The sequence below is a fragment of the Wolffia australiana genome, chromosome 2 (genome assembly GCF_029677425.1).
Source record: "Wolffia australiana isolate 7733 chromosome 2, ASM2967742v1".
NCBI classification, from domain to species: Eukaryota; Viridiplantae; Streptophyta; class Magnoliopsida; order Alismatales; family Araceae; genus Wolffia; species Wolffia australiana.
The window spans coordinates 19,214,412-19,282,427 of NC_135836.1; the positions used below are offsets into that span (position 1 = coordinate 19,214,412).

General features: G+C 44.5%; 10 protein-coding genes across 14 annotated transcripts in view; 5 read left to right on the forward strand and 5 right to left on the reverse strand.

Moving 5' to 3' along the window:
- LOC144699953 (trafficking protein particle complex subunit-like protein) overlaps positions 1-3,659 on the forward strand; it is a 3,883-nt gene extending 224 nt beyond the window's left edge. Inside the window, exons 1-12 of the mRNA XM_078571303.1 lie at positions 1-143; positions 236-320; positions 538-668; positions 760-862; positions 981-995; positions 1,448-1,593; positions 1,710-1,905; positions 2,080-2,154; positions 2,499-2,615; positions 2,940-2,984; positions 3,086-3,184; positions 3,250-3,659. The exon at positions 1-143 is cut by the window's left edge and continues 224 nt beyond it. Coding sequence (XP_078427429.1) covers positions 1-143; positions 236-320; positions 538-668; positions 760-862; positions 981-995; positions 1,448-1,593; positions 1,710-1,905; positions 2,080-2,154; positions 2,499-2,615; positions 2,940-2,984; positions 3,086-3,184; positions 3,250-3,270 — 1,176 coding nt within the window. The 3' untranslated portion in view covers positions 3,271-3,659. The remainder of the gene's footprint in view (positions 144-235; positions 321-537; positions 669-759; positions 863-980; positions 996-1,447; positions 1,594-1,709; positions 1,906-2,079; positions 2,155-2,498; positions 2,616-2,939; positions 2,985-3,085; positions 3,185-3,249) is intronic.
- Positions 3,660-5,214: 1,555 nt separating this feature from the next.
- LOC144699958 (stem-specific protein TSJT1-like) lies at positions 5,215-6,629 on the reverse strand. The gene is made up of 4 exons (XM_078571310.1): positions 6,263-6,629; positions 5,950-6,190; positions 5,754-5,874; positions 5,215-5,666 (listed from the first exon to the last, which is right to left on the reverse strand). The coding sequence occupies exons 1-4, from the start codon at positions 6,469-6,471 to the stop codon at positions 5,467-5,469; spliced, it is 771 nt and encodes a 256-aa protein (XP_078427436.1). The 5' UTR covers positions 6,472-6,629; the 3' UTR covers positions 5,215-5,466.
- Positions 6,630-8,225: 1,596 nt separating this feature from the next.
- LOC144699954 (CBS domain-containing protein CBSX5-like) lies at positions 8,226-9,483 on the forward strand. The gene is made up of 2 exons (XM_078571304.1): positions 8,226-8,533; positions 8,637-9,483. The coding sequence occupies exons 1-2, from the start codon at positions 8,226-8,228 to the stop codon at positions 9,481-9,483; spliced, it is 1,155 nt and encodes a 384-aa protein (XP_078427430.1).
- On the reverse strand, positions 9,481-11,267 carry LOC144699952 (Regulator of chromosome condensation (RCC1) family protein). 2 transcript variants are annotated; one of them, XM_078571302.1, is made up of 5 exons: positions 10,923-11,267; positions 10,618-10,821; positions 10,430-10,540; positions 9,981-10,352; positions 9,481-9,902 (listed from the first exon to the last, which is right to left on the reverse strand). In XM_078571302.1, exons 1-5 carry the CDS (start codon positions 11,265-11,267, stop codon positions 9,501-9,503), a joined length of 1,434 nt encoding a protein of 477 aa, XP_078427428.1. In that variant the 3' UTR covers positions 9,481-9,500. The 2 variants fall into 2 exon arrangements, with proteins under 2 accessions (XP_078427428.1, XP_078427427.1); XM_078571301.1 differs by having other exon boundaries at positions 10,618-10,827.
- A 570-nt stretch (positions 11,268-11,837) lies between these two features.
- LOC144699951 (Leucine-rich repeat (LRR) family protein) lies at positions 11,838-28,217 on the reverse strand. Of its 2 annotated transcripts, none has more exons than XM_078571300.1 (22): positions 27,898-28,217; positions 27,478-27,747; positions 26,850-26,913; positions 26,614-26,750; positions 25,921-26,007; positions 25,050-25,125; positions 24,014-24,088; positions 23,843-23,912; positions 16,781-16,858; positions 16,651-16,711; positions 16,429-16,507; positions 15,485-15,575; positions 15,005-15,065; positions 14,853-14,923; positions 14,607-14,680; positions 14,277-14,414; positions 13,942-14,046; positions 13,452-13,536; positions 13,238-13,359; positions 13,058-13,132; positions 12,086-12,141; positions 11,838-12,004 (listed from the first exon to the last, which is right to left on the reverse strand). In XM_078571300.1, the coding sequence occupies exons 2-22, from the start codon at positions 27,540-27,542 to the stop codon at positions 11,929-11,931; spliced, it is 1,746 nt and encodes a 581-aa protein (XP_078427426.1). In that variant the 5' UTR covers positions 27,543-27,747; positions 27,898-28,217; the 3' UTR covers positions 11,838-11,928. The 2 variants fall into 2 exon arrangements, with proteins under 2 accessions (XP_078427426.1, XP_078427425.1); XM_078571299.1 differs by having other exon boundaries at positions 13,238-13,334; positions 13,412-13,536; positions 27,898-28,213.
- A 1,028-nt stretch (positions 28,218-29,245) lies between these two features.
- LOC144699957 (expansin-B16-like) lies at positions 29,246-30,726 on the forward strand. Its single transcript, XM_078571309.1, has 4 exons — positions 29,246-29,537; positions 29,693-30,002; positions 30,069-30,198; positions 30,264-30,726. Exons 1-4 carry the CDS (start codon positions 29,375-29,377, stop codon positions 30,453-30,455), a joined length of 795 nt encoding a protein of 264 aa, XP_078427435.1. The 5' UTR covers positions 29,246-29,374; the 3' UTR covers positions 30,456-30,726.
- Positions 30,727-30,908: 182 nt separating this feature from the next.
- Positions 30,909-33,152, forward strand: LOC144699955 (E3 ubiquitin-protein ligase AIRP2-like). 3 transcript variants are annotated; one of them, XM_078571305.1, is made up of 6 exons: positions 30,909-31,264; positions 31,690-31,869; positions 31,944-32,094; positions 32,275-32,341; positions 32,412-32,688; positions 32,752-33,152. In XM_078571305.1, exons 1-6 carry the CDS (start codon positions 31,185-31,187, stop codon positions 32,972-32,974), a joined length of 978 nt encoding a protein of 325 aa, XP_078427431.1. In that variant the 5' UTR covers positions 30,909-31,184; the 3' UTR covers positions 32,975-33,152. The 3 variants fall into 3 exon arrangements, with proteins under 3 accessions (XP_078427431.1, XP_078427432.1, XP_078427433.1); XM_078571307.1 differs by having other exon boundaries at positions 31,186-31,264; positions 31,690-31,751; XM_078571306.1 differs by lacking the exon at positions 31,690-31,869 and having other exon boundaries at positions 31,006-31,264.
- Positions 33,153-33,187: 35 nt separating this feature from the next.
- Positions 33,188-34,539, forward strand: DES-1-LIKE (fatty acid desaturase family protein). The gene is made up of 2 exons (XM_078571308.1): positions 33,188-33,416; positions 33,575-34,539. Exons 1-2 carry the CDS (start codon positions 33,264-33,266, stop codon positions 34,397-34,399), a joined length of 978 nt encoding a protein of 325 aa, XP_078427434.1. The 5' UTR covers positions 33,188-33,263; the 3' UTR covers positions 34,400-34,539.
- A 159-nt stretch (positions 34,540-34,698) lies between these two features.
- LOC144699959 (Tetraspanin family protein) lies at positions 34,699-36,707 on the reverse strand. The gene is made up of 5 exons (XM_078571311.1): positions 36,439-36,707; positions 35,470-35,569; positions 35,256-35,336; positions 35,073-35,177; positions 34,699-34,998 (listed from the first exon to the last, which is right to left on the reverse strand). Exons 1-5 carry the CDS (start codon positions 36,603-36,605, stop codon positions 34,837-34,839), a joined length of 615 nt encoding a protein of 204 aa, XP_078427437.1. The 5' UTR covers positions 36,606-36,707; the 3' UTR covers positions 34,699-34,836.
- Positions 36,708-59,965: 23,258 nt separating this feature from the next.
- Positions 59,966-60,565, reverse strand: LOC144716404 (KH domain-containing protein HEN4-like). Its single transcript, XM_078591513.1, has one exon. It carries the CDS (start codon positions 60,563-60,565, stop codon positions 59,966-59,968), a length of 600 nt encoding a protein of 199 aa, XP_078447639.1.
- Positions 60,566-68,016: the final 7,451 nt, after the last annotated feature.

The following is a 68,016-nucleotide window of genomic DNA, read 5'->3' on the forward strand; positions in this document are numbered from 1 at the left end:
CTTGTTTCGAGCGATTTACTTGACAAGAGAGGCGTCTCAGCCGCGAGTGAGGGCGATTTTAGTTTCAGGGGTCGATTCCAGCTACAGGATCCGGTCGATGCCATGGCTCTTCCGGGGTTCCTCATGCTACCTCAGTCTTTTGGGTGCGCCAAGGCAGTTATTCCTCTAAATTATGTTGAATTATCTTCTCTAATTGGGCTGATTTTTTCGCATTCGGATGTGGGTATTTGATCAGGGCAATCTATTTGGGCGAGACATTCTGCAGCTACGTGAGTGTCAACAACAGTTCCAATTTTGAAGCACGAGATGTCGTCATCAAGGTATTCCGGCTCATGCTTCTCGAGCATAGATTCATTTAGTTTCTTATATATTCTTTTCACTGAACTGGTTATCTCGGTCTGGTCTGGCCATCTGATGCCTCTCAATTTCATTTCTTTGCTCTATGGTCGACATTTGGAAGAAGGAGCTCCTGGGAGTCGTCTAATGTCTGATTTAACAATATATGATCAGTTCTTGATTGAAAATCTTAATCTGCAGGCGGAAATTCAAACGGAAAAGCAAAGACTTGTCCTCTTGGACACGTCAAAAACACCTGTTGGGTCAATCAGATCCGGGGGACGATATGATTTCATTGTGGAACATGATGTGAAGGAGCTGGGACCCCACACGTATGTTATTTTCGTTAAGTTTCTTTCTCTAACCTTGCATTCGGACCATATGTATGCTAATCAATCTTAATTTATCTTATATTCTTACTAGCCTAGTTTGCTCCGCTTTGTACAATGACGGTGAGGGTGAACGGAAATATCTTCCCCAATATTTCAAGTTCGTGGTAGCAAACCCCATTTCCGTTCGAACAAAGGTGTGTTTATAGGAATATTCTCCAACAATGTTCTCGGATAGCTTCAAACAGATTTTTATTTACATTTCGCTCAATTGGATGGTGTGACCGATCCTTGATGTTTCATCATTGTGAGCAGGTGCGATCTGTCAAGGTATGTTCAAGCCTTTATAAACTTGGATTAAGGTTGTAAGTTCGCATATCTATGCCCTTTCCTCAAAATGATTATGGTATTGGTGGAATTCCATCTTTTGTGGGGCTCAACTCTAAATTAGATCAAATTGTTGCTCTCATAAATGAGGGCCACCATCACAGAAATTTATTCAATGTTGTTCTTTATCCATTGATCCGAGCATCACTTTAATATTCCTCTTGTGGCATACTGGTTTAGAAGGGGGGGCAGGGGGGTTTGGTTATTTGAGTCGTAGTGTGTGTATACTGTTCGTCTATTTTAATAGCATCAAGTTGATCACAGTTCTCGGGTGATCTTCCTTTATTTTTTGGAAAAAAATATCACTTTAATATTGTGATGTCCTTTTTGTCTATTGCTCCTTTTGATGAATTCCAATTATTTGCATCCGCCAATACGAAAATCTTCTAATTAAGGAGAAAACATTCGTGGAAGTCTGCATCGAGAATCATACAAAAACCAACCTGCACATGGACCAAGTTGAGTTCCAGCCAGCCCAAACATGGGCCGCAACTCTTTTAAAAGCCAATGAACATTCTTCAGTGAAAAGCTCGTCAACTAGGTTAGTCCATCAACCATCACCATGTTTAATTTATAAATCTTTATTTTTTCAAATTTACCGTAAAACAATATCTCGTTGGTTGAAATTGATTTCATGCTTGTGTACCTTTGGAATAGAGAAATATTTACTCCACCTCTTCTCATAAAAGCTGGAGGAGGGATCCATAATTTTCTATATCAATTGATGCAACCTTCATCTGAATCCGGTCACGTGAGGGTCGACGGGAGTAATGTTTTGGGAAAGCTTCAAATCACGTGGCGGGCAAACTTAGGCGAACCAGGACGTCTCCAAACCCAGCAGATTCTTGGCACTGTGAGCCTTTGTCCAACGCCAGTCTAGAATATTTTTATATCTTGCTCAATTTTGTGAAGAGTTATGCAAGTAATAGGGCATGTATTTGAATACGTTGGGAGATTGTTCGAGAAGTTGATTTTCATCTACATAATTGAATAAATCTCCCTAAACTTCCTGCCGCATAATTTGCAGGCTACAGCCCAGAAGGAAGTCGACCTCCAAATCGTGGAAATTCCATCTGTCCTCACAGTAGAAAGTCCATTCACTGTAAGTCCCAACGGCTCCAACTAAATATGATAATTTGGTTAGTTATGGACGAGTGATTTAGCGAGTTACTTAATTCTTTATTTCGTCTCCCACGGAATCCGGGCAGAAAAAAAAGAGGAATTGGGTTTTTATAGAGCAGAAAAAATGCCGATGTCTCTGATAAACCAGAGCAACTATTTTTTTCAAAAATCTTTCCTAAAAAAATTAATTTTCTGATAGCAAAATCAAAGCTACTTGAAAATTAAACCATTTTCATAAATGTTTGAGATACATATTCCCTCGTTTCTCAATTCTTTTTCTTTCGCTCTGCTCATGTTTTCTTCTCCCAAAAAAAACACTTTCAGGTGCGCTTAAGGGTCAGGAACCAGACAGAAAGAGAAATGGGGCCCCTCGAAGTTTATCTATCGGAGGATGGCTTCCTAGGAGACAGAAGTGTGCTAGTCAACGGCATAAAAAAACAGGTACCCCTTCACATTCCTTTGGCTCTTTACGCGAAGAAATTCCTTTTATTAGAGATGGTCGTGTGGTGTGTAGAAATTAGTTCCAAGTGGGTGAATTCAAGACCAGCCCAAACTCTGTGGGCTACGAGTTCTAATTTTACATTTTGAATTGGTTATGGACTCGCAACCTGTTGGCCAATCCGCCCACAATCAATTTTTTTAGCTTTCAATTTTTTTTTAATAAATAACTGATCAAAGGTTGATTCTAAAAATTCAAGCTGATCAACAACCGCCCAACTACCCCTTCTTATTCCGTCATCCAATTTTATCTTTCTCCTCTTTCAGGTCCTGCCTGGGCTCCAGGCTTTGGCTTCCGCTGACGTGGATCTGGTGAGACTTCACTTCTTTCGTCACTAATTTATTAAAATTTTTATGATCAGTGCCTCCGTCATTTCTAATTTCTAAGCAGATTAATATATTATATTTTCCAGTCTTTAGTGGCGGTCCGCGTAGGCCTCCTAAAGATATCAGGGATCAAGATCTCCGACCCCCAGAGGACCCAAGATCTCGACAGTTTACCAGATATCGAGGTATGCGATATCTTTAATTTTTTTAAAAAAAAATAAGGAAGATTATGAACACCAATCTCGCGCAGGTGTTCGTGGGCAGCCGATGATATCTCATCGAGAGAAGTTTTTCACAAAATTGACTAATTATCACGGGCGCCACTAGAATCGCAGAGAAAGAAAGTTTCAAACTTTTTGCAGGCAGGAAAGAGACTGGATGGATTGTTCTAAATATTATGTGCTCGGGCAGTAAGAGATGAAAACGCAAGGAAGCTTATAATGACCACCAATATAGGGCAGGCGTTGGTTGTCTGCGGATGATATCCTCGAGAGAAGTTTTTCACAAAATTGACTAATTATCACGGGCGCCACTAGAATCGCAGAGAAAGAAAGTTTCAAACTTTTTGCAGGCAGGAAAGAGACTGGATGGATTGTTCTAAATATTATGTGCTCGGACAGTAAGAAATAAAAAACCAAGGAAGATTATAATGACCACCAATATAGGGCAGGCGTTGGTTGTCTGCGGATGATATCCTCGAGAGAAGTTTTTCACAAAATTGACTAATTATCACGGGCGCCACTAGAATCGCAGAGAAAGAAAGTTTCAAACTTTTTGCAGGCAGGAAAGAGACTGGATGGATTGTTCTAAATATTATGTGCTCGGACAGTAAGAAATAAAAAACCAAGGAAGACTATAATGACCACCAATATAGGGCAGGCGTTGGTTGTCTGCGGATGATATCCTCGAGAGAAGTTTTTCCCAAAATTGACTAATTATCACGGGCGCCACTAGAATCGCAGAGAAAGAAAGTTTCAAACTTTTTGCAGGCAGGAAAGAGACTGGATGGATTGTTCTAAATATTATGTGCTCGGACAGTAAGAAATAAAAAACCAAGGAAGATTATAATGACCACCAATATAGGGCAGGCGTTGGTTGTCTGCGGATGATATCCTCGAGAGAAGTTTTTCCCAAAATTGACTAATTATCACGGGCGCCACTAGAATCGCAGAGAAAGAAAGTTTCAAACTTTTTGCAGGCAGGAAAGAGACTGGATGGATTGTTCTAAATATTATGTGCTCGGACAGTAAAAAAAAAAACCAAGGAAGATTATAATGACCACCAATATAGGGCAGGCGTTGGTTGTCTGCGGATGATATCCTCGAGAGAAGTTTTTCACAAAATTGACTAATTATCACGGGCGCCACTAGAATCGCAGAGAAAGAAAGTTTCAAACTTTTTGCAGGCAGGAAAGAGACTGGATGGATTGTTCTAAATATTATGTGCTCGGACGGTAAGAAATAAAAAACCAAGGAAGATTATAATGACCACCAATATAGGGCAGGCGTTGGTTGTCTGCGGATGATATCCTCGAGAGAAGTTTTTCACAAAATTGACTAATTATCACGGGCGCCACTAGAATCGCAGAGAAAGAAAGTTTCAAACTTTTTGCAGGCAGGAAAGAGACTGGATGGATTGTTCTAAATATTATGTGCTCGGACGGTAAGAAATAAAAAACCAAGGAAGATTATAATGACCACCAATATAGGGCAGGCGTTGGTTGTCTGCGGATGATATCCTCGAGAGAAGTTTTTCACAAAATTGACTAATTATCACGGGCGCCACTAGAATCGCAGAGAAAGAAAGTTTCAAACTTTTTGCAGGCAGGAAAGAGACTGGATGGATTGTTCTAAATATTATGTGCTCGGACAGTAAGAAATAAAAAACCAAGGAAGACTATAATGACCACCAATATAGGGCAGGCGTTGGTTGTCTGCGGATGATATCCTCGAGAGAAGTTTTTCCCAAAATTGACTAATTATCACGGGCGCCACTAGAATCGCAGAGAAAGAAAGTTTCAAACTTTTTGCAGGCAGGAAAGAGACTGGATGGATTGTTCTAAATATTATGTGCTCGGACAGTAAGAAATAAAAAACCAAGGAAGATTATAATGACCACCAATATAGGGCAGGCGTTGGTTGTCTGCGGATGATATCCTCGAGAGAAGTTTTTCCCAAAATTGACTAATTATCACGGGCGCCACTAGAATCGCAGAGAAAGAAAGTTTCAAACTTTTTGCAGGCAGGAAAGAGACTGGATGGATTGTTCTAAATATTATGTGCTCGGACAGTAAAAAAAAAAAAAAGCGAAAGAGACGACGTCAGGGTCGACATACAGATAGATCTGAAGATGATCGAGGAGGCCCCCTTCCCGCAAAGAACCAGACATGGAGCAAGAATCCGAGACTGGTCACCGGCAGATCCTGTACAGGAAGGCCGATCGAGCGCTGAGGATTGAAGCAGGCCGGCTATGGCTGCTGCGCTTCATCCCAGTGAGTCCAGTCGGCCGCGCTGCCGACACGCGGCATGCTGTTGATGCGAGAGTACGTGTCCACCTTGAAATTCGCCCCGCACATCACCCCCTCGCTGTCCACCCTCGGCATCGGCTTCATCTTGTTCATCGGGTGCTCGAAGCTTCTCAGCCCTCCCTCGCTGTGGAACATGCACCCTGCCACAAAACCCATCACGGTGATCATCAAGATCATGATTTTTTTTACGAAGAAAGTGTGGATTTTGATCGAAGAATGGCGCTCACCGCTGGGGAATGGAGCGAAGGACTTGGCGCAGCCGCCTTTGATGATGTCCACCTCGTCGGAGATGACCACGGATCCGTCGGAGGCCAGGCCCCAGTACAGAGGAATCGCTCCGTCTGCGCTCTGAAAGAGAGGTCGAATGGGATATCAGCGAGATGGAGATAGAGATGGAGAGAGGTGAAGGAAGGAAGAACGAACCAGAGAGGCGAAGACGGTGCCTTCCTTGTTGTCGTAGACGATGAAGGCGAAGGTGCCGTTGAGGTCCTTGACGACCTGGTCGGCGGGGTACGGCCCGCGGTCGCGGAGCGTGCGGTACGCCTCGATGACGAGGAGAGCTTCGTTGGTGGCCTTGCACAGCCCGTACTGCTTAATCAGCGAGCTGAGGTTGTCCAGCGTCCCGAAGAAGAGACAGTAGATATCGTCGAAGCTACAGAACAGCCTGCGCGCAGATATCAAACCCATGGTCAAAAATCTCGAAACCTCCCCCAGCGAAGGGAAATCGTCGATCTACCTGCGGTGGATCGTGATCTGGCGGACGGCGGTGGTGAAGGCGAGGGCGGCGCCGCCGCTGAAATTGGCGGAGAAGGACTGCTCGGGGTGGGCGATGTGGAAAGCTTTCAAGATCTCTTCCGGGTTCTTCGGAGAGCGAATGCCGACCGCGGTGGGGCTGTTGAGCTCCTGCGGAGGGTGCGCGAACGTCTTGTGAAATATGGCCAACATCTTCGAAGACGATCAGATGGATTTTTTGGCTGAGAGACGATCAGATGGAGAGGAATGTGCCGGAGGACGGTGGCTGCAGGGCGAAATTTATACCCTCTGAAACTCTCCTCTTCTTGAACGAGGAAAAACCTAGCTCGAGGTTGAAGAAGGTACTGCGATAGGATAAGGATCCGAACTTCTCGCTTCTAGAACTCGACAAAAATCTCCGCGGAGTAGCTTACCGGCGGGCGACCGGGGGACACGTTACCGACACCGCGTCGCGGCTTTAGAGAGGGTGAAGTTTTGCTTGGGGTCACCGGGAGGTGACTGTATTGCGCATTCAGCTAATCCGTGTATCGCGCCCACCGGGTATCGGACACGACGGGATAGTGGACCGGCCCATGGTTTGCTCTGGTCTACGGCTGCCACGTGGCGGAAGGAGGCGGCTCCCCTGTTGTGACTTCCGAATGGTTTGGGCCAATCAGAACTCGTCTCTGACGCCGAAAGGCCGGGGGAGAGGAAGACCAAACCCACCCACAGAATCCACCGGGGAGTTTCATTGCTTAAAGTGGGCTCTTTAGACAGCCTAGAAAGGAAAAGCCCATTAGGCCCCATTCATCCAGGCCGAACAGGAATTCTGAGATCCGTTGTTCTATTCGTATCCGTCATCCATTCCGTCCCTTCTCGTCATCAGTCGCACCTTTTAGTACTGTGTTTCAGTTTAGGTTTACAACCGTCTTCCATCCGTTCCGTCCAGCGGGCCGACTAGATTAGGAATCTGTATGTTTGGACAATGATGGCGCACGATGTTAATGCCAATAAATGGATGACAAAATCACTTAACGCGGATTAGTATTCAACAGTAAAATATCCCTCCAATATCCGACATCTGAAAAACCGTAATTACTTTCAAACTAGTAGAATGGATTAGTACTGCATTCAGTGCATCACACTAAATGATGTTGACCAAGCTGAACTACACATTCAGGTGTACGCGTCGGGCCGAAGGATTTATTAATTATTTCAATCTCCACTAAGTCAACTTAACGCGGATTAGTATTCAACAGTAAAATATCCCTCCAATATCCGACACCTGAAAAACCGTAATTACTTTCAAACTAGTAGAATGGATTAGTACTGCATTCAGTGCATCACACTAAATGATGTTGACCAAGCTGAACTACACATTCAGGTGTACGCGTCGGGCCGAAGGATTTATTAATTATTTCAATCTCCACTAAGTCAACTTAATTGAAGCTGAATAAAACCCATCAACAACTATTAATGCTTCATTTATAACTCCTATTGCTTGGTTACACGTATATATACTTCCGATGCTCCATCGCAAAACAATATATTTTGAATTATACATCAATTTATATATGTAGAAGAAGAGTAAACGAGCACTGACGTAGAATAAAAGCTGAGAACCAGTCACAAACCTGAAGCGACAGCTGTCTGGCCCCACGTCAGCCAATGATACTGGCCACATGGCGCAACGCCGTGGAGCCACAGTCTGCAGACAAAACTCGCCAAGAAAGTGGAGGCCGTCCGACTATAAAAAAGCTTAAAAAATATTATCACGCAAGATATATAATTGATAAAAGGACGAGATCTACCAAGACCCGGTCGAGCGCCGTCCTGGCCCATGTCGCACCGAATCGGGCCTGACCACACAGAACATGCATGTTGTAGCAGCAAGTGGACGGGAGAGAGTGACCCACGACGGCCTATAAAGAGCTCAGCCATCATCGTCATCGTCTTCAGCGAGTCTCATGGCAGAGAGTGTTTTGAGCCGGGAAGTGGCAGATCTCTGCATCGGTAAGCCAGCGATCAAGTACGTGGAGCCGTCGGCGACCGTCCGCGAGGCGCTGCGCTTGTTGAAGAGGTCCGGGGCGAGCCAGCTGATGGTGTGGGCTGATAACAAGTGCCTGGGAAAGATCTCCATGGTCGATGTTATCTGCTATCTCTGCCGAGCAGACTGTCTGGCGGCTCCCATGCAGGCTCTGTGCTCTTCGCGCGTGGCTCTTCTCCTGAGCAACGGCTCCGCCGAGCTGGTCGGTCACGTAGATCGCCATTGCAGGTTGTCGCCGGGTTTCCTTCGTTTCCTCGTTTTCAACTCGCGTCTTCTTTCTTCTTCGCCGTCGTCGGAGTGTTGAGACCGAAGCTTTGGGAAAACATGGCAGCGTGCTGGAAGCGCTGGACGAGATGTCGAGCGGGGGAGCGCAGAGTCTGACGGTGCCCCTGCGGAGGCATAGTAGGGCGAACGAGGACGGCGCTCTGGGCTTGTGCTGGATTACGCGGGAAGACTTGGTGAGATTTTGCTTGAGCCACATCGGCGCCTTCTCCCGAGTTCCCGCCGTCTCCGTCGAGTCGCTGGGGATCATCCAGGCCGACGTCCTGGCCGTCCGATACGACGAGCCGGCCATCTCCGCCGTCCCCCTGGTGGCGCGGGCAGTAGCCGAGCAGACCGCCGTTGCCGTGGTCTGCGAAGAGGGGAGGCTCGTCGGCGAGATCTCGCCGGCGGCGCTCGCCAACTGCGGGGAGACCGTCGTGGCGGCCGTCGCCACACTCTCCGCCGGGGATCTGACGGCGTACATTGATTCCAGCGGCCCGGGGGGCCCCCCGGAGGAGGCCATCCGAGCCGTCAAGGCGAGGCTGGCTGAGCGGGCCATGGCGGGAATGCTGGACCTGTTGGAGAAGGCCCACTTCCTGGACGCGTACCCCGCCGTGGCCTCTTCTTCTTCTTCTTCTTCTTCTTCGTCGTCTTCGGACGAGGAGACGCCCACTCGCAGGGTGGCGAGGCTGTGCAGAACGAGGAGCTACTCGGCTCGCATGGGGAGGCGACCGGATGATGCCATCGTCTGCCACCCCTGGAGCTCCCTGGTGGCGGTCATGGTCCAGGCCCTGGCTCACCGCGTCGGCCACGTGTGGGTCGTCGACCGAGACTACCGGCTCGCCGGCATCGTCACCTTCCCCGCCATCCTCGCCGTCTTCCGGGACCAGCTCCAGCCTACTTCAATCAACGAATGAATGAATATTCTAGATGATTAAATAGGGATATCGGTCGGGACGGGGCAGGCCCGGATCCGGTCCAGGCCCAGTTGGGCCCGCTCGTTGTCGCCGAAGCCCACCACGCGACCGCCGGTCGTGATCGCCACGGTGTGGTAGAGCCCGGTGCCGATCTGCGCCACGTGTACGTCCCTCAGGCAGTCCAGCCGCCGCGGCCGGAGGACCTTATCGGACCCGCCGGCCAGGCCGAGGCTACCGAACCCCAGCCACCCGAACCCGAAAACCGACCCGTCGTCCATCACCACGAACGTCTTCCTCTTCCTCGCGCAGACCTGCACGGCCAGGGCGGATCCGAGGCCCGCCACGGCGGTGGGGCCGACCTTGTCGGCCTCGTCCCCGTGCCCGAGCGCGCCGCAGTACCCGCGGCCCCACGTGTGGACCTGCACAAAGCGACGAAGAAGGTCAAACGAACCCCCGGACGGGACGACCGACGGCAGGGCGCTGGCTGGAGGGCTCACGCGGCCGGCGGAGTCGACGGCGACGGCGTGCTCGTCGGCGGCGGAGACGCCGGCGACGTGAACGCCGGTCCGGCGGAGGGAGTGGACGGCGCGGGGGGAGAGCTGGTCGCGGGGGTCGCCGTGGGCGACGCAGAAGTTGGCGCTGGAGCCGAAGGAGAAGAGGGACCCGTCGCGGGCCAGGGCCAGGGTGTAGTTCGAGCCGGCGGCGATCTGGGCCACACCCCGGCCCAGGCCCATAAAAGCTTCCACCCTCGTCGGCGTGGGCCGGTCCACGTTGTCGCCGTGGCCCAGCTGCCCGTGGCTGTTCGTCCCGCACGTGTACACCTCCCCTTCCCGAGTCAGCAGCACCGTGAAGCTGAGCCCCGTCGCCGCCTGAGAAGAACAACTCCCCTCCCCGTCTCAGAGACGATCGTTCCTCGCGGAGGAGAAGAGAAGCGACCAGAACGTACCTGAACGCAGTGGCGGCCTTTCATGGACTGAACCAGCGTGGGCCGGAAGATGGCGCGGCCCACTTCGCCGTGGCCGCAGCAGAAGGAGGAATTATCCCCGCAGGTGAAGACCTAAGAAAAATCAAAATTTCCGCTTCGATTTTTTGTTTTTAAAAAAAGAAAAGGAAAATGATTTTCTGTGCACTGACCTCGCCGGACTGCATGACGAAGGTCGCGTGGTTGTGGGAGGCGGAGACGTGGACGGCGTGCAGCGAGGTGGGGAAGCTTATCCGGCTGAAGGAGACGCACTGCGTCGTGTCTTGGCCATGGCCGAGCACTCCGCATAAGCTAGAGCCGCAGGAGTAGACAGAGGCCCCGCGGACTAACAGCGTGTGGTGTCTCCCCGCCGCGATCTGCATCTGCGAGCGAATTCGTGAGAGAATTTAATATGAACAGGTCTTCGGAATTTGAGGATTTTGTGTTGTTTTAGTAAGTTTTTTGTGAGGTTCTATACTTTGCCCGCTGATGTTGCCGCGGCGCCGGATGACTGCTCCAATGCCTGCAGGAATCTCAGGACCTTCTTCCAGTTTCCGTCGCTGCGATCGAGGATTTCGCTTCTTGAATTGGATGGAAGAGAAGAGAACAGAGGATGAGCCGCACAGCGATCGAATGCGGCGAACTCGATCATGGAGCGGAACTTGTGAGGGAACACGTCGTGAATCTCTCGGAAGATTCGGCCCGAAATCTCCAACGAAGCGAGGTCCGCCGCGCTGAGACAGCCCGAACTAATTATCTCCGTGATCAGATGGAGGGGCAGCTCCTCGATCGAAACACTCCTGCTTCTCTCCGCCGCCATCATCTTCGATCTTGAATCGAATTCACCGAATTATGGCCTTCCAGCCGCCACCGATTCCGAATTCTAGAAAGGCGAGCTCAAATCCTCGCAAAGCACGCGACGAATTTGGAGAATCAGAGGTAAAATTCCGGAGAAAAACGACAAGAAACAGCAAGGACGCAGGAAGAAACCAACACGGACGATCTTCGGCTGCGATTCGGAATTCGTTAAAAGCGCAAACCGACTCCGGCACTGAAGGTGGATCGTGTGAGCGGGATTCGAAAGCAATTAACGAGGTAGGAGGCATCGATAGGAACAGCGAAGAGCGATAACGACGTCGAACAAGGAAAATTAAAAGCGAAGAAGCATTAAAAAGAAGAGAGACGCCGGCGCCGGGAAGATAATCCACAATCGGATTGAGGAAAGAGTAAGTCTTGATTGAAAAACTAACTGTAAAACGGGAATTCGACGCAGAAACCAGGCGGAGGAGGAGAAACCAGACCCGCAAAACGGTTAATCTTTGCGAGAAGAACAGGTCTGACGTGGCACTTCTGGCGGTTAGCGAAGGTTCCAGAGTGGCCCGACAACGACTCGCAACGACCCAAGAGTCACGCAAACTTAAAACAATAATTTTCGCAAAACAACCGTTTAAACTGGGTTATTATGTTTATGCCCGGAGAAGTCCCTATTCAGCCGGCAGCTTGTCTTTGAGGTATTTGAGCACGGCTTTAGTCCCGCGGTCCAGAATCGTGCGCCTAATACTGCACATGGAATGCCCAGTCAACGAGTGACACGTGGACAATGAGGTCAACGGCTGCCACGTGGCCGTTCTGAGTAGTTACCTTCGCAAGGGGTTCCCGTCAAGCTTCAACACCTGAAGGCTGGGCTCCAGTAAACCCTGCGAGAAAGGAGAATTTTCGCGCAATAAAATATTTTGATGGGTATGACGGGCTAATTATCATATGCGTATATATATATATATGCATATGGACTACGGAACGGCAAACATTATCCGTCGCGTTATTCGTCCCAGTGATGGAGTCATGACGGATGACGTTTTAGAATGTCGTCACACTGACGGATGACGTGACGGAATATTGGTGATGGATGATTTGAAGATGACTGAGGGTCGTGGATGGATGACGTGATGGGACAGCTGGATGAACGGCAGTGACAGATTTTTAAAGGATGAAAAAAGACGGAAAACATAATAAAAAGTTAAGAAACCAAAATATTTTAAAGTACTTTATGACTTATCTGAAAGAGGAAAGAATAAGGAATTATTTGATTATTAATATAAGCATTGGTCCTTATTTAGTACTGAATGATGCCAAAAAGGGATATCGAGTATTTTTTATAATAACTTTATGCAAAAATAATTAGAGGACGATATAACGTAAGGAAGAAAGATTATAAATCACACGGAGAGAGAGACAGAACGTGAGAGAGGGGATGATGGAGAGAGAGAGAGACAGAAAGAGAGACCGAGAGAGAGAGAGAGGAAGAGAGACTACATAATGACTCACAAAGCATGACTAAAGACTACAGAGCAATATCGACAGGTAAAATTTTAATTAGCTCATATGAACTTACATCCCCTCTGATGGAATTGTGAAAATTTTTCTGAAAACCCAAGGATGTGACCCAGGGTGGTAGACGTGATGAACAATACGACACAGTTTCGTTCATAAATCGAGATCATCATGTCCCGTACGTTCCCCGACATGCCGTTGTCTAATAGTATGGGCATATCGAGAAGGTTTGATTTGTTCTTTATAAAAAAAAGGTTTGATCTGTTTAAAAGATGAGATTACCAATTCTGCGGGAAGCGAGGAAATGTCGTTGTCTGCGAGGCCAAGCTCCGTCAGTGAGGTGAAATCCTTGATCTCCTATGTATACATTTTATTTTTGAAATCATGAACGGGATGATTGCAAAGCTGAATTAAAGCGGAAAAACAGAATCTGGTTTAATTATTCGAAACTATCGACATCACCTTCGGAACGGATCGAATGGAATTCTGGCTCAAATCGAGAATCCTGAGTTGCGGTAAGAGCAATAAATCTGGAGGAAACTCCTGCAGCCGCATTCTCCTGAATACGAATAGAATCAGCGAGCCTGAAAAGCAAAAACTGAATTGTAAGGTTACAAGGATTTGGGATGTTTCGACCTAAGGTAAATCTCCTGTAAATGGCTCAGCACGGAGAGACCAGGTAGGTCTGGATATGCCGAAGCATTTCCGCTCAAGTCCAGGATCTGGAGCTTTGAGAGAGAACCAAATCCATTGGAAGGTATCTGCGTAAAAGTACAAGAACTCCGAACCATTCAAAATCAGCCATCGGAAAGAAATTTCATGTTCTACCAAATTAGTGAACTTTTCCATCCTCCACTGCAAAAAAGATGAAAGAGGAACACGGCATATTTCGAGCAATGCTTTTTATATTTCTATTTGATTTCTCAATTTCTAAACAAAGTGGTGTTGATTCTTCTAGATCTAGAAAAATTAGCACATTTCTAAAATTTTGGTCAATCGGACTTAAAGTGCGAGTCCCCAGTTTGTGGCTGAATATTCTGGCTCTTGCAAAATGTAGAAGATCGGCAAATTTAAGATCAGTTAGTAATTGGAGGGGTGATTCCTAGGCTTTGCGCTGATTCTTTGAATTTTAAGCGACATGTAATGCAGATAATATTCATCCATACCTTTGCTAGAAGATTACCGTCAAGCTTCAAGCAGATGAGATTTGACAGGGAAGAGAAGAAGGCGCTGGGCCAGAATTTGATCTTATTTCCAGATAAATTAAGATCCTGAAATTATTTTTCGCGAATATGATTCACAAAACGCTTCTACTTTGCGGCGCTTGAAAAAGCAACATGTTAAAGAACTAAAACAATATAAATTTTATTGAAAATGAGCGTCATTTAATAAAAAAGTAGGAATAATTTATTCATATAGACCACACGTCAAGCGGGAAAAAAGAAGCAAACTTATATTTTAAAGAGTTTCTATTTTTTTCAGAAGCTCATTGAGATGATACCTCCAAGGACAAACGGAATGGAAATTCTTTGGGCAGCTCTTGAATGGCGTTTTTTGAAAGGTCGAGTTTCAGAATCTCGCCTTTTTCCCAGACAGAATCTGGAACATCACTCAGCCCCAGTCCACTCAGCGAAAGCTCCTGATAAAAATATTTTTAAAAAAAGCGTTGGCAAAACGAAGGCAGCAACTTCTTTTCTCAAGCCCACGACTCAAAAGGTCAAATCATTCGACAAAAAACTCGATTCAATACTTGGATTAAATTCTTAACCAACTTGTATGAGAGATGTCTAATTAGACATCTTACTTTGTTGTATGAGAGATCTGGACACACCTTTGATGTTAGCGACGCCCTTGCAACCAATGATGTTATACTCTCGGCGGCAGATGTTGATCCAGAGTCGGAGTCTGAAGAACACATTCCAAAACTTCAGCATCAGAAGAGAGATTCAGTTACTTCACAAATCAAATTACTCAGGCTGGGAGGAGAAAACATACAACGCGATAATATTCAAAAAAAATGAAATGAAATGAAATGAAAAGCATGTTTATCCACGTAAGAATATAAAAGACACTTGACCTTGTTCATCTGATGGCAGTCTACTCCTCAGAAACTTTAGGAGTGCCGGTGTGGGTCCAGAGACCAAAGAGCTGAAGAACAGGACCCATGTCAAGAAAATTAATAAAGATAGAACATTAATACAAGAATACCCGTTGAAAGATTCCTCACACCTTCGGAGGGTTCGCAGGGGATTACCAGTAAGCACCAGCTTTCTCAGAGTTGTCATGGTGCCTGCAAGAAAAAAATCATGAAATAAAATATAACTATCATTTTTTCTCTCTGTCCTCTGCCTTCTTTTCCCCTTTGTTCTGTGGTCCATCCTAATAAATCGATGTATTCTACATTTAATGCGATCCATCTTAATAGAATGGAGTAACCCTAATCATCCCAGAGATGGCAGGATTTATGTTCTTTGCACATACTTTCAAGAAAAATTCTTAAAACAAGACAAATAGTGAAAACGAATATTTGAGCCTTCTTACGAACCCGATTATTATGATTATTTGGATATCCCATGTCGAGATTTTTTTTTTTAAAGAAACGAGATATTCGTTTAGAAAACCACCCGAAGATTGGATACAAAAGAAGCCAACCATAGAATTAATTCTAAAACATGAGGCATCAATGTCAGACTACTGCCTTCAACCTACCAAGCTCTGCTGGCAATCCTGATAAGGAGTTATTGGATAAATCGAGAAGAGAAAGCCGCAGCTTACATGCTTCTACAGGAAACTCCTTCAACTACAAAATAGACAAGAAGTTAGTCATCGAATGCCTACAGCATAGGATGTCATAGAGAAACAGTAAAAATAACTCATAAATAAAATCAAAACAACAAGGCCAGCAGAAACTCCCACAAACGGGACGTGAAATTTCAAATACTAGAAGGTATCAAGGTAGGAAAATGAACAATTATAACAATAAAGTTAAAATTTATCCTGAATATTAGTGCGACAGAACAGATACAGCTATGTGATATGCAATGATGCTTCTCCAAGCATTACCAAAGAAAGAAACAGAAGTTCAACGAGTAAGAAGACCATGTGCTGACTAATGCAGCATGTGAAAGAAAATATAAATGAGGAGGACCAGGAAGGAGGCATTGGAGTCATTTTCAAGAATCTGTTTCAAGGAGCAACCAGACGGCCAGGGAGAAGGATCAGGCCTGCAATCTAGAGGGGGAGATTCATCTGAGATCTCCATTATTATTCACATTCTTCCTCTGAACTTGATCTCTCTCTCCGCACGTTACTATGACATTTTCACCAAATCTTGATTGGTCTTCCATAAGGAATTATAGAATATATTGATCATGGATTCTACTCTCAACTGCAATTTCCATATCAATCTGCAGGATTTACAACGCTGTGTTTGAAAAATCTAATGAGCCCACCAACTTCCTAGCCATATGTCTACAGTTAAAAATAAACGACCTCAAAATCAAAATTTGCATGTGCTACTGGTATCAAGGCAATATTAAGGCCCAAAGCCCTCTAAAACACTGACGGGAAGGATGATAAGTCTAAAATGGGTTGTGTTAACTTGTAAATAAAACTAAAACTATGTTAAGAGTGAATAATTGACAAATAAAAACCTGGTTTGAATGAAGATCCAATGTGACAAGACAGGAAAGATTCCCAATTTCCATCGGCAGGGATGACAACAAATTTGTCCTGAAATTGGGAAAAACACATCAAATCCTCCTTTACATAATTATTAAAATGAGATATCTAAAAATTAATGTAAGGAATAGAAAATGTAGGAGTCTTTCATTTAATAGAACAAAAAATCATAGGGTGAAATCGTGTATCCCTACCCCATATAAAATTCAGTGAGTGAATGGCATCTCCCGATTGAGGATGGAACAAATGTAATTCCTGGACAATGTGGCATTATATAGAGAAGACATCTTGAAAAGAAGGTAGATAAAGGTTATCTGAACTCACTGTTCTGATGAAAATCAAGACGAACAACTTTCGACAGCGCACCGATACTCTCCGGGATTCTGTATAGAAGATTTTTTGCTGAAGAAAAAAATAAATTAATCATTTTAAAATATACAGAAAAATAGACAAGGAAAACAGTCAACATAAACGACAATATGCCAATAGATCAAGTAACATATCTCTCAGAAAGAGAGAAAGACACACGTTCCTATCGCTGCTTTAGAAAACCTTCCAAATAACAGTCTTCCAGCAGTGAAGTTTTTCTCCTCATGAGTACTTTGAAATATGCAATCACGTTGGCCCTATCAGACTGTGTATTAATTTTCATTATTGTGCATCAATATTCCATCCGGAGATTTTTCTTTTTTGTTTTCCGCTCCATTAAAGTACTGGAGAATTGTCCCTAGATCTGGTGAATTTCACGACCATGTACTATTATATTTACTGAGATGAACTGGATGTGGCTGATCAGGTTTGTTGCATAATATGATAACTGTTGACTTGAGGGATGGGGCTACAAGGAGACCATTTCTTCTAAGAAAAGAGCATTGGCTTCATTCAAAGTAACAAGTGTTGTTTGAATACAGCAGTATATGGAGGGCATTGTTGCATGTAAACTTCAAATAAAAAAGCTCCTAGAATAGATCAACTCCGACTTTCTCTCTCGGGCTAGTGAATGACCATTTTCCATTTCCAGCTTGTGAAGGAGAGTGGCACCTACGATTTTACAGGCCTTATTTCAATACATAGGTATCAAAGTTCTGCTGACTTGGTGTAAGAGCAAATAAGACTGTTATCAAAATTGTCGTTAATGAACTCTCAATCTACCTTGAGATTTTTTCAATGTCATGTATCACTTAAAGAGGTCTCAGTCAACCTTGAAAATTTTTTTTATTACCAGAGGCACTTTCTAAGGAGGGGAGGATGGTGACGCAGAGGAAAGGTATTCACTTGAGAAAATATGTGTGATCTTGTGCAACTAGCAAATGGAAAGGAAACAGAGGGGGTATTGATTAGATAAAACATATTTCAGGAGACTTGACAGAAAGGTAAAAGTAATTACCATCCTGAATCAGTACAGCAAAATGAACAATTGGGAATGAGAAGGATTCTGATGCATTCCCCATGAGCTGCTGCATCAGATCCTTTAAGTCTCAACACAGCTCTTCCAAAATATACTTTGATTTAATGTTGAATCATAAAAATTATCCACACTGAATCAACTTTATTCAGGTTCAGTTTGATATAGCAGGGTAGAGAGGGAATGAGAGAGTTCCTGCTCTATCATTTCTCTCTTTTTCCTTTCTTTCTCCTTCTTAAGATACATTTATTTTCTCGTATATGTGTTTATGTCCTTGTGAAAAATGAGCTGTGTAATTTGATATAACCATAATATACTCATTAATCTTTGTAACCTATTTAATGGGCATTGGACCCTAATTCGTGTTGATCTGAGTATTACATGTCTTTATTTTCTCTCTCTTGTTAGCCCATTAAGGGCCCTCTCTAGTCAGCCCATTAGGGCTTCCTATAAAACCCTGTAATCTCTTTCATTTGCTATCAAGAATTGTTCTTTTCTTGTTTACATGGTATCAGAGCCCTAACCCTAACCCTAATCTGGGTTTCCTGGGCTCGACCTTGCGCTCCGATCTTCGGCGGTTCTCACGACCGCCTGATCTCGCGCTCCGGTCTCTCGCCGTCTCGCTCCGGGCCTCCCATGCGCTCGCCGTTCTGACGTCCGCTGTCCCAGCGTCTTCCGCTCCGGCGCCCGCCGTCCCGGCCCGCGCCGCCTCGGCTCGCGGCCTCCCGGCTCGCGCCGCCCCGGCTCGCGCCCTCCCGGCTCGCGCTGCCCGGTGACCGGCGTCCGGCGCTCGCCGTCCAGCGACCGTCGTCCAGCGCCCGCCGTCAGCGACCGTCGTCCAGCGCCCGCCGTCCAGCGCCCGGCGTCCGGCGCCCGGCGTCCGGCACCTGCCGTCCAGCTCCCCGTCCAGCTCCCGCCGTCCAGCGCCAGCGTCTCAGCGCCTGCAGTCCCGGCTTCGTCGTTCCGGCACCTTCTGACTGTGGTCTACTCTGCTTTCATCATGACGAACCCGGTTGAAGCCCAGACCTCTACTGTCACGCCAGACTCGACGCCGGTATCTACGCCACATTCATCTGCGGTGCCTCTCAAGCCTGGGAATTGGTCGTCCTCCTCTGGACCATCCTCTTTGCCTCGGATGCCTCGGATGGTATGTTTACTGGATTCAATCTCCTGCAATGGCGCCGATGCGTCCAGATAACTTTAAAAGGGCGTCTCATGCGCCATCTTCTAGAAGACGGACCTTCCGGACCGATCCCAAGTATTATGACTGGCTGGGCGTTGAGGGTAGTTCATCGTTGGCTCTTGGACAGTATTTCACCTAGTGTTAAAGGTGAATTCATGTCTCTAGAGTCGGCTCGGGCGGTCTGGGAAGCAGCACTTGAGAGCCACTCCAAGAAGCACAACATTGCGACTCTGTACGAATTGGTACATCGGGCCGCTAACCTGCGTCAAGGGGACCGGTCTATCATGGAGTACAGTACGGAGCTCATTTCGTTGTGGAATGAAATTGACTACTACATGCCGCCCGACCCCCATTCGGTGGACCGCCAATATACTCTTCAACTTCGGGTTTTCCAGTTTCTTATGGGACTGAACCCGGAATATGAAGTTATGGGCTCAGCTTATTCATCGGGAGACTGGTCCTACCTTCAAGGATGCGCTCCACAGTGTGCGGGTTGAAGAATCCCGCTTTCAGCAGGCCCAGAACTCGGCTTCGGCACTTGTAGCTCATTCCTCTTCGTCTGCACGCCCATCGTCGACTCCACCACCCGGCTCTTTGCCACGTGGTCCGACGGCTCGGACGGAGGATTCTCCAAAGGGTGATCCTTCGCTGTTTTGCAATTACTGCAAGAAGCGAGGTCACTCTAAGGAGACGTGCTACAAGCTTCAACGGAAACGCGCACAACCGAGCAACCTTGCTGCAGCCGCCTTGTCCGTGTCCCCCCCGGGTCAAGTGCCTATGCTGTACAGTCATCTCCCGACTAGTGCCTCGCCCGCTAGCTTCACTCCGGAAGAGATGGAGCGTCTACGCCGCTTGCTTGATCCTCCAGTCGTGGGCTCATGCTCCTTGGCCCACGCAGGTATGTCCACCAGTCTTCCCACACCTACATCCCCTCCTGGCCATTCTTTTTCCTCTTCCACTTGGCTTCTTGATTCCGGTGCCACCGCCCACATGACCCCAAATCCTCGAGCCTTTCAAACTTATGCACCCGTTTCTGGCTCCTCCAAAGTTAAAACAGCCTCCGGCGATCTTCTCACCGTGGCGGGTATTGGTCGTGTGGCCCTTTCCTCTTCTATGCATCTATCTAAAGTTCTTCATGTTCCTCGCCTTACTCATCATCTTCTCTCCCTATCTAGCCTTGTTCGCGACTTGAAACAGGACCTTACCTTCTCTCCTAATTCATGTTTTTATCGTGATAAGGTGTCGGGGAGGACGATTTCCATTGCTAAGGAGCATGAGGGGCTCTATCTTGTTCGTCCTTGTTCGAGTTCTCTTGCTTTTGCTGCTGCGGCAGTTTCCCTTTCGGCTTCCCACGAGCGTTTGTGGCTTCTTCATCGACGTCTCGGCCATCCTTCTTTTGCTACTCTTTATCGTCTCTTTCCTAAACTCTTTCAAGGCCATTCTGTGGACCGTTTTGTTTGTACTGCTTGTCGAATTGCCAAACATCATCGTACCACGTATCCTATCTCGTCTTCTCATTCTTCGACCCCATTCTCCCTTATTCACACCGATGTGTGGGGGCCTTCCCCTATTCATAGTACTTCCGGTTCTCGGTGGTTATGCATCTTTATTGACGACGCTACTCGATTCACGTGGGCATATTTCTTGAAGAACAAATCGGAGATATCTCGTGTCATTCCTCAATTTTACTCCCTTATCCAAACTCAATTCTCTATATCCATTCGTCGCTTCCGCTCCGACAATGCTAAAGACTACGTTAACACCACGTTAAGCACCTTCTTCCAAGACAAAGGCATTATCCATGAAACTTCTTGTCCCTATACACCACAGCAAAATGGCGTTGCCGAAAGAAAATTCCGTCACATCTTTGAAATGACTCGGAGCCTTCTCTTCCATATGCATGTGCCCAAGTATTTTTGGGGGGAAGCCGTCTCCACCGCCATCCATCTTCTTAATCGCCTTCCATCTCGAGTGCTTGACTACTCCACTCCCATTGACCGTCTTCAGCATTCCTTTCCAACTCTCTCTCCGAACTCATCTTACTCCTCGTGTATTTGGATGTGTGCTATGCGCCCAACCACCAACAGTCGTGATAAACTGGATCCCCGTGCTATCAAGTGTGTGTTTGTTGGCTATTCTTCCACCCAAAAAGGCTATTTATGCTATCATCCACCCTCTCGTCGGTTCGTCGTCACCAAAGATGCCACGTTTGATGAATTGCTTCCCTACTATTCCTCCTCCTCTCCTGAACCCTCATCGTCCCCATCTCCCTCCGATCCACTCGAATTCCTCATCCTCGTCCCTCGTCCCTCTTCCCCGGCCCCGCCCGACGTGTCTCCGCCTGTTGCTCCTCCAGCAATTGTGCCTCCCGACCCGCCTCCGGCCGCCGTCTCAGTCCCTCCTGTGGAGCCTCCTCCAGTATCTGCTCCTGCGCTCGACCCTTTTGCTGCACCTTCTTCAATTCCTCCGCTCCCTATCCGTCGCTGCCCGCCTGAAAAACGCTACGGTATTACCCTTGCTCGTCGCAAGCCTCGGCTTCCTTCTTCGTCTCTTGCTGCCCCGTCTCCCTCAACCTCCACCCCTCCTGCCACCTCCTCATTAGCCGTGCTGCCCTCTTCCCGTTCCTCTCCCCTCTATCCGTTGGCGGAATCTATCTCCTCTCATCGCCTCTCACCCTCTTATCATGCCCTTCTCACCTCCCTTGATGCCACTTCCCTTCCCAAGACGGTGGACATTGCCCTTTCATTTCCGCATTGGCGTCAGGCCATGGCGGAAGAACTTCAGGCTCTTGCTCACAATGAAACGTGGGATCTGGTTCCTCTACCAGCCGGGAAGCATCTCGTGGGTAGCCGTTGGGTGTATGCTGTGAAGCATAATTCTGACGGTTCTATTCAGCGCCACAAAGCCCGGGTTGTGGCACAAGGGTTCACTCAGAAACATGGCATTGATTATCAGGAGACCTTTGCTCCCGTCGCCAAGCTGAATACTGTGCGGATCTTATTGGCCCTTGCTGCGGATCGGGGCTGGATTTTGCAACAATATGATGTGAAGAATGCTTTTCTGCATGGAGAGTTGACTGAGGAGATCTACATGGCATTACCTCCTGGCTACACTTCCTTAGTGCCATCGTCTCTGCAGTCTGTTGTCTGTCGCCTGAAGAAAGCATTATATGGCTTGAAGCAATCTCCTCGTGCCTGGTTTGGTCGTTTCACGACGGCCATGCAGCGTCGTGGATACCGTCAGTGTAATGGTGATCACACCCTTTTCTACCGCCATTCCACGTCAGGGGGAGTCGCTATTCTTCTTGTGTACGTGGATGACATCATTATTACGGGTGATGATACGACGACCATTACTGAGCTGGCTATGTATCTCTCGTCGGAATTTGCTATTCGCCATCTTGGCCCGTTGAGGTACTTTCTTGGCATAGAGGTGGCCTATTCTTCCAGCGGGATCTTTATTTGTCAGAGAAAGTATACGGTGGACCTTCTCTGTGAGCTTGGAAAGGAGGACGCCAAGCCTGCTTCGACACCGATTGATGCGAACCATCGACTTGGTACCGATGCGGATGAGGAGCTTGCTGAGCCTAGCCCATATAGAAGACTTGTGGGAAAACAGCTTTATCTCACCCACACTCGCCCAGACATTGCATATTCAGTGGGTGTTCTGAGTCAGTTCATGCAGACTCCTCGCATGAGCCATTTTCATGCTGCTCATCGTCTCCTCCGTTTCCTGAAGGGCACCATTGGCCGTGGATTATTGTTTCGTCGCCATACCGGCCTGCGTCTTGAAGTCTACACCGATGCAGATTATGCCAGCTCTGTGGTTGATCGTCGGTCCACATCTGGGTATTGCACCTTCTTGGGCGGCAATCTGATTACTTGGAGGAGCAAGAAGCAGAAAGTGGTCTCTCGATCGAGTGCTGAAGCGGAGTTCCGTGCCCTTGCGCATGGTCTGTGTGAAGCGATTACCCAGCTTCTTCGTGAGCTACGGTGTCCAGTTCCCTCTCCTGTCCAGCTGTTCTGCGACAACAAATCTGCGATCAGCATTGCTCATGACCCCGTTCAGCATGACCGTACAAAGCACATCGAGATCGATCGCCATTTCATCAAAGAGAAGCTTGAATCGGGAGATTTTTGCACGCCTTATGTTCCGTCCGCTGAACAGCTTGCAGATATCTTCACCAAAGGGCTTCATGCCCCTAGGTTTGAGGAGCTCTGTTCCAAGCTGGGTGTGGATAACATCCACGCTCCAGCTTGAGGGGGAGTGTTGATCTGAGTATTACATGTCTTTATTTTCTCTCTCTTGTTAGCCCATTAAGGGCCCTCTCTAGTCAGCCCATTAGGGCTTCCTATAAAACCCTGTAATCTCTTTCATTTGCTATCAAGAATTGTTCTTTTCTTGTTTACAATTCGAATAAAGGATCTTCTTTGTCCCCTTTCCGTCACAAGCAGCAGATCAGGAACAGAAAAAAATCATTGCCGGACTGTGACCAAGAGCGTCATGGAAACTTCACATGATGTACTTTAGAGCCAGAGTTTTTCCAAGAAACAATGTGGTCCAATATAGAAATTGTATTCAGGTCAACTCATTGTGCCATTTGCATCTGGATGGTAATTCAGTTAGAGTCAGAATAATGCGCCAGGATTTTTGGTCTTGAGTCAAGCGACTTATTTTTTAGTCTAGAACAAGGATTTTATAGATTTTCAAGTACTTAACCAAAAGTGGAATCTTAGATCATGGATAGATGATTCTCAGTGAGAAAATGAAAATGATTTTGTAAAGGCATCGTAGTTACCAGCGTTCAATTCAGTCAGCATAGTCCATGATTTAAGCATATCTTCTGAAAACATGGTAATTTTGTTTCCCTGAAAAATAATAACATCGATGATTTCTGAATCGTCTTGTGATGAAAAAAAAGAAACTTCCTTAAAAAGTTACAAGATATCAGTTGATAAGTTGTATCTACCTCAACATCCAGTTTCACTAACTTTCCACAGCTTCCTAAGTCGTCAGGCAGTTTAATCAATGCATTGTTTGATACCTACAAACATATGATAAAATAAAAAAGGAGAAAGTCAAGTACTGGGGGGGGACGATACACTCCTCATCTTATCAGGGATTGTTTGATCATTTTATCCCACTAATGGCATTTAGCAACTTCCACTTTAGGACTATTTCCCCTTTAAATACATGCAACCTACTCTTTGGCGGATAGCCATGTAATATCACTCATGTCTCCCATGTTCTGAAGCCTTACTCATTTCCCGCAACCCCCTAACCCATGATTGTCAGTTCTTTCCCCAGTATATCAATCCCTACCAATCTGACTGATCCCCTTTCTTCACTACAAAACTCCTGGGTTCGTTTCAGGGAACTTAACGGATGAGGGTTATCGAGCATAGCTTATGGATATTTATTCCTTAAAGAAATTTTTTTAAGGATACTTATTTTTGTCTAACTTTTTCTATAAATATCCCTCGCTCCCTCTCCCTTTATGCACATGCAACAAGAGCATCGTCTTCTATAGTGCCCAAATGCGGCCTTGGAAAAAAACTATTTATTATGCTGTTAACCTATAGACCTTCAAGGGGTCAGCACCGGAAACAAGATGATTTTGTGAAATATAGTGAGCTCTTGGCCTGGTACCCCCCTCTCTGCCTATTATATTCCCCTGATGATGTACTTATATTGCTGTGGTTTAATTGCTTTTTACCATTTTACTCGTTCAACATGCCATTTGGTGGTCAGATTGTGACTTTTAGGCTTGCCATTTGGTGCCACCGTTGCTATCTCTGGTGGTCCGAACCCTAGGTTGATTGCATCTTGCCAGTCTGTCTATTTTCTGCAGGCATTGTCCACATGCATCTCAGGTAGACACATGTATGCAGGTTTGTAACACATCGTTTGACACATGTCATCTGATATTAAAACATTGAGATGATAAATACTTACACTCACATTCTTGTAAGAGGAAAAGAACCAAAAATATGCAATTAACGTACCTTCAGATCCATCAAATCTGTGCATTTACAGAGTCCTGAAGGGAGCTCTGAAAGCAAATTTTTTGAGCAATCTAACCTGAAATAAAGAGAATATAATGTCAAAAATACTATGCTTACGTACAGTTTTTCTACTGAAATGTACCAACGATGCATCAAGAACAACAATTAGAGATGATACACGGCCAGGCCCGTGAGAGGCCGCAGACCGGTAAGGAGGCCCTCCCTATATAATGCTACACTCATAAGGGGTATGACAAATGTTAATGTGAGTTGCTCTCCCCTTTTATCTCAAAGCTTCCCACTTCACTTCTCTGACCGTGGTTCTCTATCCTTGCCTTCCCACAGAGGATCTTCTCCACAGCATAAGCAGCGGCTCTTCTCCCTTCCTGTCAACGTTTTTTCTGCCATTATACTCTCTCTGTTCTCTTTTTCTCTCTCCCTCTAGATTGTGAGGACGAATTTCCCTTTTATTGAAGTATTGTGAGCCATTTTGAATTACGTTAATAACCAAAATTGATACGGCCCCGGGAATGTATCACAATTCAGTGCATCAATGTCCAATTTTATTCCCAGAACCTGGGATCCAAAGCAATAAATGCACATCCCATTTAGCTTAGATCTGTGTTTGATCTCAGGAACATTAACTGCCAAGTGGACTGCAAGCCGCTGTCTTTATTTTTCTAACAAAGCTTCCGAAATATTTCATGTGAAAAATATGACACCATAATCCTTGTTTCATATCTTGGAACCATTATCTATTCCAGGGATTATGGAAGAACGACTTCAGTTCATTCCATCCAAAAACAGGAATATGAATGGTGTCTTCTTAATGCCAAAATTATTTTTTTTCCCGGGAGAAGAGCAGACTTACTTTATGAGAGAGGTTGCAGATCCAATATCTTCAGGAATGCTGGTAATTGAGTTGTGTGAAATATCCAATGATTTCAGCAGTGGAAGCCTGACGGGAGCCACGATTTTGCATATATCAGAGACAATGTTGCTGAAAAACTTAAAGAACCTCCTTTTCACCAGTAATGAAGTAGAAAATAATCATTCAAAAAAAAGTAAGCAGAAAATAAGCCTCCACTGTTACGATCCCCATGGAGATCTAACAAAATCAAGAAATGGGACAAGGGAGAGAGAGGAGAATGGAAGAGATGGAAGAGGTAAGAGAGAAGAAGAGAGAACAATAGGTGAACAAACCCTTAAGAACCTCCTATTCGGGAGTTCTTGCCTCACAAAAGCTGGATACAGCTATTCGTGCCAAGAAACCACGAAGTGATAATTCAGCAAAATTCCCTCTAATAACCTTACATGGGATTATTTATAACCCTACGATTTTCAAGAATTGGTTATCTTATCAATACTCTTACATATATATTGGAGACAATGTTTGAGCATTGGAAGCCTGATGGGAGCCATGGTTTTGCATATATTAGAGACAATGTTGCCGAAAAATTTAAAGAACCTCCTTTTTACCAGTAACTAAGTAGAAAATAATCATTCAACAAAAATATAGAAAATAAGTGTCCGCATAATCAGAAAATAACATAATTCGACCTACTCTCCAATTGCTGAAGGGAGACAGGAGAGTTTGTTATGGCTTATATTCAGCACAGACAAGCATGAAAGCGTCTTCAAATCTTCCTTCAGGACTTCGATGTGATTGTGAACCAAAATGAGCTTCTGTAGATCTACCGCCTGCAAAATGTGTTTCACGAATAAACAATCGACTCTATTTATCAAATTTTACAACCTCCACCCGAAACCAAATGGATTAGTCCCACGGAAAATATTTACCTCCCACCATTTGTCATCCTCTCCTGTCGAATTCAAACCCTGGTATATCTCGTGTGGCACTTCTCTGAGAAAGTCACAAGAAAAAGAGTTTTGATACAAAAATATTTAATTTTATACGACGAGATTCGATCAAATTCTTCCTTAGCATTATTAATGCTTTAGTCTTTTATTCATGCGGCCCTCCAGCTGAAACTGGTATTCACTGCTATGACTTGCTAATATTTTACGATAAGCTGGTCGATCCATTCAGAATACATTACCCGCATGTACATCAGCATTTCAATTTGGAAGGACAAGAAAAGTAATTTGCTTTGTTTAAATGCAGCAGAAATTTCTGGCTCAGAGATCATGTGCGGAAGCTAACCCAGTTTTCTGTTATCGAAAGTAAAAAATACGATTTGGGCGATCTTTCCTTTTTGACTTGTAGAGCGGATGTGCGCGTTTTAATTTTCCCAATTTTTTTCGAGCTAGCAATCAAAACACATCTACATTATGGATTGGGCAAAAGAGGCGATCACAACGTGTCATTACTTCAGACCCGAAAGAAGTCCACAGTCTACAGGAAATATCTAGTTCGCGATCCAGTGCGGTGAGATTCAGCCATTGAATAAGGACTAGTGTAGCTGACCGAAGAGATCTGTTGGAGAGATTGAGAGATCCCGACACCCTCGCGGCTTTCAGCAACCGATCCATGATCGATCCGTCCGACGCCTTCAATAAGGTTTCTCCGCAAAGTTATTCGCCCATTAATCGTCCCACTCTTCAGAGATTCCACGATCTGGGCGTTGAACGGCCCCGCGTTTGTACAGGAGCTACAGACCAGCAATGAGCTATGCGACAAAAACGATCAATCTCGTGACATTGCGCGAGATTACTAATCTGCCGCTACTCAATTCATCTGCGCGACGAGAAGATTGCACAGAAATTGGATGAAAATGAACAAATCTCAGGACGGTGATCTTTAATAAAAAAAGCACCCGGATCTGAGCAAATAAGGAAAACGAAGAAATCTCGGCACAATTAAAAAGTAAAAAAAAAACAAATTAACCGGCAGGATCTCCTCGCTTTTCTTCGTGTGGTCCTTGAGAATCGATAGGCGTCATCTGAAAAGAATCTCTGCTTTATCTGCCGCAAGATCAGAATCATCTGATTATAATCAAAGTCATCTCCGCCGATTCCGCTGTTCCGACCTGCGAGGTGACGGCGGCCGTTGCGGCGGCGGCGGCGGCGGCGGCGGAGGAAAATGTCGGCAGGGCCATTTATGGAATATCCACCAGCGGAGCCCACGCAAGCTCACCGTCAACCGACGGAACTGAACGGCCGACCCTTTCGTCATCCATTTCGTCATCAGTCCGTCACCATTCAGTTATCAGTCCAGTTCCGTCATTCATCCAAACAACCAATAACAAACTCAGAGACATTTTCTAATACCCATTATTAGATAATCCAATATCCACCCGACACCAGATTTTGGGACTAATATAGTAGGGGTTAGGATGGGGCAGATGCAAATAGGTTTGGACATTTAGGACCTCGGTTTGATCTGACTGAACCCTGACATAAATTTTATGGTTATGTTAAAAACCCTACGTAAAATTCTAAATACATCAAATCCAACTTGCCGGAGAGCTTTCTGTTGAGCTCACCGTGGTCGACATATATTTGACCATCAGCGGACACCCACTTGATGTAGAGGATTTTAACATATCCATAAACATAAATTTTGTATATTGACTTTGACATTTACTAGTCAGCCTGACCAGACCGGTACCGGTGCCGACCGAACTGAGGACAAATTAAACCAGACCGGTAAGGTTTAGATTGTTGCTAAACATACAGACCGGATTGGGACCATCAAACCCTCAATGCAAGTACAAGATATCAGATGTCAAAATTGAGACGATTAGGAGAGATCGAATATCCGCCCAATATCAAATTTTGGGAAACATCAGATATCCACCCAAACCGATAATGACATCCTGTATCAGTTCTTTATCTTAGGACTCGTTCCATGCAGAGAAAATTACAAGTAGAAAGTAGTCATCTCAGCCCGGCGATTGATGACTGATGACGGAAACGACTTCAACAATTTTCGGTGGTCTCAGACAATTGACAGAAATGATTTGTGGGCCTTGATGGGTATGGATGACGGATTAGGACGAAACGGATGACGATTGGGAGCTTTTAAGTGGGCCCGGCAGCCCATGGGCCGAACGGTCGGGTCGAAAGGAGACGTGAGGTAGTTGCGTCAGTGGACCGTTGTGGACCAGGCGACACGGGAACAAGACAAGGGTATTTTTGTCCATTCATCCCCGCACATGGCCGGTGACGGTTGGAGGGGTAAATGAGGTATTTAATTTAATGAGGAAATTTATGCCCGCAGTGCTCTTTGTCGAAGGCGGGAGGGAGTGTATAAAAATCGACCGCAGCAGCCTCTTCTTCTCCCGCCTCCATCTCTACGACGAGCAGTCCAGACGAGCTCCGCGAAGAAGAAGAAGCTGACGTGGCCGCCGGAGGAACCGGCAATGTCGGTCTCTCAACGGAGATTTCGCCTCTGCAACGGCCTCGTCATCCTCTGTTTCGTCATCCACGTCCCGCGCGCGGCGGCCGGCGCCAACGCCACCGCCGCGCCGTGGTTGCCCGCCACCGCGACCTGGTACGGCAGCGCCGAGGGCGACGGCAGCGACGGTAACAGCCCGCCTTCTTCCTCGCCGCCCGTTCTCCTCTGCCCTAGAAGGAAAAACCGTCAACGCGGTTTCTCGAGATGTCAAATCAGAGGATATCTTCCGCGATTAATTTTATTCGGCGAGCTTGATCTAACTTTGGGATAAATGCGGTTTCAGGGGGGGCTTGCGGTTACGGGACGTTGGTGGACGTCCGGCCGTTGAAGGCGAGGGTGGGAGCGGTGAGCCCGATTTTGTTCAAGGACGGGGAAGGCTGCGGGGCTTGCTACAAGGTGAAATGCGTCATGGACCAGGACGTCTGCTCGCGCCGTCCCGTCACCGTCATCGTCACCGACGAGTGCCCGGGCGGGGTCTGCGCCAACGGCAACACCCACTTCGATCTCAGCGGCGCGGCGTTCGGTCGCATGGCCGTGTCCGGCTACGGCTCCGAGCTTCGTAACCGTGGGCTTATCCCCGTCCTTTACCGCAGGTACTTACTGCCTGCGCTCTTGTTTCTTCCGTTTATGGCGTCATCCGATGCGATTATTACAAGCAGGACTCCTTGCAAGTACGCGGGGAAGAGCATAACTTTCCGAGTTAACGAGGGCTCCACGGAGTATTGGCTTTCCCTTCTCGTCGAGTTTGAGGACGGCGATGGCGACATCGGCTCCATGTCTTTACAAGAGGTCATTAAATATATATATATATCTCTATATCTTCTTGTTACTGAATTGGAGGCGAGCCATGGCAGGCGGCTTCGAGCGAATGGCTGGAGATGAAGCATCTGTGGGGAGCGACTTGGGCTCTGATCGGCGGGCCACTGAACGGGCCATTCTCCGTGAAGCTGACCACTTTGGCGTCCCAGATGACGCTCACGGCGCGAGACGTCATCCCGAAGAACTGGTCTCCGACGGGCGTTTACACCAGCGGTCTCAACTTCTAATCCAGCCCGGCAATCTCTCCTCTTTCTTACTCTTCTTCTTCTTCTTGTTTGTGTCGGCGCTGAGAAGCAAGTCCAACGCCCCCTCCCCGCTCACCTACTCTATCGCTGTAGCCCTCTCCGAAGGAGAGCGAGCGCTTCTCCTCTTTTCTCGTGTTCTTCTCTGCCAATAGAAGATGCCTTCCGCAGTCCAGTGCGCTTGTTCTCACGGCGCTTACTGTTCCGTTTTGTCTTTTCAGTCCCCGTGACAGTAAAACAGGTGGGTTTCTCTCTCTACCCCTCTCTCTCTCTCTCTCTCTCTCTCTTCTGATCGTCTTGAGAAGAAGAGGGAGCTCACATGGAGTCGTTCATGGCGTCATTAATGAAAAGAGAGAAGCGGCAGATAAACGGCAGACGAGGGCACGAGGCAGCCCTGCGAACAAGCGTTCGTCACGGGCTACGCCAGACTCACCGCTACGCGCCACGTGGGCCGGTTTCACAGGCCCAGCTTGACCAGGCCCACTCGGCCTAGGCCCATATGGGAGAGAAGAAAATTAATTAAGCGGGCCGGCCGTCCGCGCCAGTCCACGTGGCGAGCCACGAGAACCCCGTTACTGTTCTCTGTCCATCCCCCGGGAGGGAACGGGAAGAGCGTGGGGAAGAAGATTTGGGGAGGAGCCGAGCTGCTCGTCTTCCTTGATTCGATCGCGGTCGAATCGAATCTCTAGGGTTTCGCGGAGGAGAGCTTGGGAGATGTTCCTCGTCTCCATGCGCAAGTCTTTCAAGGATTCGGTCAAGGTTCTCGAAGCCGACATCCAGCATGCCAACACCTTGTGAGTTTTTTCTGTCGTCGGCAGCGCCTCGTGAGTTTGTTTGGTTGGATGTTTGATCGGGGGATCTCGCGGTCTGAATCTTAATTTTTTATCAGGATATTTTTTCCTCGCCGCTTTTCTCGCGTCTGTCTTTTGGTGTATTTATCGCGATCGGGGTTCGCGGATTTCTTGTCTGGCCTTCCCTCTTGCTCTGTTTTCCCATGTGGTACTGCTGAGGTTTTCTTCGATCTTTTGTCACCTAGAAAACTAGAACTGTGGATTTTTGCTTCTGGTAATTTTTGTGTGTGTCCGCGCTTTTACCTGTGTGGCTTCTTTCTCTGTCCCTAATGGTTGGCGGGGTACGCCGTTGCTTCGCGTTTCTCGTACTGTTTTTAGTTCAGTTTTGCAATTGGTGACTTGAGATTTCGTTTCTTGTTTCATCACAGTGAGACACACACCGTTCCTTGTTTGACGCTTCAAAGGGATGGGGCTCATACGAATTACGAGTGTAATCTATTGTCTTTGTTGTTCGGGCAACGTCGATTACCTTTTTCAACTTACTCCAATTGGAAGAAATGCGACAAGCTCATCACATCTAAGAATTCATCGTCTCTTAATCCTTATCTGTGCGAAATGAGATATTACCAAATTTTCTGAAGCATATTCTCGTAGATATCGACTCTGATTTCAAGTTCCGCAGAGCCTCAGAATTCCCTGGGGATTACGACGGCGCCTGCCTCCAAATGCGAATGTCATACAGCCCAGCTGCCCGCCTCTTCCTTTTCCTGGTGCAGTGGACTGACTGCCACCTCGCCGGCACTCTCGGCCTTCTTCGCGTATTAATTTACAAGGTTGAAAAATAGCATGCGCGTTCCAAGCTTTCTGTTATTAGATTCAAGCGATTACCAACTGTGCTAAAAGCTATAACTAGTAGCAAGATCCCCACTATTCATCTTTAAGTAGGATGTTGTTCTTCAACACTTTCTAATAATTCTAGTTTACCAAAAATTGTCTGATTCATTTCCCTCCAGGTTTACGTTGATGGAACGACGACGATGTCAACCCACGAAAGAAAGGCTACCATCCGAGAATTTTACGGTACATGACTCAAATCTTCTTAGAATTTCTTGGTTTTCAGCGTTCTAACAAGCCCCTTCCCCTTTGGCAGCCGTTATCTTCCCGTCTCTTCTGCAACTCCAAGAGGGAATTACAGACGTTGAGGACAGACAGCAGAGAGCCCTCTGCATCGAACGGTACCGGCGCAGAGACGAGGGAGACTCGAGCCGTTCATCCGAGATCAACCCGGACGGACTAAACGAAGAAGAAGAAAAAGAAGAAGAAGACGAAGAAGAAGAAGAAGAGTGTGAGATTTGCATGGAAGTCAACGGCCGGATAGTCCTGCCCAACTGTGGCCACGGCTTGTGCTTGAAGTGCTATCGTGACTGGTGAGCGAAGCGTTGACTTTCTGGTTTATGGGCTGAGATTGACCGGTTTTGGGCCGTTTTCAGGCGCGCGAGGTCCCAGTCCTGCCCGTTCTGCCGCGACAGCCTGAAGCGAGTCAACTCGGGCGATCTGTGGGTTTACACGGTCAGCAAGGAGGTCGTTGACCCGGCGGTGGTTCGACGGGAAGACGCCCGACGGCTGTTCTTCTTCGTTGACAATCTCCCCCTGGTCTTCCCCAACGCCGACTTCACCGTCTACGACCCACAGCGCAAATGGCGAGAGAACTAACTCCCACGCCTTCATTCTAGCAGTTAATCTCAATGTACATAGATGCTTCTGTGATCTGTATGTATATACTTCAGTTGGTAATCCAACGGTCGTCCTTTTCCCACGTCGGATGGACGGATGGCCACACAGCCAGGCCAGAGAATATCTTGGCCGTTTCTGAGATATCTTATTGTCGTTATTTCCGCATCTCTCTCTCTCTTACTCTGTTATTATTCCGTATTCCGTGTTTCGGAGGGCGGTATATAATAGCGAGGTCTTCTTCTCCCCCGAAGAGGAAGGGGGAACAAGGATGGAGAAGGGCACGGATGAGGAAGGAGTGATGGCGACGAATTTCTTCTGGTCGTATACAGACGAGCCTCACGCCTCCCGGCGTCGCCAGATCCTCGCCAAGTATCCCGAGATCAAGCAACTATTCGGCCCCGATCCCTGGGCCTTCCTCAAGGTGACACGATTCTCCTCCTCCTTTGATTGATCTCGATGTCGCTCGCATTTTCAAAATCAATCCTAAATGCAGTAATCTGCGAGAAATGCGCGATGATTTTGTCCGCGATGATGAAATCTCTAGATCTATGGGGAAATGACACCTGCCGCGTGGTGCAGATCACGGCGGTGGTTCTGGTGCAGCTATGGACGGCGGCGTTCCTGCGGGACGCGGGATGGGGGAAGATCCTGACCGTGGCCTACTTCTTCGGCTCCTTCCTCAACCACAACCTCTTCCTCGCCATCCACGAGCTGAGCCACAACCTAGCCTTCTCCACGCCGTCCTACAACCGGCTGCTCGGCATCTTCGCGAACCTCCCCATCGGCGTCCCCATGTCCGTCACCTTCCAAAAGTACCACCTGGAGCACCACCGCTACCAAGGCGTGGACGGGATCGACATGGACATCCCGTCGCGGGCCGAGGCCCACTTGGCGACCGGCCCATTATCCAAGTCCGTCTGGGTCCTCTTCCAGCTCTTCTTCTACGCGCTCCGGCCGCTCTTCCTCAAGCCCAAGCCCCCGGGCTGGTGGGAGCTCCTCAACCTCCTCGTCCAGCTCTCCCTCGACGCGGCTCTGGTGGCCTTCGCCGGCTGGCGCTCCCTCGCCTACCTCGTCCTCGCCACCTTCGTCGGCGGCGGCCTCCACCCCGCCGCCGGCCACTTCATCTCCGAGCACTACGTCTTCTCCCCCCGCCAGGAGACTTACTCCTACTACGGGCCGCTTAACCTGCTTACGTGGCGCGTCGGCTACCACAACGAGCACCACGACTTCCCTCGCATACCTGGCAGCCGCCTCCACCGTGTCAAGGAAATTGCCCCCGAGTTCTACCAGCCCCTCCACTCTTACCGCTCCTGGAGCCACGTCATCTTCATGTACATCACCCTCCGCCACGTCGGCCCCTTCAGCCGCATGAAGCGCCCCCCCGCCCCTCCCAAGCAACTCTAGCCAGGTGCCCATCTCTCTCTCTTAATCTCTGAATGTACCCTTTTCATGTCTAGACATGGTTGTTCTGTTCTAGACATGGTTCTCTTAATCTCTCAATCTTTTTTTCTCGAAAATGAACAAAATTGGCGCATTCAAACAAATTTGCAGAAAACCAGAACAAAATTCGCACAAAGCCAACAAAAGAACTGCACACGGGTCCGTGCGATGTTATGTTCGAATTTGTTTTTGTTCTGTTTGGAAAACTGAACAGAACGAACAATTTGCCCAAATTCGCACGAAAAGATCAGAACGACCCTGTCTATATCTAAGTCTATGCCGAATTCTTTTGATTTCGTTTTTGTTCTGTTCAAACAAACAATTCGCTCATATTCGCACCATGTCAGTTACTACGTCTATGTGGAATTCTTTTTACATGGAAGATATTGTGCTGTCATTGGTTATCTCGATTTCCACTGGGCCGTGGGAGAGAGATAGGCGATGTCCTGCTGGTTTCTTAGGAGAGGGAGCCGCGCTGGAATGTAGTCGTCGTCGCTGTCATAGTCGTGCTCCCGGTATGGTCCCATGGCCCTCAGAACCATGGCCATGATGATGGCCATTCCCTATCCATCATAGACAAGATGGGTTATTAAGTGAAGTCAACATCGGAATAGGAAGAAGAATTTCGGATGTATACCTGAGAACCCACGATGGTTAGTCCTATCCACTTGCACGTATCAAAGTTGGAGTCGATGAAGTCTTTGAACTCGTTGAGCCTGCCCGTGGGGTCTCGCGGGAAATCCTGGAAGAACATCGATGAATTGGAGAGGGGGGGAAAAAAGAACGGGCAGGGGTGATGGATGGGGTTTCGGGCAGGCACCTCTTTCCAGTTTTTGTTCAGAAATACGTCCGCAGTGATGGCGGCCTCGGCGATGATGAGCAGGAAGACGAACACCATGTACTGTCGTCATTCATAATAGATTTAAGGAATGCATTGATGAAATGAAAATGTCTGACGGTTTGATATTCTTATCTTTTTGTTAAAAAATTCGCCGAATATTGGGGGAAAAGTTAAGAGTGAGCAAAGATCTTACGCAGGAGATGCAAGGGCCGTTCACAGTTTCCGCAGCTATGTGACCAGAACATGCTATCACGCATAGTATGACTCCAAGAACAAGAAAAGTGTATATGAACCTGAATTTGAAGAGAAAGCTTCAGCTGAATATAGCATAAATGCATCAAAAAGGTGTGAATAATTTATCGCCCTGTATATAATATTTAACAAATAGAAAGAAATGACTAATCAAACTATTGTAAATATACATGCAGGTAATATCGAGTGGATTTTGCCGGGTTATTTGTTCTAAACGCCACAAGAGGCTTTGTACCCTAAAATGGAAACTATAGAATTTTGGAAAAACCCATTACTGTGAGCAAGATGTTAACCAAACCCATTCCCGTAATCGATAAATTCAGAGATTTCAAAGACCTAGGAACTAAATCTCATTACCGTAAACAAGGAATGTCCAGACATTAATTCCCATCTGTGTCCAAAGGATATTCTCGAATTGTTTCTAGAATAAATGAATATTGATTTTGCAGGCATCAATTAGTGCATCTTATTATGCATGTCAATGATGCACCTCAAAAGAAGACTGTCGCCCAATCTCCTACAGCGCAAAAGAGAAAAAGAAAGTTCACAAATGAAAGCTGACTTACGCTGATTTTGTCCCAAATTAGTACAAGGAGAGGAAAACAACGGATCTCACACAGTTGAGATACTTCCATGAAAGTTATGTCGAGGGATACGAGAAAATTCAGTTGAAGGATGCGAGAAAATTATCTCAACACAGGAAATCTCGAAACAAATACGTCCATATTAAGGTTTATAATTGAACTGTTCTTCCCTCTCTCCTCACCCTTCCCAAACTCCCGCGACATCTATTCAACAATAAAACGCGAGGGATCGAGGTTTCCGACTTCCGACATAGATGATTAGGAGAATAAAGAGAGAATCAGGTTATATCGCAACGTAATCGCAATGAAAAACTCTCCAAACGTACCAGGGAGAAGATGAATCCGGCCCTTCGCTCCAAAATCCGCGCGTCTTGTTGTACCAAGCCCTAAGCATCCACAAAGAATAAAGGATCATCCCGATTCCAACCATGCCGATCACCGAGTTCGCCAGCTTCAGAATCGACTGCAGGCATAGATTGATCGTTCTCCCCATTTCACCAACTTTTTTTTTTCAAAATTAGCTTCCTGCAACTCTCCAAATCTCCTTGTCCCAAAACAGAAGCTATCAGGTGACACCTATTAATTCTCTGTGCGCGTTTTCTTGTGATTTCTTCTGCGAGTCGTCTTCTCTTTCATACGAAACATTGTACATTTTCCCTGTGTACGAAGAGTCGTTTCGATCGCTTCTTGAATCGAACGGTGACTTTTTTGTAGCGCAGGAGAGCGTGCGTGTCGATTCATATCCAGTTTACGGCCTCGTCTGGCCGTTGGATCTGTTCGTCCTATCTGAACGGCGATGGTTTTTCAACTCCAACTTGTGGATCGGACTCCCTGTTTTCTTTCAACTCCAACAAGTCGCACATAATCGGCCTCTTGAACATAAATGGAATGCGTTTTGTTTATTTATAGATATGCCCCTCCGCCTCTATCTCCTCCATATTTCCCTAAGTAAAACCATAGGGAATCCGAAAATGGTTATATATTTATTTAAATATTTTGTTGAACTTCAATTTTTCATCTAATAAATTCGGAAAAAATAGATCAAAATTCTATAAAAATCGAGTAGGGTTTATAACTAAAAATAAAGGTTTATAACTTTAATTCAGAATCATTTATTTTTAACTTAAGATAAAGGTATGTATTGATATTTTTTTATGAAAACTCACAAAGTGTTTAAAGTTTATTTAGTCAAAAGAGCCCATGAAAAAAGTACTATTCATGCAAGTCTGGTATCTGACAATATATTTATATGAATCTGAAACTATATCCACAAGTATTAATGTATGCTCTTATCAGTTTCAACAGTAAGTCCGTTGCTTCATATTTTAAGCTTAGAGTTGTTATTTTTTAAGCTCTGCAATAGTCACTAGATGTAAAACCACAAAGATTAATATATACCTAATGATTCAATCAGTGCAAAGTTTTTTCGACTTAAACTATGTATGAACAAATATATACTTAATATATATGTAATCACTGAGAGGTACCTAACGTTTCCATTATTTTGTAAATCTTAATAAAAACATTTTTAGCTGGAAAAATCCCAGTGCAATTTGAAAACAAAAAATAACGTCCTCCCAACTTAGTTTCATAAACATCAAAGGAGTTGAATAAACATCAAAGGAGCTAAGAGGCAACACGACTTACATTATTTTGGACAGCAACAATCATTGCTAGAGTGAAGTTGCAACACTCCCAAAATGTGATGTCATTTCATTGAGTACTCACCACTTCTCTTCTATGTGTTATAGAGTTTTGGGGCTCTAACTTGAAGTCTGCTGGCTTGAGAGAAAGTATTTATGTAAGGATGCGCTTGGTACTTACCCCAATCAGTATGTCTTGAACTGGACAAAATTACTCTGTGTTGCCTCCATCTGTATAGTTTGTGTGTTTCATGTTGTCATCGGCGTCTAGTTCGAAGTCTGAGTTCATGACAATAGTAGTCCGGTCTTGGGTTTGTTGTGCCAGTCTTTGTCAGAGAAGTCGCACACTCCTTTATGGTGTGCACCCGTTTCTGGCTCCTGCTCCCTCCATTGCCTCTGTGTGGCCATCAATGTACCTGTTGTTTTGAGAATTTACATAAATTTTATGTGAAAAATAATGTTCCAAGTCATACAAAAAATGTTCAGAAAGATTTGTGTTTAAAGCAAATGGCATCCAAATGTTCTGAAAACCAAAATTTCGTAATGCGACTACTAATGATATTCGGTACCTCATGTCCAATGAATAGTGTTCATGAATTTTATCTTCTAGAGCCACTTAATTGAACTATTTGGGGAGAGAGGAAGATAGACAAAATTGACATATTGAGAGGAGAGAGAAAAAGAGAGAGGAGCAAATGGAGTCAAAATGGCATTGCACGTGTCCACAAAATCTACAACACATTATTTCAATATATAATTATGTTAATCAACATTTGGATCCTCCTCGCTATCTTCATCATCTCCATTGCTACCATCATTGACATCCTCCTTGGCTCACCACCAACACTTCAGTGTCATGAGTAGCTTGATGCTTTCCATTATCAGCCTTGACCGCTTGTAGTTGATGACGGCACGACCGACGGAGAAAAATCTCTCAGAGGGCACACTTGTCACCGAGACCAAAAGAACTCCTTCGTAATTACCGTTAAACCAGGATACAAGTGGTCACCTATGACCTTCCACCAGTGTAACAGCTCCGTCCCCCTGATGGGAGGTGAAGTAATGTATGCATCTAGCTCATGCAGTGTATCAAAATTTGCAGTGTGATCATTGTTTGGCAATAACTCATCAAGTGCTTCGCTGAATAAAGCAGTCGTTGTCCAAGCGGGATGAAAACACCCAGATGGAACTAAATCATTCATAGTTTGATCATTTGTGACGGCGGGTTTATCTAATAAATTCCATACATAACTAATGAATTCATCTCGGTCGTCAGGGTTGATTAACCATCCCTTCATGGATGGATCAATGAGCGCAACAATAGAGAATGCCTGGTTAGGACTGAGGATGGTTGAATATTTCTTCAGCTTGGTATTCATTTCTTGACAAGCGTTGTAGACGGAAGTCTGTTGCCATGATGATATAACAGTATTCACTTGAAACAAGGTTGATTCTCGGATTCCTCTCATGACACTATCGAGATGTTTTGTCATTGCTTTGAGGATGACAATTGCTTCATTTGCGGTTGGTGACTTGGATTGACTAGCGAGGGACGCGGCAAACACAAGGGCCTGCAATATTCCTATAAAATCTTTGATCATGTGTCACTCTTCATCAATCAGCACATGCTTCTTCAAGACATTCACCGCCATTACATCAAGAATATCCCTCTTTTCGACGCTTGCGACAAGCATCTCATTTGTTGAATTCCACCCTATGGTGCAATCTAATTGGATCTTCTTATGGTTTGGTAATCCAAACTGCTTGCATAGTGATACATAACGCTCGGCGCGTTGTATTGACCCACGTATTGCAGTTATAATTTCCCTCAATCGGAGCACTACCTCACCCATAGAGGATGAACAGAAGTCATCATTGACTTCGTCCCAGCCACTGGCACCAGTAATGTAACTATCATCCAGAATGACTTGCTCAGATGGTGCCTCCGTAACCCATAGCGAGCTTAGCCCGGCCTAGACCACAAGGTTGATTACATGTGCCACACATAACACGTGCCGACTTGCACTAAAATGATGGTTTGCTTGCTTCAATTCATCTTATAAAATACCCATCATCTTCTGGTTATTTGATGCATTGTATGTGGCCACTACGCACACCTGCGTAGAAATACATCACGAATGTGAGAATGCCTTTGAGAAAAATTATTATTGATTACATCCATATGCGTACCTTTGACTTTAAGTCAAACTTCGCCAATATTTGGAGGAAAGTTCCGCTAAGGTTTTATCCAGTGTGTGATCCTTTCAATTGACGTATCCCAAGCACACACTCACATAGTTTCCACTTCTTGTCCACCCAATGCACAGTTACCCCTAAGAATGCAATGTTGTTTTCAGAAGTCCACACATCTAGTGTTAGTGATACATGAGCAATGTCAGCCAGTTTCTATCGTATGATTTTTTTCATATCTTTGTAAAGGGCTCGTGCTTTGGCTTTGACAGCTCGTACAGATGGGATAGATATCTCTTCTTGAGCGATATAACAGAGAGGTCTTATGAAGTACTTCTTCCTAACAATCGCCCACAGTGAATCGGATAGACATATGAAACACACTAATTCTTCCTTTGTATTCTCTATTGTACAACCAATGTAATATTGCTTCTTGCTACCTTTTGCAGAAAAATATTCAGCCATTGACCTCTCCCTTCCGACATTGTTCCCTTGCCCTTCAAGGATGTGAAAACCTTTCGATGAAATTTTTCCAGATGTCTCCACGGAGGACTGCTGCTCAGATGTAGGTCCACAACTACACTATATATGTTGCATCTGAATTTCTGTCATCCCTGAGACGTGAAGTACCTCAAAGCATCACAGTCATTAACACGGGGCTTCTTATGTTCTCTATTTTCACCATTGTCTAAAGACTCATCCTCCTCAGTCATAATTGTGTACTGTAGGGCGGGTGACGATTCACAATCATCCATCCTAATATTTAAAAGGAAGGTCACATGGATAAGAAACTATAAGAGGGTGTAATTGAGAGAAACAGATTGCAAGAGAATAGGGAGTAATTAAGAGAAAATGTAGATTGAGAGAGAGGGTGTAACTGAGAGAAAAAAATTGACAGCCAAAAGGGAGTAATTGACAGAAATTTATATGAGAGAGAGAGTGTAACTGAGAGAAATAGAGTCAGAGACTGTACAGAGCACTTGAGAGAAACAGATTGAGTGAGAATATGGAGTATTTGAGAGTAAGAGATTGAGAGAGAGGGTGTAATGGAGAGAAACAGATCGGGAGAGAAAAGGGAGTAATTGAGAGAAAGAGATTGACAGAGAGGGTGTAACTGAGAGAAATAGAGTCAGAGATTGTAGAGAGCAATTTAGAGAAATAGATTGAGCGAGAATATGGAGTATTTGAGAGAAAGAGATTGAGAGAGAGGGTGTAACTGAGAGAAACATATTGGGAGAGAAAAGGGAGTATAAGAGAGAAAGAGATTGAGAGAGAGGGTGTAACTGAGAGAAACATATTGGGAGAGAAAAGGGAGTATTAGAGAGAAAGAGATTGAGAGAGAGGGTGTAATGAAGAGAAATAGATTGAGAGAGAAAAGGGAGTAATTGAGAGAAAGAGATTGATAGAGAGGGTGTAACTGAGAGAAATAGAGTCAGAGATTGTAGAGAGCAATTTAGAGAAACAGAATGCAAGAGAACATGGAGTAATTGAGGGAATAGGGAGATTGAGAGAGAGGGTGTAACTGAGAAAAACAGATTGAGCAAAAATATGGAGTATTTGAGAGAAAGAGATTGAGAGAGAGGGTGTAAAGGAGATAAACAAACTGAGAGAGATAAGGGAATAATTGACAGAAAGATATTGAGAGAGAGGGTCTAACTGAGAGAAATAGAGTAAGAGAATGTAGAGAGCACTTGAGAGAAACAGACTGAGCGAGAATATGGAGTAGTTGAGAGAGAGAATGAGAGAGAGGGTGTAATGGAGAGAAACAGACTGGGAGATAAAAGGGAGTAGTTGAGAGAAAGACATTGAGAGAAAGGGTGTATTTAAGAGAAAATGATAGATCACATGCTTAAAGACAAGTGATCTATATATCATGATCTCACCATGACTCACTAAGTTAGATCATGTACTCCTGGGCTTCATTCCAATCATCACATGTGCATTCTAAATAATACATCATATTAATGAACAATGAAGAGATGTGAAATGTGTGATTGGCTTGCCAACCACATATATTTCCATCACTAACAACCATGGAGCCCATTGTTGGGTTCTAAAGGCCTAATTTTGAATGAAGACGAAGATTCCATGCGACAGAAAACTCATAATGAATCCTAACAACATTCACAAAATCATTAAATGAAAAACTTGTGCACAAATCGCATATGTGATTTCTTGGAACCCAGAGTGAGACAAGTTGAGTGATGGAGGACCATCTCGAGGACGACGCCACGATGACGAAGAACCATCTCGAGGATGACGCGATGGGATGTCGTCAGCCACGCCGAGCAGCTCGCGCCGACGCTCGCCACCCGGGGTTTAAGTACCCCGCGTAAGAACTTTTATCTTTTTACTTATGCTCATTTTCATGTGTGTTTGTATTTTTGGATTCGTGGACTGGGCCAATGTTGTTGGGCCCCGCCCTCATCATTTTTACTTTTATGTTTGTATTTTGAATTTGTAAGGGAGGCCGAACCACGTCTCGCGACGGTTCGTCCTCTCCCACGTTCACTTGGCACCCATCCTCACTATATAAGGGGATGGCATGCCCAAGGAACACCTTGGAGTCATTGTTGAAAAGTTTATTCACAATTCGTCTCCCCCCCTATCGTAGAGAGTAGTGTAGGGGGTTTGGCTAGCCCCACCCCACGTCGAGATCACTCCGTGGGTAGAGCCCACGTCTCTCCCGTCGAGATCACTCCGAGGGAGACGTGCAAAGCGCCGCCGAGATCACCCCGGTGCGAGGAAAGAGTTTCAAGAAGTCGCCGCCATCAAGAATCGAAAGAGGCCTTCGTCAAGATTACTCCGGGGGTCTTGGGAGATTCAAGAAGCGTCGCCGACACGCCATCAACCGGGGAAATCTGCTCCGTCGAGGGAGCACACCCCAGATCCGTCAAGAACTCCTCTTTCTTGGAGGGTTCTTGGTTGTTACAGTTCAAGAAAGCCATTTCTTGGTACCTTTTTTCCACCCTTCCACCATTTCTTGATCGCCCACCCTCCTTTCCCCATCGTTTCTTGATTCCCAACCGCCTCGTCTTGCCTTTCTTGATCGCACCCCCCTTTCCCCATCGTTTCTTGATTCCCACCCGCCTCGTCTTGCCTTTCTTGATCGCCCACCCTCCTTTCCCCATCGTTTCTTGATTCCCAACCGCCTCGTCTTGCCTTTCTTGATCGCCCACCCCCCTTTCCCCATCGTTTCTTGATTCCCAACCGCCTCGTCTTGCCTTTCTTGATCGCCTACCCTCCTTTCTCCCATCGTTTCTTGATTCCCAACCGCCTCGTCTTGCCTTTCTTGATCGCCTACCCTCCTTTCTCCCATCGTTTCTTGATTCCCACCCGCCTCGTCTTGCCTTTCTTGATCGCCCACCCTCCTTTCCCCATCGTTTCTTGATCCCCAACCGCATCCTCTTGTCTTTCTTGATCGCCCACTTTCTTTCCCCTTGATTTCTTGATTTCTTGATTTCTTGAATTCTTGATTTCTTGATTTCTTGATCTCACCATATCTCCTTGATTCCCCTTCGTTCTCCCCTTCGCCCTTATCTTTCTTGATTTCTTGATTCCCACCCTCTACGCCATAACCGATTACTTGGTTTTCTGCCCCACCCCCACGACTATTCCCACGATACTTGGTTCGCTGTCTTGCCCGCCCACACGACTACGCCGTGCGCCAGCCAAGCGCGCGCCTTTTGCGCCCTCTGCTCCGACTTTTGTTGCACGCCACCCGTGGACTCAGCTCTCTGCTGATAGTTACGACCGCACCGTCCGCACCCGGTTTTGTCCTCGCCAACGACACTCGTCCGCACGACCCGACACTAAGCATTCGCTCGACGACTTGGACGCCTTGGACTAAGCGATACAAAGGTCAGTCTCGTCTCCCCTGTATAAACTCCAGTATTATTATCTTCGACAGTCTTGTCTTCCCCTATCGCGTCCGCTACCGTGATATTCTCGAACATCATCGGATAGGACTAGTCACCTTGTCGAGCATAGGGATTCTTGTGGTAGACGGACTGTCATCCGACTTGGACGCCGAACGCTCCAGGGCTGTTAGATGCCCCTCACTTAGTAGACGTCTAGTAGGTCCAGCGGGTCATTGGGAGTTTGATCTTAGGTTCACTCGTCTCTCATTGATCGGTACGGCCGACGTCGCTATCCGTCAAGTCCTTATCTGCTCATTCGTATTTTCTCATCATTCGGCTTACATCCCATACATTCACATCATAACCCTGTGACGTGAAACGCGCCGATCGATCCCGGCCGTCGTCGTATCACATCATTGAGCTTCTCAAGTGTGCAGCCTTTGGACGTATCCATGCAGTCCTCAGCATGTCGAATCTCGTCCTTGTCATTGACGAGTCCCGTTCAATCTCCTTTGTCATCGTTACGCCGAACCGATTGCGTCTATAGTAGAGAGGTGTGGGAGAAAGGAGAAGAAGGGGAAGGAGGAGCGAAGCTACTGAGGTTGAGTCTCCAACACGTGGGGTGCCAAGCTACACCTTGTGCTCTAGAAGATACAAAGGAGTGTGTATCATTGACCCTCCTAGGAGTGCGTATCAACTCACTCATGGAACTCGTTCGTCATCAGTTAGGATGTATGTATAGTCCCTTATCCACTCTACGCTCCTAGGATGATTTAGGGTATGGTCTATCGTCAAACCCTAATCGATCATCCGAGTTAGTACTGATGCATTCAAAAATCATTTGAGAAATCTTCTCTCGATATTTCACTGCCTTGGCCAAGGACTTCGTCGCATCATCTTCCTTAATATGTCACCTCTTAATTTGAGGGTGGATGATCCCATCTTGACCACTTGATCATCTTCGTGAACTTCTTGATGCACCCAAACTAAGACTGTCCATACACAAGACGTCTTTGGTGTCTCAGGTCTAAGGACCATTTACACAACTGTGACATGAATCAACCTGATTGACAGTTAGGTATAATACTACCCAGGGCTTCGTACAAATCAATTCAGTGAATTTTTTCCACTAAAGAACACCCACTATCTATCCTTGGTGTCTCCGCACTAATGCCTAGGGGACTAGCGGTACTCATCACATGAGTGATGCTAGATATTACTATTCTATCCAGATACTTCGATGTCCTTATTGAGTATCCTTAAAATATGAATATTTATTACATATGCTTAAAGAATGGTGATGTCTGTCTTATGATATCATCATAATTCACTAAGTTCAATCATATACTCACGGACTTCATTATAAGTGTCACACGTGCACTATGATGAATGATGGCGGACCACCTCGTCAAGCCAGCCCCAACTCATCGTCAGCCACAGTGCAGAGCTCGAGTGGACGTGAAAGACCCAAACTTCCACTATCAGGTTTAAATTTGTACAGTGTCATGTGGTTTTACTCCATATTTGTGTTGTTTTATCGCCATCACCGAGACCCTCCATGGGCCCCTTTTGCTTCACCGGTCTACTTGTCATAGTGAATGGTTCGGATGCCCTCACCTGCGCATGGACGGGCCTCCCCCATGAAGTTGTGTTTTGCACCTTTTTGTTTTTCCTCTTTTGTATCACTAAAGGGGAGGGGGAGACCATACACGGTTTCTCCTCTCTTGAAGTGCCCTTGAGGGGGTGGAGTTAGCCCAATAGGCCCTTTCCCCCTTAGGAAGCCCATTAGGGCAATGTGTCCAAACCCCCCCCCCCTCTTCATTTCCTATAAAAATGAGGGGGGAAGGGCTTTGTTGGTTGGACCTGTTTTGAGAAAAAAAACTGAAGAGTATCGTTTTTTTTTCCTGTGTTATGAATTCTCTCTCGTAGTTAGCTAGGGTTCGCTTCTCCTCCCTCCAAGGACCGTCTTATGCATCCCCCTCCCAAGACCAGGTGGAAGAAGACCAGCTGAATAGAGTAGTTGGCTTCTCCCTCCTCGTCGTCACAGTTTGCACTGGCCGCCGATCTGTTAGCACTTCATGACCGCCAGCCCATCCCCGACTTTTTTGCTTTGAAAATTGTGAGAGCCGCAGGAAATCATCATCCGTGGGGGGGACCACGCTATATCGATGGTCAACCCGTCAATATCTGGGGTCAGTCGACGCTCCTCCACGGACTCATCATCTTCCGACCGTCGTTCACCGGTCCCATGGCGCCAAATGGTTGACCCCTCCGATAGTGCACCCCGCTGACCGTGGGATAGCAACGTACAAGGGGCATGGCCCCCTTCCACCTGGTGGGCGCAGACTAATCATCCGCACGCTGGCCATCCCGCTACCCAAACTTGCTGAATATCAGATGGTGTGAACGAACCGGTGCATCATCTCAAGAGGCTCGCACTGACAATAGCACTCCCAAGCTGTTAAGAAGACCAACGTCAGCCTTGTACCTCCTAGGAACAGCGTTCAGATCGCACCTCTAGGATGACAACTGCTGGCAAGGGGATCGGGTGGATCTATTCGGTGACGCCGTCCTAACCTGTTGGCTGAACTGAAGACCCAACTCGAGACTGGCAGGCCCAGAACGAGCGCTCATCCTCGTCCTCCATCGGTGGCTACACATCCTCATTCCAAGCGGATAACCGCCTTTCACAGGTCACTTCCCCCTTCCCTCTCCCTTCACAATTTGCAGTATTGTTACTTTTTCAGTGCGGTTATCGTCTTCTCATTTGCCCTAAGAGAACTTTGGCAGCGATATAGGGCTAGCCACTCTATCGTGTTAGGATATTCCTTGACGGTAACGGATTAGTTAGTCAATGATGATGGTACGGATGTCTTTGGACGGTGGTCGTTACCCACTTCGTCGGTCTTCGAGCTGTCCCTCGGGTCATTGGGAACCTAGACTAGGCTTGACATTCCCCATGTCGTCTTCTGCCCTTCATTCCATGTTAGTGTTCGCTGCATTTTTCTCATTCAATTTCTCTTTAAATTTACTTGCCATTCACTTCTTAGCATCCCACCCGTCATAGTTACTCTAGAGGTGCAACACGACGACCTGAGCACGTCGTGTCACATCAATGAATATATATTCTATTAATGAACATGGAACCAGATGTGGAATGAGTGATTGGCTTGAGGGCAAAATATATTTCCATCACCCATTGGGGACATCTGGCTAATCATCCTCTAGGCCAAGAGGTGGAAATATAGATAAATGTCATTTCGCATGTAGGGTGGTCATGGTCAAATCTCCATTGGGTTTTAGTAAAAACCTAAACATAGACCTGAAGTTGGTTGTTAGCAAGTCTCAGTTAATTCTTGATGTAGTTTGACCTTTGTCTGGTCTTGACTAGTCAATTCAAAGTCATAGTTGTTGGATTCTATAGCGCTTTACATGGATGAAGACGAGGATTCCACGCAGCGGAAGACGCGTAACGGAATCATAACAACATCGATAAAACCATGAGTGAAGTACCTTTGCACCGATCACATTCGTGGTTTCTTTGATCCCGGAGCGAGACGAATCGAGCGGCTCAAGTGTGAAGCCTTTAGACATATCCACGCAATCCTCGGCACGTCGAATCTCCTCCTTGTCATTGACGAGCTCCATTCAATCTCCGCCATCGTCGTAACGTCGTTCTGATAGCATCGGGGATGGAGAGGGGGTGTGGGGAGAAGGGAGAAGAAGGGGAAAGGCCCTGAACAATTTTGGCCTGGGTGAATTTCGTTCAGGGCCTTCCCCAATTTATACTAAGTAGGTATTTTTCATAAAAACTCCTAAAACTTAAGTATATCTTCTAACGTCCAAAAGACCATTTGTGTGTGACCCTCTAGGCCCATGTATCAGTCTAGTTAACGACTCCAGCGGCCCAATAACCATTATTGACCTTCTAAATTAATTAACTATATCAACATAGAGATTATTAATGTCAAATCGATTTAACCCAATCGATAGGTCGAGTCTCCAACACGTGGAGTGCCAAGCTACACCTCGTGCTCTAGAAGATACAAAGGAGTGTGTATCGACTCACTCATGGAACTTGTTCATCATCGGTTAGCATGTATATATAGTCCCTCATCCACTCGACGCTCCTAGGATGATTTAGGATATGGTATATTGTCAAACACTAATCGATCATCCGAGATAGTATTGATGCGTTCAAAAATTATTTGAGAAATATTCTCCCGATATTTCACTGCCTTGGCCAAGGACTTCATCACATTGTCTTCCTTGAGCTATCATCTCTTATATTGATGGTAGGCGATCCCATCTTGACTACTCAATTGCCTTCATGAACTTCTTGATGTACCCGAACTAAGACCATTTAGAATTCCATGATAAGAGACTCATTGGCCATAGTCAAAGTACAACCGTCCGTCTATAAGACGTCTTTGGTGTCTCAGATCTAAGGACCACTTACACAACTGTAACGTGAATCGATCTGATTGACAATTTGGTATAATACCATTCAGGGATTCGTACGGATCAATTTAGTGAACTCTTTCCTCTAAAGAGCACCCATTTTCTATACTTAGTGTCTCCACACTAATGGCTACGGGATCGGCCATACTCATCATATGAGTGAGGCTAGATAGTGCTATTCTATATGGATACTTTGATGTCCTTTCTTGTGTATCCTTCAAATAAGAATGTTTAGAACACATGCTTTAAGACTAGTGATCTCCTTACTACGATCTCATCATAATTCACTAAGTCCGATCATGTATTGAAGGACTTCATTATAAGCATCACACTTGCATTATAATGAATATGTTGTATTAATGAAAATGGAATGAGATGTGGAATGTGTGATTTGCTTGTCAGCCACATATATTTTCATCAAAAGTTAAAAAATCAATGCCAATCTTATAAAAATATTATAAGTAAAGCCTGGAAAAAATTTTAACACAAATTTATAGAATATTATGTTCCCATTTATGGGGGTTTTGCTACACGTGTTTTCTCTTTCTCCTACTTTTCTCCCTTTCGCTACACTTGCTCATCCCGCTACATCTAACAAAACCATTTCAATGTCGTGTTGGATGCCAAGCAGAGTTTGGTGTTGTGTCTGAGAGAAGCAATAAAATTGATCATGATTCAAAACATAAATAATAATGCACAAAATATAAAATAACTTCCAAGATGAGAGGGAGAGACTGAGAAAACTGAAGAAGTATAGAGTGAGAAAGGGAGAGAATGAAAGAAGGGAAGAGGGATAGAATGAGAGGAGAGATTGTGAGAATGTCATAGTGAGAGAGAGAGAGAGAGAGAGCAAGAGAGCAGAGATTGTGAGAGTATGCGAGAGGGGGGAGAGGCAGAGAATGAGAGGAGAGATTGTGAGCATGTGAGAAGGAGATAGGGAGAGAGGGAGAAAATGAGAGGGATAGCTGGGGAGAGGGAGATAATAAGAGAGTGGGAAGTTATGAGAGAGTTAGAGACTAAGTGATTAAGTGGGAGGGACTGTGAGAGTGAGACGGAGATAATGAGAGAGAAAGAGAATGAGAGATTGAGAGGGAGAGAGAGTGTGAGAGTGACACGGAGATAATGAGAGAGTGGGAATAAATGAGGCAGCTAGAGAGTGAGAAAGAAAGTGAGAAGAATGGGAGAGGGAGAGTCAAAGGGGGATAGAGGGAGAGTCAGAGAGTCAAAGGGTGATAGAGGGAGAGTGAGAGGGAGAGTTAATGTTCAGCCGTATGATATACGTCCGATATTTGATATTACACAATCATACTCGATATTTGATATCAAGAAAGTGAGAGAGTCAAAGAGTCAAAGGGGATAGAGGGAGATGGATAGTTAGAGGTCAGTCGTTTGATATTCGTCTGATATTTGATATCACACAATCCTACTCAATATTTGATTCCAAGAAAGTGAAAGAGTTAGAGAGTCAAAGGGGGATAGAAGGAGAGGGAGAGGGAGAGTTGGTGTTCAGCTGTCTAATACCTGTGCGATATTTGATATCATGCAACCATACTCGATATCCAGATAAAATTGGGATGGTTTCAGATAGTGGATATCAGATGGACAACTTATATCTATTCGATACTAGATATCAGGATAGATATTTTAGGCTTCCAAACATGGCGGATTTCAGTATTCAATGTTGAATCTAATACCAAAATCCATTATCTTAGTATCGGATATCAAAATCCATACTGAAAATAAATCTAGTGATAATGATGTTTGATACATGGATATCGGTTTAAAAAATGAGCATGCACTGTTACATATGAAAAAAATTTATAATTATATGTCAGGTATCTAAAAAACTGATATTGGACACAGATCTCCAATATAATCATCCAACCCATGAGATAAAGACAAATGTGGATATCAGGACGTATGATTGTAGAGGATATCAGGACAGAAGAGATTACACTAGGGAGAGAATAAGTGATAGCACATAAATTCTTTACGTATTTCTGAAAAAATTACACATGTTTATGTATTAAATTTATTATACATTTGTGTTATTAACCTTTAAACAATCTTTACTGAGACATTCTAATTTTTTTGTTTTTAATGGTATTTTTAAATATTTTTCCATATCATATTCTTAAATAACTTAATTTTCTGGTTTGGTATTTTTTATAAATTTTATGACCTTATATATAAGTCAATATATATACATTTATTATATTTTTCTGGCTAAGTATTATTTTATAATAATTTATTATGATATTTTCTGACTTAGTCCATGTGTCACCATTACATTCATTGAATGGCGACCAATCAAGAGTGTCTGCAACGGTTAGCTACGCTAATCATTTTAAAAACTGAAATTATGGCATCGGAAATCATGATGCCATAATGTGTCAATCATTTTATAAATGGTTTGAATTGTTTATTCGTAGTTACTATGTAGACCAATGCAAAAGAGATATGATTTAAATCACAATAAATGTTATGTGATAATTGAGAAAGAAAAGAATAGAAAAAGAGAGAAAAAATTCAAAAATTGTGGCAATACATGTGGCACACACGTGCACCACCGCAATGAATAAAAAGAAGAATAAAGGTTGCCTAGGCATGCAAAAATGCATGCCACGTCAAGTAATGATCGTAAAATATTCCCCTTTTCTAACATGAATGACATGTGTCGGTATGTCATTCACTCGAAAAGAATAAAAAGGAAAATCTTGCGATGTGGTGCGTGGCAATGCACCACCAAGTCACATAAATTATATATCATTGATTTTCTCTTCTCTTAATCTTAGCTACTTGTGGCAAACTCAGACCGTGTTATCGTTACAACGAAGCCATGTGACAATGCATTGAATGCATTATCAGGATCCTCACTAGAAGAGCTACCCAAATCTCAACCGCCAATAGACTGAAAAGTACATTGATCAAATGGCTGCCAGATGACCACCCAGCTTCGATCTCCGAGTTATACCAAGCTAACTTGGTTACCCACACCCGAGTCAACCGGGTCGACACGCGTGAACCATCCTGAGTCGATCAGATTGACTCGCTAGAGTCTGACCTGGTCGACGAGTCGACCAGGTTGACTCGGCCGAACTCGACCCGGTAGAGGTGGCTGAGTTTGCGCGGGCCGACCAGATTGACTCCACTGAGTCTGAGTGGGTCGATCTGATCAATCCGACCGATTCCAACTCGGTCGAATGGGCTGGATCTGACTAGATCGACTTGGTCGACCCAGATTGGGTAGATCTGGTCAAACCACTCCGGTCAGACTGAATCAAATCGGTCAACCCAAACTGGATCGAACCGGTCGACCTAGACTGGGTCGACCAAGTCTAACTAGCTGGGTCAGACCTGGTCAACCAACTTGACTCAGATCCTATCGACGTGGTCGAACCCGCTGGGTCTGATATGGTTGACCCAACTGACCTAGACCACGTTGACCTATTCAAATCGGCCAAACTTGATCTAGCCTCCCAGGCTGACCTAGTACAGGTAGACCCGATTAAATTGGGTGGGACAGACCCAACCAACTGTCGATTTGACCAACCGACTGTCGATATGTGGATTACATCAAGGTTGATCCCTCCACACCTAACACAGTTGGGTCTAACAAGGCTGAACATGGTGACATTGACCGGATTGAAATGGCCGATCCAATTGGGTTTGTCATGGCCAAACAGACCGCTCCTACGGCTTATTTAGTTTTCACCTCTACTAATCTAGTCGGACAAACGAGTAAACCTAGTCAGACCACGAGTGAACATGCTTCATAGCCCAGCCCTGCACGACCCAAGATAGAGAGATGGGCAGACAGATAGATCGACACCACCAATGACATGGGCGGTGAGGGTTGCTTGACCTACATAGATGACTTTTGCACAACCTCTCCCGAAGTATGTACTTCCCCCTCATTATGATGGCATGACCCTGATGCAAGGTTATACCAAAAATGAGGGAGTGCGCCTTGTTGCTGATAGGCCCAATGTCGTTGTGTGCTTGAACCCACAAATTTTTTATTTGTATCTAGAAAACTGTTGTTCTTGTGAGGGTATTGTTGTATAGGTTTCTAGGTCGATCCTCAGGGATTTCAGGGTGTGGTAATATCAACTAATGTGGGGATATAGATGAATTAGACGAGAGAAGAGACAAAAAAGAGAGGAAGTGATGAATTAAACGAGGATAGGGATTGAGAGATAAGTTCACAAACGATGGGAGATGCACATTGTACTTCAACTACTCACTATCCTTTCAAAGTCAATCCTTCAACAAAAAGACTCAATAGTCAAAAGAAAGAAGTTCCATGACATTACAGGTTCGATGAGCAACGAGAGGCCACAGTTGAACAACGAGGAATGGATGGCTTGATCACCGAACTGCTGAGGACAAATAGCAGCCACTGGATTCCACAACCATAGGGAGGAGAAGAGATTGGAATAGAGTAGATAAAAGAGACTTCAGAAGGAGTAGAGTAATAAGATTCAGGGCTATAAGGGAGAGAAGCAATACTACAGAAAATAAGAGTAATTAGAACAGGCAAGAAGAGAGGTTTCAGAGAAGAGACACAAGATTAAGATAAATTATAATAATAGTGTTTCAGATGTGAAGGCCAGGAATAACAGAAGATCGATGGAGTAGAAAGAGCAGAAAGACAATAAGAGAGGAGATATGACCAGATCAGAGATGAAAGCGCAGAGAAGAAAATGCAGGGGCCAGAGAGAAAAAACCAGATTAAGAAGGAGGAGAAAAATAAATCGGGAGAGAAACAAAGAATGAGAGAACTGGAAGAAAAGGGTAAGAGCTGGATGACATTTGTAGAGGGGAAGAGAGGAAGAGAGAACTGGGCGTAACTGTGGAGAAGGAAAGATATGAAGCCAGGCGAGGAGGAGAGTAAAGACGAGAAGAGAAAATCGCAGGAAAGAGAGAATAGCGGAGAACAGAAGAAGACAGATCGGGAGAGAAAAATGCAGAAGAAAAAGAAGGGTGAGAGCAGACAAGGAGAAAGATTGGGAGAGAAAAACGCAGAAGAAAAAGAAGGGCGAGAGCAGACAAGGAGAAAGATCGGGAGAGAAAAACGCAGAAGAAAAAGAAGGGCGAGAGCAGACAAGGAGAAAGATCGGGAGAGAAAAACGCAGAAGAAAAAGAAGGGCGAGAGCAGACAAGGAGAAAGATCGGGAGAGAAGAATGCAGAAGAAAAGAAGAGCTGGAGAGGAAGGAAGAGGACAGATTTTATAGTTTTTGGAGTATCTCTTCTCTTTCCTCCTTTTAGGGCTTTTCTTCTTCATCTCCAAGCACGTTTACTTCATTCAATTGAGGTCCTTTGACTGCTTCTCTTCTGTACTCCCAAGAGGTCTTCCTTGTTGGTTTGTGGTTTTCTCTAAAACAAATAATTCAAGAATCATGTAGAGAAGTTCATCTTTTCATGGAAATATACCATAATAATACCAAAGTGCAAAAATGATGAGCTTAGAGGAATATTTATGAGATTATTGTAACATATAATAGCATTTTCGATCTACTTATAGATATTTATTATGCTATTATCAGTTGCATTCACCAAAGAGGAGGTCACAAGGATGGTCGCGCCATTCACCCACACCCGGATAGAGAGATTTGCAACTAAGCGTCCCTTGATAAACCACATCACTCGGATATATCTAGCACAAGGGCACTTTCTTAGACTGGTGGTCATAGGCGCGCGCAACCATCGAAGTGTCTATATTCGTTTCCAACAATAAGCTGATTTTAGGTAAGCTTGGAGCCATACCATTTGCAATATTAGTGGCTCCATTATGCATACGTACCAATGGACTATAGAGCATACGAGTATGTCACGTGATCATGCTCCTCATTCTGTTCTAGTGTGGATAGGCTTCCCAAGCCTACAACATCATCTCTTCACACCCACTACCTTGGAGTCATTAGCCGATGTTGTTGGAACATTCATACGTCTTGACAAAGACGTACATCAGTTAAACTGCACGAGATATGCACGGGTTTGTGTGGAGATTGATCTATTAGCCCCTATCCATCCCATGATTCTTATTATGAATGAGGACGAGATGATCTACCAATCCATAGTGTACTAGAACCTCCCACATTTGTGTACACATCGCACACTTTTGGGGCACACCATTCACACGCGTCGCCAAAAGGTGACATAGGCCACTTCAGCCCCCCAAACAGACTACCTCCCCCCATTTCCCTACGAGTATTATATAGTTGAGGCAAAATCCATTACCCAATGGTGCCGCCCTAACCAGAGACCCTGCCTATTGCATGGCCGACCCCCTCACTGCAGTGTGTATTGAGTGGGTCGCCCTCCCAAGCCCGGGGCCCGTGCTGGTCACACATATTTTGGTTCGACCTACTCCTATAGTGGGCACAATGGGTGAAGAAGGGTGCTTATAAGCGCCCCAAACCTAGGGCACAGTATGCCCCATCTACTAGCCACTTTTCTGAAAAATAGGTTTGGTCACCTACACTGGCCTTGAATGCCTTTGCTCTTTTAGAGGTAGCGGATGGATCTGATACTCGTGGCCGTCTTGAGGCAGGGGTGAGTCGTGTTAGTGCTCCACATGTTTTCTCAACTTTCCCTTCCCTTAATCCCTCTCGCCCAATATCTTCCCACCCCTCCATTCCACCCCTTACTCAGCAGTTGTCCCCGCATTCTTTACACACCTCTCTTGTTACTGTTAGCCACTCATTCCTCAACTCTTACCCTAACGAGTCCCGACGCCCTCCACCACACGTACCTATCACTGCCCATCTCCTAGCCAGCCTATGCCTCCCAACCAGCCCATCCCTTGCCATCCCCCCCACCCACCTTCCCACTCACCCCCACTCATTAGTTCACTCCCCCACCCCCCTTCGACATACCCCCTCCGTCTCTCCCCCACCCACCGGACCCACTACTTGATCCCCACCCATCCCATATACCCACTTGCTATGAAGGACTGCTTGAATGATTGTCAAGCCTATCTCCCTTATGATGACACATGTGGGGACAATAGTGGACTCGCTTCCACGGATGAGGATGACGATGCCTCCCTATTTGAGGACTCACACACAAACACCCCGCCACCTCTGTGACATCATTCAGATACACCTCACATTCGTCGCATATATAACACCCGATTGAGGGTGCGCCACGAAAGCCGATAGTACTATGATTCCTAGTCTCATCTAGAATTGTCGAGGGATAGGCAACCCTCTTACCCAATCCCACCTCTTGTCTCTCATCAATAAGCACAAACTAGGAATAGTTGGGCTTATTGAACCAATGACTACACCGGATAGCACTCACTCCATTATGAGGAAACTTAGAATGGATCATGTCTATTGCCACTTCTCGAGTAAGCTCTAGTTATTTTGGACACAAGACTATTCGTTGGAGCTCCTTGGCATAGGGACCTAGTATGTCACCTTTGTTGTTAGTCCTCCTAAGCACCTTATACACTCCCGGTAGTCTTTGCCTCGCATAGATACCTCGAGAGAAAGACCTTATGCGAGGAACTTGTCCATCATATACACACCCATATGTGTCTTGTTGATCTCATGTGGTTTATAGCGGAGGATTTCAACTACGTATGAGCAGTAAGTGAATGCCAAGGAGGTCGGCCACCCAAGTTGAGATCCATGCAACCATTCAGTAACTTTCTTCATTAGGCTTGACTAGTGGAACCCCTACTATAGGCGAGAGATGGACTTGGTGCAATGAGCGCCAAGCAAAAGCGCGTATGTATGAGCGACTCGATCATTGTTTTACTAATGGTATTGCACTAGTGCACTACACTACCACAATTGAGCTCTTACTGAGACATTACTCTGACCAATCACCGATCCTCATTCTCCCAGACTCAATACTCGAGTCCGTCGTCCCCCATTCTGATTCCAAGCTATGTGGTTGGAGCATAAAGAGTTTCATAGTTTTGTGCACAACCACTTGCATGGAATGATCTCTGCATCGCCTATGGAGAACTTCAGTTATAGACTACGGAACATTAAGTTACACGTGAAATGATGGAATCAATATGTATTCGAAGACGTACACACACTAGTTGAAGCACTCAAAATGGAGCTAGCTGCTATTGAGAGATAGTTATAGGGTGATTGGACAGACATAGCGGGAGAGTGACAACTTAGGCTACGTGAGAAGCTTGAGGATGCGATGCAACGATAAAAGATTTTCTACCTCCAGAAATTGTGTATCAAATGGCTACGAGAAGGTGATAGAAACACTTATTCTTTCACACTTCAATTCGCCACAAAGCCCATCCTAATTATATGTCCCTATTAGGGATGTACAGTCAGGACCCCGCCTAGCTAGCAACCACTAGCGTTGAATCTTATAGCTCGCTCCTTGCCTCACTGCCGACTGATGTGAGTTAGGACCTACTCGCCTCAATCCCTCATTTGGTGACCAACCAGGAAAACACATTACTAACAGCCCTTCCTACGCGAGCAAACATTAGGGAGGTAGTCTTTTCCTTGTGTAGGATTAAGGCTTTGGGACTAGGTGGATTTTCAATGGAATTTTATATCACATGTAGGATACTGTAGGCACGGACTTGGTGCTTGCTAGCAAGGAGATCTTTCCACCCAAGTCCTACCTCAAAGTTGGAAATCTACTTTTTTGGCATTAATCCCAAAAGTTGACAACCCAGCATCATTTAGAGACTTTCGTCCTATTAGTCTTTGTAATGTATGTTATAAAGTTGCACCTAAGATCATTACAAATTGACTAGGGACCTTCCTTGATAGACTTATCTCACAAGAATAATGTGGTTTTGTCAAGGGTTGACAGATCCAAAATAGTATCATGCTCGTTCACGAGTTCGCCCAGTCACTAGACACTCATATGTGGGTCTTGAATGTCATCATCAAACTAGATATGGAGAAAGCTTTTGATCGAGTCGAGTAGAATTTCGTTACCAAAGTATTACGTCGTTATGGGTTCACCGATGCTTTCATCAATCTTATGGATGCCTACATTAGACAGAATCATTTCTCTCTTTTGGTGGACGGAAACTCCATAGGTTTTTTCACGGCCATAAGAGGTCTACGACAATGTGATCCCATCTCACCCGCCCTTTTTATATTGATGGAGGAGGTCTTTAGCCGATCACTCACACGAGCGATCCGCCACAGACTCATCCAATCATATTTTACGAAAAGTGGGTGTCCGATCCTCTCAGACTCTCTATTTGTAGATGACATCATCCTTTTCCTCGATGGATCTAAAAAATCCATCAAGGAACTTATGAGTGTCCTCACTATGTATGAGCGGGCTTTATGGTCGGTCCAACCACCATTATAAAGCGCTCTTAGATTATCCAACACTATGTCGGGTACTCACAAGGATGCCTCCCTTTCAACTATCTTGGATGCCTTATCTTTCTCATACATGCGAGGCATCATTATTTTGATGCCTTGTTGGCAAAATTGAGAAAGAAACTAGAGGGATGGAAACTCCACTATCTATCTTTTGGAGGATGCGTCTAACTTATTCGACACATCATCATGAGTATTCCGCTACATACCCTTACGGTCTATTCATTATCTCTAACAGTCCTCCGCCTTGTGGGGCGATTGTTTGCACATTTCTTATGGTTTAGTCACCTCGAGTGAGAGAGTCGCCACCACTGGGTTTCTTGGGAGAAAGCTTGTCGACCGATGAACGAGGGGGGTCTAGGGATCATGCATCTTCTGGACGTCCAAGACATGCTTCAAAAGAAGCTCATGTGGTGTATGCATACCACACGCTCCCCATTGGGGAGATTCATCTAATCGAAGTATGGTGAGTGGGCGCATAGCGAGATGGATATCCGGGGCCATCTCAAGTGGTGAACTTGGTGGTGCATTGGCTTGAGATAGCCACGGTCACACATTGGCATGTCGACCGAGGCGGGATTAGTACTTTGTATGATACATGGCTCACGAATGCACCCCTAGCCCATCACCCCCACTTCGAGCCCCATCACCTTAGATTGACCATGGAGCAGCTACTCCTGGACGACATGCGCCACCTTTGGGAGCAACATGGCCTTCCCCTCGACATGTTACCCCTGACCCAGAGTACTCCCATCGTGCTCTCTTAGGATCATCCTAGTTGGATGCTTACCCTTAATGGGTCATTCTCTTGTCTCTCTTCTTAGGAACACTTCCATGAGATATCCCCCACCTAGCACTAGGGTTGCCGAATCTGGCATCCGGCAATCATTACTCGTGTCTCCTTCTTCCTCTGGAGACTTTTTCTTGGTAGCCCCCCGATTGATGATCGAGTGACCCATACTGGTAAATCTCTCAGTTTGCGTTGCCATTGTTGCCCCACATCTCCCTAGGTTGAGACTATGGAACACCTTTTCTTCCTTAGTGGGTTAGTTGTAGATTGTTGGTGCCACATCACACACCATTGGCGTCCACTCCTTGGTACCTCCTCTACTCTGACATTGTTAGAGTGTTTGGCAAGATATATCTCTTGCTAACACGCTCCAAACTAAGCCCCCTCCTACACGTCAACCGAGCTTACTTAATATAGGATATTTGGAAAGGGCAAAATTCTTTTTGTTTTGCAGGAACTCCCATGTGTGCCTTGGATATCATGCGATGAGTCAATCAATGGATACATTGTACACACCACGTCCTACCATCTCACGCCCACAGCTCAGCCCCAACCTGCAAAGTCCTTTGATCTTGGAGTATTATGGTGACCCTCGCCCCCATCTGCATTCGGCTTCAGATTGTTCGTCCGCACCCACCGCCAAGTAGCATGGAGTGTCGGAGGAGGGCGAGCTCACCCTCTCGTCTGATAGTTCGTCAAGTCGTGCACCTCCACGATGACATCTGCAAACGACGGGGTGGACTACGCACTACACACTTCGCATCGCTACGAGGGCTCCCCCAACTCTCACTAGCACGAGTGGCCATCTCCCGGCCTTCACTAGGTAACACCTATGTACCTTTTTCTTGCATGCAACATGGGTGTGGGCAAGTAGGGTCGTTGTGTAATTAGAGTTGGTCGTGTAGTGCGGTGCGGTGCGAAAATTTGCACCGAGTGTGCGAATTTTCGCACACACAAAAGGGCATGTGCGATGTGCGGTGCGGTTTCGTGCGGGAATTCACTCCGCACAATGGAGAAATTCACACAGCTTTATTGTCGGGCCAGGGCGGCATCGCTCCGTTGCCCAAACGGCGGCGCCGAAGAAGACGACTCTAGCAAAGGTGGCGAATGAGCCGCCAATGACCACTCCAGCCACCACCACAGGCAAATCTCGTTTCAGGCACAGGGGGAGGAGGAAGCGGAGTGGGCCTGAGTGGGGGCCGCGGGGAGCACGGGCGGCAGGTGGGGAGAGGCTCTTCATCGCCATTGAAGAGGGTGGGGGGGCGCGGTCATCGGCGGCGAGCAGGATGGTGCGGCGGGAAGGGCCGAAGCGACACGGGCTAGGGGGGGGGGACACCTTCAAAAATCCTTGCATGTGCACAAAACCCCACCTCACCAACCCTTGCGCGGTGCGGTGTGCTAATATTGCGTGTGGTTCATGGCACAACCGCACCGCACATCTGTTCAACCTCACGAGCACGAACCGCTCACACGGTTTGGACCATCCCTATGTGTAATTGGTCTATACCCTTTAAAGTTTTGATGTATAACATGAGGATACCCACATCATTCCCGGTAGTTGTTTAGTCACACTTCAAGCCATTCCCAAGATACATCCAACATGACTAAATAAGACAAGCACACGAGCTACAACAGAACTTTGGCCTTCACCATCAATGGGTTCAGACTCTGGATCTCTTTCAGCAATCCTCTCAAAAATAAGCAGCAATGCTTTCTGCGCTACAGATATTGCTGTCTCTAACTTCGAACTCTCCTGGGAAGGTTTTCCCTCTTTCTTGGTTTTATCCTCACCTTCATTAAGTTGACGATCTTCGTCACCGACTTCCTCCATAGACACATCATGCTTCTTTAAGCTTTCCTTCTTATCCACAATTTCCCGATCAGGGCCTGTAATCACCACCACCCTTTCCTCACACCCAAGGAGAATTTCTTCAATTTTAATTTTTGCATCGGCCTCTTTAAGGATTTTTTTGATAATTCCTCCTCCTTGACCAATAACGCTGCCATATTTTGATGCCAGACAAAGAATTCGAAACACAGTAGCACCAGGGTTTGTCTTCAATGGGTTTTGCTGTAATACAAAAGGCACAACCTTTCGCCATTTTTCCTTTTCCTCTTGATCGTAAGACTCCCCATTAGACCCTCTCTTTGAATGTTTAAAAGGGAAAGACATGGTATATGTTTTGCTCTGCAAAAAGTAGGAATGAAATTGTTGGAATGTTGGGTTTAACAATCCATGAAATCGTAATATTGAGATCGGGAATGGAAGCTATGACTTTACATTGCCATTATAACAGTACAGAATGACAAAAGCTAAATTATATAAAAAAAGGGATTTGTGGAAAATATCATGAGGATTCCCCCATCATTCACGATTTTTTTATTCTCCCACCATTTTTGCTCGCTAGAATGGACATCCAAATGTCTAAAACCAGGAGACTAAGCATCTTAGTTCCAAAATAGATATTTTATCTTACTTCCAAAAATCTCTAGCTGAAAATAGATATTTTACTTTAAGCTATTATTTTATTTTCTTCTTATTACTATTTTTTGTGTACGTATTACATAACTATATATTTCATGTTACATAAATCTGCCAAAATGTTTGAAAGGTTTTCTCTTAACTTGAAAATCTGCTCTCATGAATTCTGTTTCTTAATGGAGTGAAAAAAGGATCATATCATGTATCTGTCCTCCTGAAAAAGATTCCCATGCTTGAATCATGATTAACTATACCATACTGATGATTAACTGTGCAAATGACCCAATAATAACTGTGCACATGTCGCCTAATAATAATATTATTTAATATTATTGATTAATAATTTTATTTTTATATTTATTTTTTTCAGGAACTAAGGGGCGGGGAGAAGAGGAAGCAGCTGTTGATAAACCTGCATGGGCTGCACGTGAATGAAGCAGTGAACATGTTGGCGCACAAAATGGGAGCACTGAGGCAGGTGGCTCGAGCCTGCGGGCGGTGGCCATACAGTTGAATTCTTAGTCATGTCCATACAGTTTTAACTCTTTGATGTGTAAACATCATAGAACATTCAGTTGAATGGTCTAATGTTACACTTCGAGCATTCATATTATTGAATGGTCTAAAGTTTCATGTCAAGTGTTCATATCGTTGAATGGTACTCTTCCTCTCGTACTTTCTTCCCTCCCTCTAAACTTTACCCCCATCAATATCCTAATGGTTAATGATCTATAATTAACTTGGTCTAAAGTTGTCATCCAATCCATCAGAACAGTCAAAGAAAAAATCAAATTATGATGTGAACATACTACATCATAATTTTAAATGTATACTTTACAAATTCGTTTGAATATAACCAGGTAAAAATTTGATAATCTTGGTTGATAATCTTAATTTCGGGTTAAAATTCATCGTTGGTGATAGAGATTATTCAATAAAAATATGTTTAACCGTACTTAAAAATACTTAGTATGATGAGTACGGATCGTCTCCACAGGGAACGATGATTAAGGAATTACTTTCTTAAACTAGTGATAATCAATGAGAGGATCAGCCAAAACACGATTCAAGGATATGAGCTACTGATATCGATTAAGAAGTACTTAATTTATATGTTATTTTAACTTAAATAAAAGAGTAAGTGATTATGACGGACACGATGATGAACGACAGTATGAACAAGGATAGTGATTGGATGTGGAGTGGTACGATGGCAAGGATAGAGAGACAAGAGAATGGGGGCGTAAGTAAGTTAAGTGATAAATGAAACATTGATAAAAACTATAACTATGATAACGATGATGTTGGGTGAGAAACAACGTAAGGCGAAGACACTTACCTTAGATCCTTACGTTCTGCCAGGATCATGGTGATTTGCGAGTGCTGGTAAGCTCCCCCTTCTTCTCTTATGTCTCTTCCCACACACCCAAGACACCAAGAACACTCTTGATGGATCTCAAAACTCACTATCTTTCAATCAGCCCACAAAAGTAGGAAGTAAGTTCAAGATGATTTTACAATGATCTAGGCCTCTATTTATAGATCAGAAGGTATGGATAGAAAGAGGAGGGGAAGATCAAAAGTTATGGCTGTTGGAAGTTGAAGCAATCCTAGCCTTTAATTTCTTCTCCCTCCAAATCAATGTCATCAGTTTCGTGCCTGTTAAGAAGACAAAGCACTTGGTATTCTGTGGCTTTCATATTTTGTGGCTTTTCGTATTCTGTGGCTTTTCATATTCTATGGCTTTTCATATTCCGTGGCTATTCGTATCACGTGGCTTTTCGTATTCCGTGGCTTTTCGTATTCCATGGCTTTTCGTATTCTGTGCCACGTGTACATGACTAAAGGACAAACAACAAAGAAAAAATCTTTTTCTCGACGTTGAGGCGGTGGCGCATCAGCGCGCCACATCACCCTACGTCATAAAAAAGTCAAAATACTTAAAATTTCATATTAAATAAAGTAAAACACCAAAAAATACGTATAAATATATATTTTGACTCAAAAAATTATATCTTTCCAAATTTAATGCCAAACAATTCCAGAAAATCATATTTTGTCTCAAATATTATTCTTATAGAATCTAATTGTTAGTGAAATCCCAAAAAAATGTAAAAAAAATCATAAAATCATTCTAAAAATAGATTTAATCATTTTACGCTTGATAACATGCAAATATGAGTGATTTAATGCTAATAAACATGTATGTGTGATCATATAAGGTACTAAAAATCCATGTTATCAACATACTACATCATAATTTCAAATGTATACTGTACAAATTCGTTTCACAATAACCAGGTAAAAATCAAATTTAACCTCATAGTAATACATGTTCCAATCCTTCGTTTTAAGTTTGTCCAAGTTTCAAAATTATTTTAATGTTAATTAATGTCAGGATGGGTCCCTGAATTTTTCATAATTTGTCTAGAAATTAATTATATTTTTTGGAAAATTTTTGTTGAAGAAAATAATTCTTAAGTGTAAAATAGATCAACTTATAAAGAAAATATGATATTACATTAATATCTACAATTATTGGTATAATTGTTTAAATTCCCTATGGTTTTTACTATGGAAAACTTAGAGGGCTGAAAATTCAAGGGATATATCTCCAATTATTTTTAGGCGTCGGTTTGTAAGCGCAAAAATAAACATGGAATCCAGTGCAACAAGACAGAAAATAGAAATGTTTAAAAATAATATTTTTAAAATGTATCAAGAAATACCATCACGGCCGTCATCTGTGATGGTCTTTCCATCATATCACGCATCCTGGGCACCCCATCACTGTCATGTTCCCTTCGTCATCCGACACCGTCACTGACAAAGGCAAAAATGGGTGTAATTTTGACGTCATTGTTATTTTCGCTTCAATCAAATAAAAATTTTAATTCGTAAACTTACACAGGACTGTATAGATGTGAGTAACGTCATCTCCACAGGGATTGACACTTAGTAGTAGAATTCAGCTAATGAGTAGGAGGGTCAACAAGCACCACTAAGTGAGCATAAGGAAGAATTTAATAGAAATTTATAAAGGAACTCCTCCCTAAAGATTTTATTTAGACCTCAAATTTCATACATAGGAATTAGAGATATATTACTGATTTTAGGAGTTTTTTAGAGAATTTTAAGAGGTCATTTTATAGCATAAAATGCAGGTTCAGATATTGAAGTTTAAGTGTTTGATGAAATGCTTAATAAGAGATATCCGATTTTGATGTATTTATAGAAGGAATGAAATCAATTTTTTATGTATTTTTATCAGAGTATGTATATATATCAGGAATTATATCTTCCTAGATTTTATTATATATTTTTTAGATTTTTAATTGCTTTCCAAGTATTAAAAATGGTAGTATCAAAATCGTTTAAAACATTTGTGCAAAAGGTGTTTGTGGAAATGCCTTAATGGGGTTTTTTATTTTTTGGGCTTACGCTCGAAATTGAATCATTTTGATTTTGATTGCGAGGATATGGATTGAGGATTAATCCTCAACCCTTGGTTAATATTCTACGAATTCTGTTAAATAACAATTTGAGCTACTTACCGGATTCTACACCAGATCGGAGTTGCCGACGGCTCCAGACCCTTCACCGACTGCGTCGTCCTTCAGGTAAGCTTTTTGCTCTCGACCATCCGATCCTCTATCAGAGGGTTCGACAGCTATGATTAAATCGTAGCCTTGGACCCTGCTCCATCAGCGGCACCACATCAGCCTCGATGTCCATGTGTCCGTCTCTGATTCATCCACATTGCATTCCATGCTGAGTTGTCACTTGGAAACAAAGTAAAAGAAAAGATTAAACTGATCTAGACCGTTCGATCTTCTAAGAGAAGATCAATGCTCATGATTATATCATTGTTTTAGTACAAGCCCGAGCCAACACAGGCTTCAGGCCCGGTTGGCTCGAAGCTCGATCTGGTTTTATTCTATTTGTCTTAAGATTGCGGCCTGACGGACCGCGATTATACTCTGGCCCATTCTTCGCCCAGCCCGATCGTGTTTGAGATATGAGGTTTTCGCAATCCCATATTTCCCATTTAAAATACTGGACCAGTATATAAATTTTGAATATCATAACAATATGAATCAATTTCAGCCTCTTACCTTGGGCGCTAACTGAGCTTACCGCTAAGCTGCCGGAGGCTTGGGCTGCGCCTGCGTTGCGGGGGCAAGTGGCCTTGGCTGTGGGTGCGGTGCGCCAGCCTTGGTTGCGACTTGGCAGCTCCTTAGGGGCCCAATTTTAGTTATTTCTTCTGTATTTATAATTTATTATTAATTTTCTTTTATTATTTTTTATTTTGTTTCTACTTAATCAACGAAATTTATTCTATCTCGTAAGAGATTCAAAAACCCATTAAAATTATGACATTTTCATAATGAATGAAAATTTGCATAAAATGGAATTTAGCTTAAAAATGCTTCTTCATTTCATTAAATGACTTCATAACCCTTAAAGAATGTTGATTTACATGCCTGATTTGATACGTCAGTCACCGTCACATAACCCTAAACCCATCACCATCACCGTCACATCATCCATCACGTTTCTGTCATGGTGACATGTGATGTAATGGATGACTCTTGCCGAACCCTAAATTATAATAATAGGTAGGTGGCCCCTAGATTATCACACCAAGACCTGGAGTCAAGTTGTAATTTATTTCAGAGAGATCTTACGTATAGAATTTCTGCAATGACACTAGTGATGGCTATATATTTGGCTTTAGTGCTAGAGTGTATGATCGTGATTGTTCCTTAGAGCCCCATCTTACCAGATTCAACCCAAGATAGATAAGATATCCCTGGCGGCACAATGATCAGCGGTTTCACTTGCTGAGTCATCATCACTAAACATATTTGGTTGAGATGATGACTTATTATTATAAAACAAACTGAAATCTGATGTGCCTTTAACATAGTGAAGCAAAAGTTTCAAGGCAGCCTAGCATTTTTATTGAGGATCGTGCACGTGCTGGCATGCTTTATTTAACATATAAAATATTGAGGCTTGTAATGGTAAGATGCTACAAACTTTCAATGATTTAACCATATTGTGTTGCATCAGTTTTGTCTCCATGGGAAGTCGACTCTATACATCATGGAGTACTTTCCAGTTTGCCTTGATCAATTTTTACCATGCATAACACCTTAATGGCATACCAAGTTTGAGGGACGTATATACATGAAGAAGGAGGATGGAGTTGAATGCCCAAAATAATCATGTCAGTCTCAAGTGCCGGATGGTGAAAATAGTGTTGGATCACTAAATAACATGTTGTAGTCCCCGGGGATCTCAACCGAGAAGAATAATTTCATTGACATGGATTAGAAGATGAAGAGTGATAGAAGAGGATAATTTATAAAATAGAAATCAGCCAATTTTATGGAACTGATAATATGCAATCTTAATAGGTTAACAGAATGATATTTACATATTTGTTTGAATTAAATAGATTATGTATGTGTGTTTTCAAGATGATATGAGTCTTTAAGTTGGAAAAACATATAAATTTGTATTTTTTTGGAATTATAATCAACTTTATATTAATTTATTAGACATTTATAGGTTCAAAATTCATCATGCCACATGTGGCCATTCATTTTTTTGAACGATGACTTATCATTTAACCTAGTTAATGACTGGTGTCTGCTAATCATTGAAAAAAGATACTACTATGACATCACCAATAGAGATGTCATAGTAGCTAATTACTTTTTACATGCTCTATTTTATTATTATTTTGTAGAGGTCATGTGGCTCAACTAAAAAATTGAGAGAATTCAAAAATCACAACAAAAAATGCTGCATGGAATCCGAAGAATTATGAGTTAAATACTTATCATTTTATGATTTATGTTACTTTTTACTGGTCAATTATGGTGGCACAGAAACAACATGGCACAAAAGGCATGGCACCACATGTATAGGTGGTTCAGACGTCTAAAAATCATTAGAGCTTGAAAAAATCAAGTGCATATAGCACATATTGATGAAGAGCCATGTCACATGCCTAATATCACTGATATAATGCTTCTTTTTCTCTTTTATTTTGTCTTATATGCTAATAAATCCAAATTTAGAGTTTAAAATATGTTGTTGTAGGATTTGAGCTTATTCACCAAAATTTATAAAACTGATACTCACATAAATGTACTAGATAGTGGATGATCATGAGTCATCTCCATAGGGAACTCAAATTAGGGATTTACTACTTGTTAACTACCGATTAAAAAGAATGAGAGGAGAAATCTAAAAAATTGGAGATATGAAGTAGTGATGAGGTGAAGAGGATGAGATAAAATGATTATAACGAATATGTAATAAGGATGTGATGAAGAAACAAGGATGGAAGATATAAACAGATCAAATAAAATTGAGGATAGAGGTTTATCGACTGAGATATGTGAAGAGGTGAGTTATACATTAGTGAAGGTGATATAGATATGAAGGTGATCAATGAATGATTTCAGGTTTTATATCTTAGACTCAAATTTAAGAGGGGACATGGTAGAGATAATGTGAGGTGTGTGATAGTGATGGATGATAGTAAATTGATATGGAAAAGATGAAAGTGTTATGGATCTACCTAAGAGAATGTGTTCAAGATGGATCAATGTAAGGCAACAGACTAACCTTAGATCTCTATGGTCTGCCAACATCAAGGCACTTTCCTGATGTAGATCGGCCTCCCCACTTCTTTGTTGACCTCCTCCAAGCACTCAAGACACTAACGATCTTCAACGGATCTGCAAAAACCTCACTCTCTTTCAATTTGCCTGTCTAAGAAGAAGTGATTTCAGAGATAATTGACACAAATTTCAAGATCCAATTGTACAAATGGATGTAGGGAACAAAGAAAAAGCTGCCCTCAAAATTTCATCTCGATTGGGATTTTGGATCGCCAAATTTCAAGCCTTGAAGTTGGTTGATTGCTAACTATTGTTTTAAACTATATCTTTCTGTCTCCTCATCCTCATCATTCCTACCATGTCTCATTGGGGCCTTTGTCTTGAGTTTGACATTAAATGTGATGGTTCACCATGATTAGTCTATGTCATCCTTGATCGACTCCTCAAATTGCATCACATATCCTTATAAGAAAAAGATAAAAAGTTTGTATAATGGTATAT

Coding starts and splice junctions, on each gene's coding strand:
- LOC144699958 (XM_078571310.1), bottom strand. CDS start 6,471: ATGTTGGCCATATTTCACAAGACGTTCGCGCACCCTCCGCAGGAGCTC. Junction 5,875..5,949: donor GCACCGTCTTCGCCTCTCTG/GTTCGTTCTTCC, acceptor CCTCTCTTTCAG/AGCGCAGACGGAGCGATTCC. Junction 5,667..5,753: donor CTTCGCTCCATTCCCCAGCG/GTGAGCGCCATT, acceptor GTTTTGTGGCAG/GGTGCATGTTCCACAGCGAG.
- LOC144699954 (XM_078571304.1), top strand. CDS start 8,226: ATGGCAGAGAGTGTTTTGAGCCGGGAAGTGGCAGATCTCTGCATCGGT. Junction 8,534..8,636: donor CACGTAGATCGCCATTGCAG/GTTGTCGCCGGG, acceptor AAAACATGGCAG/CGTGCTGGAAGCGCTGGACG.
- LOC144699952 (XM_078571301.1), bottom strand. CDS start 11,267: ATGATGGCGGCGGAGAGAAGCAGGAGTGTTTCGATCGAGGAGCTGCCC. Junction 10,541..10,617: donor TCGTCATGCAGTCCGGCGAG/GTCAGTGCACAG, acceptor GATTTTTCTTAG/GTCTTCACCTGCGGGGATAA. Junction 10,353..10,429: donor AAGGCCGCCACTGCGTTCAG/GTACGTTCTGGT, acceptor TGTTCTTCTCAG/GCGGCGACGGGGCTCAGCTT.
- LOC144699951 (XM_078571299.1), bottom strand. CDS start 27,542: ATGGATCGGTTGCTGAAAGCCGCGAGGGTGTCGGGATCTCTCAATCTC. Junction 15,066..15,484: donor AGGATTGCCAGCAGAGCTTG/GTAGGTTGAAGG, acceptor TTTTTCTTGCAG/GCACCATGACAACTCTGAGA. Junction 12,005..12,085: donor GACGGGAACCCCTTGCGAAG/GTAACTACTCAG, acceptor TTCCATGTGCAG/TATTAGGCGCACGATTCTGG.
- LOC144699957 (XM_078571309.1), top strand. CDS start 29,375: ATGTCGGTCTCTCAACGGAGATTTCGCCTCTGCAACGGCCTCGTCATC. Junction 29,538..29,692: donor CGAGGGCGACGGCAGCGACG/GTAACAGCCCGC, acceptor ATGCGGTTTCAG/GGGGGGCTTGCGGTTACGGG. Junction 30,199..30,263: donor GCTCCATGTCTTTACAAGAG/GTCATTAAATAT, acceptor GAGCCATGGCAG/GCGGCTTCGAGCGAATGGCT.
- LOC144699955 (XM_078571305.1), top strand. CDS start 31,185: ATGTTCCTCGTCTCCATGCGCAAGTCTTTCAAGGATTCGGTCAAGGTT. Junction 32,095..32,274: donor TTCGCGTATTAATTTACAAG/GTTGAAAAATAG, acceptor ATTTCCCTCCAG/GTTTACGTTGATGGAACGAC. Junction 32,689..32,751: donor TTGAAGTGCTATCGTGACTG/GTGAGCGAAGCG, acceptor GGCCGTTTTCAG/GCGCGCGAGGTCCCAGTCCT.
- DES-1-LIKE (XM_078571308.1), top strand. CDS start 33,264: ATGGAGAAGGGCACGGATGAGGAAGGAGTGATGGCGACGAATTTCTTC. Junction 33,417..33,574: donor ATCCCTGGGCCTTCCTCAAG/GTGACACGATTC, acceptor CGCGTGGTGCAG/ATCACGGCGGTGGTTCTGGT.
- LOC144699959 (XM_078571311.1), bottom strand. CDS start 36,605: ATGGGGAGAACGATCAATCTATGCCTGCAGTCGATTCTGAAGCTGGCG. Junction 35,570..36,438: donor CCGGATTCATCTTCTCCCTG/GTACGTTTGGAG, acceptor CTTCAAATTCAG/GTTCATATACACTTTTCTTG. Junction 35,178..35,255: donor TGAACAAAAACTGGAAAGAG/GTGCCTGCCCGA, acceptor ATGTTCTTCCAG/GATTTCCCGCGAGACCCCAC.
- LOC144716404 (XM_078591513.1), bottom strand. CDS start 60,565: ATGTCTTTCCCTTTTAAACATTCAAAGAGAGGGTCTAATGGGGAGTCT.